The sequence below is a fragment of the Leucopleurus acutus genome, assembly GCF_964270905.1.
Source record: "Leucopleurus acutus genome assembly, chromosome: 10".
NCBI lineage: Eukaryota > Metazoa > Chordata > Mammalia > Artiodactyla > Delphinidae > Leucopleurus > Leucopleurus acutus.
In genome coordinates, this window is record NC_139153.1 from 94,600,246 (window position 1) to 94,672,334 (window position 72,089).

Here is a 72,089-nt window from a genome sequence, read left to right on the forward strand (position 1 = left end):
CCCTGCCCTTTCTCTCTGCTTTCACTTTCCTATGAACCACCAGCAAAGACTCCCACTTAGCCCTGTGATTCTTTTTGCACTTGGTTTACCTGCACTTGGTTTACACCTTTGAGATTTGAGCTCAGCTTTGCGTGACTGTTCCATGCAGGAGACGGCGCTTGGCTGCAGGCAGAACCCCATGGTTTTGGAGTTCTGATTCCCTGGCCACCGGATTCATCAGTCAGGCTGCCCATCTCTCAGACCCTGACCTTAAAAGTCAAATTTTCTTTCTTCGCTGTGTCCTAAAACCCCATGTGCAGACTCTTTGCCTTTCCTCTCTTACTTAGCACATCCTGCATTTTCTAAACCATCTCTTCTATGCTTGGTTTTCCCTTAAACCTTTAGCTTTTCACTACATCACACCTTTAACATGCCGAGAGCTGCAAGCAGGGTCATAGACAGTTTTGACAGAAGGAATCATTAAAATAGCAACAATTTACAATACACACTGTATATTTGTACACATGAAATACAGGTAGACACAAAAACAGAAACAGCCTGTCAATTTATCTCCTCCAACTACATTGGGAAGGATAATCTAGAATTCCTGACACGCTGCATTTGCTGTAAAGGCATTGTGAAAAAGGACTGAAAATACCCAGCAGTGACAGAAGAACTAGGTCGTAAAAACACTTTATATATAAATAAGTATCTATTGTTCATGGGGAGGTACCATGTCCAGATCAGGGCATATATTGTGATTAGATTTAATACTAGTGTACACATTTTGCAACCTGTCATTTTCTCAGCTGAATTGCTTCACCCACATTAGACAGTCAGCAAAGAGTGGCAGAGAAGCACAGAAGACTGGGGGAGAGCAATTAGGGCGAAGAAAAGAAGGGGAAAATAAATAGTCTCAAAAATCCTACCACACATAGCAGGTAGTATTGGGAGAAGATGTTAAGAGATTTAGAGAAAGAGAACAGAGACTGTAAGGACGGTTGTAAGCATGTTTTTATCTTATTCGAATTTTTAGAAAGTCAGCAATTTGCATACCGCACCTGTATTAATCAGATACTTGATTGAACAGAGGCTTCCCATTCCTTCCCTCCATCAAACTGTCCAGGATGACACTGGGGGAACTGACTCTGATGTTCAAACAAGTAGCAGGGAGGGGTGTCTAGAGTCACCACTCAATGAAATAATTTATCACTTTTATTAGGAAATCATTATATTTACCAAAGGAAAAACCTCATTTTCACCGCAAACACAGAAAAATCAAGCAAGTAATTTCAAAGGTTGCATGGAGAAGATTAGTCAAGTACACCTCTGTCCCCAAAGAAAGACAAACAGGTAAATCCAACTCTTGATTACTCAGAGTTGTAGGTAGATTATACAACATCTCTGCTTCTGTTTGTCATTCTGAATGACTTGTCTTCTGCCACTGTTGGTTGGCTATGCAAAAGCTATTCTGAACCAAATACTACTCACTTTCCAGGGTCCTTTGTATCTAGCGGTGCCAGTGTGACTTGGTCTTGGCCAAGGAGACACAAGGAAGTTTGCTGAGGATGAGGGTTAGGTTATGGGAAGCCTTTCCTCTGATAAGAGACAGGGAAGGGAAAAGAGTAAGCTCTCCTATCTCTTCCCCTTGTTTCTGCCCTGTACATGGTTTTGAAGCTATGAGCTGCAAAAGCCATTTTACAGCCTCAAGATGGCAAGGAGAGGGGACAAAAGTCAACAACTCAGGATGTCAGAGTGAACAGAGAGAAACCACATTGTTCCCTGAGCAGTTGAACCAACATCAGCCTCCACCTCTCACCAGATTTCTTAAGTGAAAAAGAAAAGGCCTATGGGTTTAAGGTGTTTCTGTTACTTGCAGCCTAAAGCATCTCTAACTCACACACCATGTAGCAGGGGTCCCCAGAGGCCTAAAGCAGGAGCTAGAACCCAGGTGTCTGATGAACTAGTGATACAAATCGCCTGCAGGCATCTGTCTGTACTTTTAGAAGCTGAATTATTTTAGCTTCCTCATTTAGATTTGTAATTTTCCTGATGTCTTTTATACGGTGTAAGAGAGGAATCAAGATTTTGACATACAGATATCGAATTGACTCAGACCATTATGAAAAAAAAAATCTTTTAACTAATGCACTGCTGTGTTAACTTTGTCATAAATCAAGTATGAATTTATATGAATGAGTCTGTTTTTAATACTTTCTTCTGACACACTGCTTGATATTTCTATTTTATATGAATAGTAAGCTCTCTTAATTGGCTGCAGCTTTATAATACCTCTTAATAAACCCTGCAATTTTATTCTTCTTATTCAAGGAGTACTTGGCTATTATCCTTTGCATTTTCATATACATTTTATCATCAGCCTGTCGCTTTCCCCAAAAAGAAAAAAAGGCAACACAAACGTCCTAAATATCCTAAATCCTGAGTATTTAGATCAGTTGGCTTCTTTACAATATTGAATCTTCTAATCCATGAATATAGTCTATTCCTCCTTTATTTAGACCTTATTTAATTTCTCTCATGACGTTTTCTGGCACATTTTTCATTGTATTTATTCTAGATAGTTTAATACATTTGGGGGATTCTCTTGTAAATGGTATGGATTTTATTTCCTTTGCAATTGTTGCTTGTACAATAGTCCTTCCCTTATAACCAAAGTTTAACTTCTGTGGTTTCAGTAACCTGCAGTCAACCATGTTCTGAAAATATTAAATGGTAAATTCCAGAAATAACCAATTCATAAGTTTTAAATTGCGTGCTGTTCTGCGTAGCATGATGCAATCTCTCACTGTGCCTCTCCATCCTGCCCAGGACCTTCTCCATCCTACCCAGGACCCTGAATCATCCCTTTGTCCACATTGTATATGCTACCCATCTCATTAGTACCTGTATCAGGGAAAAATATCATCTATATACGGTTTGGTACTAGCCAAGGTTCAGGCATCCACTGGGGGTCTTGGAACATATCTGCTGCAGATAAGGAGGAAATACTGTATGTAGGAATAAATTGATTGTTGTATACTGATGTATTCAGTGGCATTGCTGAAGTTACTTAATAATTCTAATAGTTTTAATTCTTTTGTCTTTTTCTAAATGTACAGTCATGTCATCCACAAATATCAGTAATATTATATCTTCCTTTTGAAACCTCGTTGCTTTGATTTCTTTTTTCTTGCTAGTCATTCTAGTACAACATTGAAGAAAGGTGATTCAGGTATCTTTTCTCATTCCTAATCTCAAGGGATGGCTTTCACTATTTTACCTGTAGGATATTTGCAGTAGATTTTTTTGTAGATGCCCTTTATCAGATTAAGGAAATGACTTCTATGTTTGTTTTGATGAGTAAGAATTTTGTCAAGAATGCATATTGAATTTTATCAAATGCTTCCTCTACATCTATTGAGATGGCCACATCTCCTTTATTCTATTTTTATCATTCTATATTGTGTATCTTATTCTACATTCAATTTATATTCCTCCTTTATTCTATTAATGTGTTAAATTATAATTGCTGTCTTTTGATTATTAAACCATGCCTATATTTCTGAAATTAACCCAAATTGGTTTTGATGTTTACTTTTTATGTATCACTGGATTTGACTTGCAAATATTTTAATTAAGAATTTTAAATCTACATTCGTGAAAGGGATTCCCAGCCTCTATCCTTCTCCTTAAACATATTCGGAGCTGCCTCCTCGTGCCAGAGACAGTGCCCATTCTGATCTCTCTTTCCTTGGCCCTTCAACCTGCTTTGAAAGCTGCGTCCAGGAGGGTTTCCTGAACAGTCAGGGCGGATCCTGGGTCAAGTCTTCGCCTTTGTCAGCTATGGGTTGGCTAAGCAGTATGCAGGAAAAAGTAATATAATGAATAGAGAGGATGAGATAATGTAACTCTGGAATTTAATACCTGAACCTTAAGATTTCATCTTAGTCTTTAAATGATGCCAATAATAATTTTATGTTTTTAAATGTTACCTTAACTACCCACTTCGCCAAACAAAAGAAAAAAGAAAGAGAAAAGTAAACCCCATGTACTTTGTATATAACCCCTTGTGTTTGACTCATGACAACCCGATGAAGATTTATTATCTTCACTTTAGAGCGGGAAACACAGGCTCAGATAACAGAGGCAGTAAATGGAACAAGCAGGGATTGAACTTGGGATTGTCCATCTCTTTTCAAGTCTGGGCACGAGAAGTGGGACAAAAATCCCTCCTCCCTATCTTTTCCCTTAACCTTCTACTCTCTGTTTCTCCCCAAAACACATTCAGTACTAATGAAAAACCAAGTGATGCAGGACCAGTGTCCCATCGGCCCCAAGATTGCCCACGCAGCTCTGCCTTGCGTCGAGCAGCGCATAAAGAACTCTAGCTCTGCTCACCCTGTAATTAAGTTTTAGAGGTTTTGCTTCGCTCCGTGACAGCTGCGACACAGGGTTTCTCCCCCAATCCTCTCACCCTTTCACTTCTCAGGGATTCGACAAGATTTCTGATCTTCGAGGGCTTTTCTTTTTTACCAGGCAACGATGAAACTTCAGTGAGGGCAAGGGCAAAGACACTTGTTTGATGAAAATGGAGACACTTAAAAAAAAAACACACATGTACAAGGAGGGTGGAGAAAGGGTCACAGATGTTGTTAAGAAAGCGAGCTTTGCACCATGAGTTGGTTTTGTACATGTGCTCAGAAGCCACTGCATGTGTGTGGACAAGTGTTTATGTGCATTTCATTGGCTCTGAGCACGGACAGGACCAAGGAAGGGGCTGAGTGGGTTTGACGTGGTGGGTGGGGAAGGAAAAGGGGTGCTTGGGTGGGGAAGCAGAGGTGGGGGGCATCTGGGTGGCAGCACTGGGAGCAGTTCCGGAGCCAGCTGACCGGCATATGATTCTGGGCAGGCCATCACCCGCGTGCTCATCACCCTGCCACTCAGCCTTAAGAGACGCTCTGCGTTTACCGGTCTGGAAGGCCCAGCTCAGGCCGCCTCCGCCTCATTGGGCAGGCCATAGCAGCCATCAGCCGTCATCATCCCAGAGGCCTGTCACACGGCCCGACACCCACCACAATGCCCAGGGACCTGAGAGGCACCAAGTTCCTTCCCGGCACGCCCAGGATTCACGGAGGAGCCTCTTCATCCCTCCCTGGTGTCCTGCCAGCTCCCGCCAGCTGCCTGCCCCCAAACCCATGAGCCCCCCGACAGAACAGACACCCAGCAGCCAAGGGATCCTGTTTTCCACTGTTGTTGCCTCCAAGTCAGGTGTGAGGGTCGGGGGGCTTGTAGGGTGAGGCTGTTAATCAGTTAGGAAACCCTGATTGCATCTTAATAACAAATGCAAAGCACTGAGAGCAGCAATTTGCAGTAATGGGAAAAATCAGCAGGTCCCTGGGGGTTGACAGGAAGTAAACACTCTCCAGGCTCAAACTGGGGGGAGGAAAAATCATTTGTGAGAGTGTCCTGGAAGGGTTTAGAGCTGCAGTGCTTTCAGTCCAAAGACAGGAGGCACTGGAGTAAGAAGAGACCTACACTGGATAAGAGGAGGTGAGGCTGTCAAGAGCGGCCTCACCCTCCGGGCAAGGAGCCTCCACCCTCCCAGCCTCCCTGCCTCCGGAGGATTCCAATATGAGAATATCACACTCTCTCCCAGGCCCCTCCGCCAAGTGCCCACCAGAAACAAACAGAAAACACTACCACTAACAAAATCTGGTCAAACAAGTGTATTTAACTCAAAGCACTCCAGGTTTAGGGGCAACCACACAAAGGCTCGTTTTTCCCCTCCAGCCTCAATGACTGTACACACCTTTAGTCAGAGGGGGCTGGGACCTCACCATAAAATATCTCTATCCTGCTGGGAGATTCCTTTCTTTTACAGCTTCCTCTGAATGGAAAGGAGAAGGTATCCCCACTAGAAGGTGAAATGTTTTTCATAGCAACAATTTTTCTTCCTCTTTGAAAATGTTCCCAGCACGGAACACACATATTTTTTTACATGTAATTTGATTTGGATGGTTTCTTGACCTGCATCCAAATAGAGCCAAGGGTAATTATTACTGTCACTATTGTTATTAATACTGATATTTATCATAATCTCACAAATGCAGGGGACAGCCCTTAATCTTCCTGTTTTATCTGGCTGAAAAGAAAATTCGAAGCACTGGCCTCCCTCCCAGTTTATCCTCTTGTACTCACTTTCCCAGGCTCCTACTACGTGAATAATTAGCCCAGTTACCAGCGATCTCCAGTCAGCTCTAACTCTGCATTGCATTTAGCAGATAGAGACAAGGCCAGCAGGTGGATGGGACAAAAAGTCAGAATTATCTCATCATTACAAGGAGAAAATATCTAATTGTTAGGGCTTCTCACCAAATGCTTTGTGAACCAGCGAGCTCCCTGTAGCCAGAAATATTCAGGTAGAGGCCACAGGGCTCATCCTTCAGGTATGCCGTTTAGGGAAGTAATGAATTAGGACCTTGGTTCTCAAATTTCAGGTCCGTCAGAATCACTTGGAAGGCTTGTTCGCAGATCACTGGGGTCCCACCCCCAGAGCTGCTAATTCATTAAGTCTGAGGCGGAGCCCAAGAAATTGCATTTCTAATGAGTTCCCAGGTGATGCTCTGAAGCTGCATGTCCAAGGACACGCTTTGAGAACCATCAAACTAAGGGGAAGGCCAGATTAGGTCACATAAAGCTTTCTTTGGAGGCTAAGAGTTTACGATGTTACAAAGTAAGAATTATTAAGAAGTGACCAAGAGCGCCTGGCTCTGGGTAAAGGGATGAGACGCAACGGTTCTCTTACAAACTGCATATGGATGTTTAACAAGAGGATGGCTTCAGCCTTCACCTTTCAGCACTGTCGTAGAGAAGCTGATTTATCCCACAAACGCTTAGGTGTCGGCTCAGCCTAACGCTGGACATTCTCCACTGCCTCATTTAGTGCAGGTAGATAACCCGCACATACACGAATAACCCCTGGTTTTTACTCTCCCTGGAATAACGGCTCGCCTCTGGCTGCAGCGCCTTAACAAAAATAAAAAAACAACAAAAAAGTCCTTTCCCCTGAGATGTGATGAGCACAACACGGCACCACAACCTTAGCTTGTGAGTTCTGTCACTGTGTTTCTTCCGGGAGCTGTGAAATCCCCTGGAACAGTTTCCTGTAAGCCACGTATGAGTGCCATGGGCAGCTGTGAAGGGGAGTAAGGAGGGGAAAGCAGTCCCAGTAAATAGCTCACAAAACATGACCTTGCATGAGGGCTTCCTGGCTGCAGAGCATCTTCCACATCCATTGTCATATTCGATTCCCACACAACCACGCAGGACAGACAGGACAGGTGTCATTAACTCCATTTTACTGATTAGGAAATTGACAGAGTTTCTGAATTGCCCAAGGGTCAGCCAGTGCACAACAAACACTGTAGAAGAAAAATTCAGGTTTTCTGACTTCTGGGGCAATCTTTGCAACTACCTCACCAAACTGCTCTTGAAACAAAGCAGGGGCAGGCAAGACGACCAGGAAAATGGTAAATCTGAAGCAGCTAGATAGGGCTAGAGTGTCTGGACAGCCGACAGCCACCAGCTCTCCTTCCTCCGTCTCTTCAGTCTGTCTGGCAGGCATCCTCACCTACTCATCCATCCATCCATCCATCCATCCATGCACTCATCCATCTATCCATCCACACACCCATCCACCCACCTACCCAGCCATCCACTCATCCATCCACCCAGTCACCTCATTTCAAAGATGAAGAAATAGGTCCAGAGAAGCGAAGTGCCTTGCCCAAGAACACACAGTTAGTAGCAGAGTCAGGACTAGAACTAAAAATAGAACTCATCTCCTGAATCTCAGTGCAGACTACCTACTATGCTACTTTTCATGAGAATGGCAGCATAATATTTCAGTAGATTTGCTGAGGTGCTTCTTCCCTATGTTTTCTATTACCCTGTGTCTATTCCCTCTATTCTAGAATTAACTTGATATTTTATGCTTACTGCCTGAGTGAAGGAAAGAGATATAAAAACAAAGTCACCCCTAGGGTATTCGGGGTGCCAGGCAGATATTTTTGCAGGGGGTGGGGAACTGTCCATATAAACAGTTGAAGTCACTCCAAATGATCCTGTCAGTAGCACTGGAATGGTGGCCCAATCTCTTACAATCCTGACAAGGAATCACTGCTCCATCCAGTGGAAGTGATCTTATCGCCAAGCTACTCTTCTAGAAAAGAGGCCAGCACTAGTGCCCTTGGACGATCCTACAGGTTCAAGATCTAGGGCCCCTCAGCATCTGGTAGACCCTCACATTCAGAAAAGGGTCAGACAGTGCTTCACAGGAGAGAAATGGGAATGAGGCCCATATACCTTTTGGGGGCCAGAGGAGGATTTAGAAAGGTTCAAGAAGACACTTCAAAGAGCAGGTTTCCCTGAGGCACAGGGCCTGGGGCAGGGGTCCCATTTATCCAAGTCAAGGACAGTACTGCACCAGACCACAGAGAGGAAGAACTCAATACAAGCTTGAAGACTTGGGGCATTAAAAATACATGATAGAGGGGGCTTCCCTGGTGGCGCAGTGATTGAGAATCTGCCTGTGAATCCGGGGGACGCGGGTTCGAGCCCTGGTCTGGGAGGATCCCACATGCCGCAGAGCAACTAGGCCCATGAGCCACAACTACTGAGCCTGCGCATCTGGAGCCTGTGCTCCGCAACAAGAGAGGCCGTGATAGTGAGAGGCCCATGCACCGCGATGAAGAGTGGCCCCCACTTGCCAAAAACTAGAGAAAGCCCTCGCACAGAAACGAAGACCCAACACAGCAAAAATAAATAAAATAAATTAATAAACTCCTACCCCCAACATCTTCTTTTAAAAAAAAAAAAAACATGATAGAAAAGCAAGGATTCCCCACCCTGGCACTAGATAAAGATCCTCTGGGCTGGAGGTGTGAGGAAGAGAAAAGTTGAAAGGGAGGGAAAGAAAGCTGAGATGCTATTGGGTCCTGAGTTCCCCTCAGTCAAGTAAGAAAGTAAGGGGAAGGAGTGACAGAACCCCTGAGTTCCAGAGAGGATTGTGCCCCCAGCCACGAGCTGTAGCAATTCCCACCTCTTCCTCCACCTGATTCCGCCATGCCTGGCAAGGTGAGGAGCAGAAGAAATGTCTGTGAAATGTATCTACGTGGGTGGACAGATCTCAGAAGCCCTCCATCAGTGTGGACTGCGCCAGTGACGTGTTTTCTGTGCTTTCAAGAGCGGTTGCAGACGTGGCAGAGACAGAGAAGGAGAGGGGGAGGGGATGGGGGGAGAGAGTGGAGGGGGGGAGGGGGAGGTGGGAAGGAGGGGGAGGGGGAAGAGGGGAGGGGGAGGGGGAAGAGGGGAGGGGGAGGGGAGAGAGGGGAGGGGGAGGGGGAGAGAGGGGAGGGGAGGGGAGGGGAGGGGAGGGGAGGGGGAGGGGAGGGGAGGAGAGGGGAGGGGAGGGGAGGGGAGGGGAGGAGGGGAGGGGAGGGGAGGGGAGGAGGGGAGGGGAGGGGAGGGGAGGAGGGGAGGGGAGGGGAGGGGAGGGGAGGGGAGGGGAGGGGAGGGGAGGGGAGGAGGGGAGGGGAGGGGAGGGGAGGGGAGGGGAGGGGAGGGGAGGGTAAGGGGAGGGGAGGGGAGGGGAAGGGGAGGGGAGGGGAGGGGAGGGGAGGGGAGGGGAGGGGAGGGGAGGGGAGGGGAGGGGGAGGGGAGGGGAGGGGGAGGGGAGGGGAGGGGAGGGGGAGGGGAGGGGAGACAGAGGGAGAGAGAACCCTAAGAGGTTTTGTAATCAGATACGAAGGAGTCCCAGCAGAGACACGGATGAGGAAGAAGGGCATCTCAGCAGAGGCCAGAAACGAGAAGTCGCAGGCTAAGATGACCCTTCTGCTCCCAGACCCTAACTTCAGCGTTGCACGCCTCTTAGAGGATGGACGCAGCCTTGAGGAGGAGGACCCTGGCTTGGCTAAGGGCAGGGTTTGACCACTTGGCTGAATGGGGGCTCAAAATAGAAATGAAATTGTTACCAAAGACAAAAAAAAAGAAATTAAAAAACTATATATTTTTTTGCATAGCTCACTTTTTGATTTAGCTTCATACCTAAAACAAGAGGCTCAAGTGAAAAGTAACAACTGAAATCCTTTGTCCCGAGACAAAGGTCCTCGGGAACCATTCTGTCTTCAAGACACGGGCAATGGTCGGACAGAAGAAAACAGATTCTGGGAATTCCTTGATGTTCCATTTGTATCTTGGGAGTCTCTGTCCTGGTCTCTTGCATGTCCTCGGGGCCCAAGATGTGGAAGAGACCGCAGAGAAGTGGCTATAACTCTCCGTCCTCTCACCCTCATGCCAGCCTCTTACAAAAGGATCTGAAAAGCATGCAAAAATGGTTCCAAGTATCTCTCCTCAGGGTTACAAGCAGCGCTGGCTGGGCTTGAAGGCTGTCGAGTCATTGGCATTGTTCTAGTCTTGACAGGGGTGAAGCAGGAAGCCAATGCCCAGGCACAGTGGCCCACCTCGACCTCTGCTCACAGGAGCCCTTCTCCTTGTGCCTGAGCAGGTTCACAGGAGGTCCTGCACAGGACAAGCATCACTAGCGACCAGCAGGCCCAGGGGACTCTCCCTTGAGGCACCCGCTGAAGTCATTTCATAACCTGACATGAATCATGTCATCTTCTGCTGTCTTCAAGAGTGAGGACACTCTTGTTTTCTCATGAAAAAGCCCGGGTCACCTGAGGACGCTTCTTGCACTGATCCAGCTGGCCTGCACCTTTGTGTCACCCAATTCTCTGTGTTCCCTCCAGGGGCGATGGCCATCGTTTTCACTGTAACGAATACACTGTAAGTGAACTAGTTAGGAGGATTTTTTTTTTAAATCTTTGTAATCTGCTAAGTAATGCCTCGATCCCTTGTCCTCTTTCAGAAAGGAGAAAAGCAACTAATAGCCCACCGGGTTTCACCTGCGCTTACTGAAAAGCCACATTTTTAAAGAAAATAAAAGTGTAGTATGAACCAGACATACATATCAATATTTCATCTGCAGGAAGAGAACGTGTCTCCAGAGTAAGGTTTTTGGGGAAGAGCATTGCAATGTAAGAGCAATTAGGTAGATCACCTGTTCATTGTGGACATATAAACTGTATGTGGAAAAGCACAGTAAGTCGTATCATATCAGGAAGCCAACCAAGTCACCTACAGTCACTCATTCAGCTGTTATTGATGCTGCTTCTAACCCTACCACCTGAGGTACAGTGGGGTATATAAAAATAAAAAGAATATGCAAACTGCCTTCACCCTCACATAAATGAGGACCCAAGTTTTTACCTACAGGGAGCAATTGGAGAACGATACAAAGAATTCTTATAATTAGTAAATACAGTAAGTATAGTAGCTGACATGCATTAAGTCCCAGGCCCTTTGATAAACATTTTACATATGTTATCTCATTGAATCTTTAGGAAGACAGACACGTGCTGTTACTAGACTGATTCGATTGAAACAGAGATTGAGAGGTTTGCACTGGCCCGAGGTCATGCGGTCAGAAAGGGAGGACTTGAACTCAGGTCTTCTTGACCTCAGAGTTCTCACGCTTGCACCAGTTCTGCACATGCATCAATGAGAGGACCAGAGAGGATGTGCTGTGGTCATTCAGAGAAGACAGTTAAAGAAGGCCACAGGGTAACAGGTGCACCGCACTGGGCCAGCAATGCACCGAACTTGGCCCGAATTGGGACCAAGGTAGAGAGAAAAGTCTGGCAGCTGGGCTCTGGTCTGGGTGATGTGGGAGAGCTGTAAGGTCCAGGCAGCTCCATTCCCAGATCTGTCCGACTGAGATCTGCAACGGTAAGCAACATTTGCAATGTCACACAGATCCCTTAGCTGTGAAAGGTGGTAATTAAACAATGCTGTCCAGCTCTTGTCTCTGGGAGAGGGTCAGAGGAGGACACAGTATAGTTCAGGATACAACTCAAGTTCTGGAAGTGTATCTCCTTTGTAGGAACTTCTTTGGCTGTATTTGTGCACCTTGAGTATCATCAGATTGGCACAGACTCTGACACCCAAAACCACTTGAGATGGGCACATTTCACCTGCTCGGTGAGTGGGTGCTAAAGTTCCAAGCTTTCTCATTTAAGGCCTGAAGCTATCGTGAAGTAACCCAGATCTCAATGATATGTAAAATAAATAAAGTGTTGCATCTCGATTGTGTGAAATTGGAATCTGAGAACCTCTCCTCTATTAGGGAGGTAAGAATAAAGGTGAGAATGGGAGATAAAGATGGGAGTGGGAGGTGAAAATAATCTTTTGGAAGGGTGAGAGATGTGAGTCCAGGGGACCCATTTCTTTTTCTTTATCATAAACTAACTTATTTATTTAGTGGGAAAAGCATCGAAGGAAATGTTTCTGGGAACTTTCAGACAAATTTCTAAGTAAAATTCCAAAATTCTCTGGTGTATTATCTAATATAGAAGCAACCCTCATTTTATTCTTAATGTTGTTAGCAGTGTACAGTACATGTGCTATCAATCTGCATGTATTTTCCTATCCGGGCTCCTAATAACTCTATGAGGTAAGCATTATGCCACTTATGTACAGGTGAGGAAATAAGGGGACAAGAAGCCCAGTAATTTATCCAAAGTCAAATGGCCAAATGGAGTATAATTGCTTTATAATGGTGTGTTAGTTTCTGCTTTATAACAAAGTGAATCAGCTATACATATACATATATCCCCATATCTCCTCACTCTTGTGTCTCCCTCCCACCCTCCCTATCCCACCCCAATATTTAATTCCTGATTCAGGAAATAAAGTCCTTGAATATGATATATCTCTTCATAACTTAAGTCTTCTTAAATATCCCTTAACATTATTTTATAATTTTGTTTAATCTATTCCCAAGTATTTTATGTGTTGGTGCTATTGTAAATTATTTTTTAAATTTCATTTTAATTTGTTTGCTATGAGTATTTAAAATAAAATTGATTTTTATATAATTGACCTATATGTTGCAAATTTGATATTTAGTTGTTATTTCTAGCATTATTTTGTAGCTTTTTTAGGATTTTCTATGTGTACAATCATGTCACATTTGTATCTAAGAACCAGTCATTTCTTCTTTTCCAATCTTTATGCCTTTTGTTTCTTTTTCTTGCCTTATTACAGTGGCTAGGACCTTCAGGACACTGTTGAATACAAGCAATGAAAGCAGGTGCTTTTGTCCTATTTCTTATCTTAAATAGAATGTGTTCAATTGTTCTTCATTAAGTATTAAGTTAGCAGTAGAATTTTTGTCTTTGCCCTTTTCCAGGTTTAAGAAGTGTTTTGTTTTTGTTTTGTTTTTGATAAGAGATTTTTATCTACAAATGACTGTTGAATTTTTTCAAATGCTTTTTTTCATCTCATTACCTATTTTTATTTTTAAACTTAGGTTTCAAATACTTCTGCCAGCTATTTGCTGTTTATCTCCTTGTGTTCTGATCTGTGTGGTCTTCTAGGCAATTTTGCTAACTCCAACACAGCATGAAACTGCCTTCATACAACGTGACTGAAACCTGGTATTTCCTAACTGTTGTACCTTTGTGTGGTAGCTTCTGTTTTCACTCAAATGCTGTTCATTGTAGAGTGTTTTTAATTTTGAGCCAAATCATTCTAGAATTACATATTTAACTATTAAAAATTGTTACTACAGAGTTTTTCTTCACCTACCACATTTCTTGAGACAAATGTAGCCAAAAACCACATAACTTGGCTTGTTGATCAGAATCAATTCACAATCCCAAAAAGGAATGCAGAAATATTACAGGCCCTCCCACTGTATCAAAAGCAATGCAGCCAAGAAAGATTGAAAAGGAAATGAAGCACTGAGATGTGCCGTCCAGCAGCCAACTACCATGTTATCTATGTATCAACCTGACCAAACCACATGCATTAGGGAGCAGTTTGGAAAAAAAAGTTATAACCTTGCCAGCCTAGATCTGGCTAGGAAAAATAAGTACCTCATCCCCAAGGATTGCTAAACACTTCTTATACTATTCCCTTAACAACTGTCACTCAATCTCTAAAGGAGATATCCATCATATCATTAGACATGACAATTTAAATGCTTGAAGCCAAGCCTGGGCCAGATTAAGAGTTAGTTTTTCCTCTCTGTGGCTTCATACTTTATATCTCTCTTTCCCTTTTCCTTGTTTTCTTTACTTCCAAACTTTTCTGTCAACCAAACATACCAAGTATCTAGAAAGCAACTTTTGTTGCTGACTACAAAAGAACAGATGCTCAGACTAGACTTTCTCGTCATGGTCAACCTGGGAACATTCTTATTACAATGATACTCTCAAATCTCAAAATATTCTGGAACAAGCATTCCTTTGAAACCACCTTCAGGGCTAAGTCACTCATGAAAACCAACCTTCTTACTTTAGGCCTGAGGATTGCATCTAGAGACAAAACCGTGCCAAACTAAAGGGAGCTAGCTGGTGTGAAATAAGTTTAGGAATGTGACATATTATTACATCCTCTTGGAAATTCACAAGACACATTTGTATATCAACAGCTCTAGATACGTATTCTTTCACCTAGCATGGCTTTTCAATTTGTTTGAACATGGAAACTATTGGTTTGGTTTGATCTGGTTGACTAACACCTTTTAACTCTCATTCCACACTTTGACACTCTACCTTCTATGTTCACTGGTACCCTATATACACTCAACTCTGCGTCCTATGAAAGGGAAACAAGCATCTCTCACGGCAACATTCAACGCTGGATTATCTCATTCCTCCTTCAGGACCCTTCAATCTGGCCTTGCCTTCACAGCTATTTGGCTGGTAGGGCACCCTTTGGAAAAGGATCACATTTAGATCTCTGACTTGGCTTAAAAGCTGAAGGAAGTTGAGGGTGGAAGGAGGGTAAATGTTTTGCAGCAGAAAGTACAGTCAGGGTGAAAGCGTTGATGGAGAAAGGAAAAAAGGGAAGAGGGTGAACGCACGTAAGAGCTGTAGAGACGGTACACTGCCTTTGCGGGAGACTGTGCAGCCTACATGTGTGGTTCACTCCTGAGGAACGAGGTGGGACTTTATCTACGATGAAGCCACCAGTTTTTATGAAGGTAATTAATGTGGCTTAACCCTCACTTTGTTATGTTCAAATCATTCCTATCATGGGCAGTAAGATCCTATTTCTTCTTTTGCTTCTCCTGCCATCTATTCTTTTGGGGTCCTAGGTTGGTTTAGTTGAGTTTTTATTTTTCATTTATTTATTTATCTATTTTTTTTGCTGCAAAAAGCTTTATTGTTTCCATTTGATCCAAGGCTTGGGGGAGGGCTCCAGGGTAGTTAAGAAGCTGCCTAGTAGCTGCAGAGAGGGGCTTCAGGTAGAAGCCCTGACACCAGAGAGGCTCCTCAAAGGCCGCTGGGCTCTGGAGGCTCCTAGTCATGCTTGAGGGTGAGTCTTTCAAAGAGCTACTCGCTCAGCCTAGCCTGGGGACCAGCCAGCCTGCGGAGGTTGGTCAGGTGGTGACCCATCTTCTTGATGAGTTTCACCTCCTCATCTAGGAAGTGGCTCTCCAGGAAGTCTCAGAGGTGGGGGTCTGTGCAGGCAGAAGCCAGGGCATGCAGATGGAAAAGGACCTGGTTCAGGTCCTTCTCCATGAGAATGGCGGCTTCCATAGCGCCCTGGGTTTTACCCCACTCATCGTTGGAGTCTGGAGCAAAGGGCGTCCCTGAGTCTGTTCTGTCCAAACACTGTTGAAGCAAGAGACAGATCCGGGGGACCACCGAGAGCACTGCCGAGTTGTTATTATTAAGACAGCTTATTTGCTTTAGTGTGAAACTTCTTGATTCATTCCAGTATGTTTTAATTTTTTTTTCCCATATCTCAGAATATGCTTCCTCTCTATAGAGACTCCTGAGTTTGAGGTCTAGACCACTGCTGTCCCACAGGATGTGCTGCGGTGATGGAAATATTCTACATCTGAACTGTCCTATGGTGGCCACGGGCCACATGGGACTCTTGAGCACTTGAAATGTGGCTCATGTGACTCAGGGACTGAAATTTAAATTTTAATGAATTTAAAGTCAAATAAGTACACGTGGCTAGTGGCTACTGGATTGGAGAGTAGATCTGGATACTTAGACCCCTGAGGAGAAAAGAAATAATTTTTATCATATTGCATTGGGATGGCTACACCACATTCGGAGTACTGTAGAATCTGTTAAACCTATTACTATTTCCTTTAGTTCTAGACTAATGTATGCATGCCACAGTAAGTCTGAAGATACAGAGTTTTCAGCAGTATGCATGGTTTTATATATACAGGGACTAGCTCTCCCAATTATTTGACCTTTAATATATCCAGGAAGCTGTGTGTGTAGTAAATGTAAAAGAACTTCAGAGGGAGACAGACTTGGGTGAGAATCCTCATTCTGTCACTTAACAACCTCTAGTGACCCTTTACCTATGTTCCATCTACAAGGTTGCAGTAGGAACTGCCACATTCTTATCTATGGCCTTCCTCCCCTCTGTCCCAGGCATAGGTATCTAGAGAAGACAAGTAACCCAAACTGGGCCAACTCGTCCTCTCCCTGGGAAATCTGGGAGGTTAGAGAGAGAGAGAGATCAGATGCTTCAGGTGGCTGAATCCACACCACGAACACTGAGTGCTGTTGGTCTCCTCATTTTCAACATATGGACCACAAAAGTCAAGGAAGCCAGTGTGCAAGAGAGAGAAGAATTATACAGGCAGGCAGAAGGGGGCACAGATACTAGATGGAACAAGGATAGGGCGAGTTCCTTGATCTCGCTCTGGCGGACATGACGGTGTTCACCAGTGTCTCTCCTCTGCTCGTGTTCCAACAGCAAGAAGATGACATTTTCTAGCCCCAGCACTTAAGCAGCTTCATCTGACAAGAAGTAACATGTGTAGCTTCCTAGCCTGAGGCAGTGGAAGTCCCCTCTGAGACACCCCAGGCTCTCACCGCCCCTGCTGGGGCACATCTAGAAGCCTCGTTTTGAGACGACAGATCCAATAGTATCCAAGCAGCTGGATCTCTGAGTCACCACGTGGAGGACAACTGCCCAGGAGAACCACTCAGACCTGCAGGCTGGTGTCTTGAGCTACTGAGATTTTGAGGTGGTTGTGACGGCATAACTTGGCTTCTGGTTAACGTTCTCTCTGAGCTGCCGTTCCTTCATCTGGGAAATGGATTTAAAACCACTCTGTTAGAAGAAGCATTTGTTTATTCTTCAGTAGCCAGAGTTCCAGGTCTGATTGATTCTAGTAGAGTCTAAAAGCCTACCAGGTCCGTAGTCAGTGGGATACAATCAGTGCAAATCCAATGTCATCTGAAATACATTTGCATCAGCCTGAGGAGTTCGAGCCAGTCTCAAGAGGGACCCATCACAGAGGATGAATTGTCCTTTGTCAGGGGCGGCAGGAGGGGACGAGTGTGAGGCAGGCCTGGGACTGCTTGTCCTACCGGGGGCCACCTCAAACCTCATGCCGTCTTCACGGCAAATCGGGGCAGGCAGCCAGGGCTCTGTGAGATGCTTCCCTCCTTCTTCTCACTGCTGGCAGATGGGCAGTGACTCACAGCGCCAGCCCTTGAGAGAGGAATTGGCACTGCCAGCTGGTGCTTAAGAGAAAAAGTACAAAATATAAGGCTCCTGGAAATCTGCTAGCAACGCCAAGGCCAGCACTGGACATCCTTCCCTCATCACCACACACCCCCTTGGGCTGACCTGTGCCTCCATTTCTTTTCTTAAATTTTTAAATTTTATTTTATTTTTTTATACAGCAGGTTCTTATTAGTTATCCATTTTATACATATTCGTGTATATATGTCAATCCCAATATCTTATATTCACGCATATATGTGGAACCTAGAAAAATGGGACAGATGAATCGGGTTGGTGGTGGTGTGTGCCTCTGTTTCTGCTTGACTTCCCGCCTGAAGAAATCTGCAGTGTCCCCGTCAGTGTGTATGTGGAAGGAAATCCACACTTGTGACGCAGCGAAGGGAATCCCTTCACCTTCTCCTCTAGAGCTCCACGAGGTCCTTACTGCATTTGGTGTTTACTGTCGGAAAGAAGAGCTACTGTCCTGGCGACAGCCTCGCTCTCTAAGCCTAGCCTGTTGGACCAGCCAGAAGGACACGTTTATGAGGTGTGAGCTTGAAAACGGAAATAATACCAGTTTGGGTTCATAACCTGTGGAACAGATCTAGTTACTCTATATCATCAGTCGGGGACGCAACAGAGAACAGTGGCCGCAGTTAGGAGGCTTGCCTTTCTTTCTGAAGCGGCTGGAGGTCAGGGGTTGGCACAGGTCCTGAGTGGCTTTCAGCCTTCACTGAGGGGCAGGCCAAGGGCCTCAGGAGAATCGGACAGCACCTCAGAAGGAGAGGAGCACTGCTGGCTGGGGGGCAGGTGCTCTGACCTGGTCTGGGGTCTCCAGTCTCTGCCCAAGCCCAGGTGTGCCTGCTTCTGGTGGGCGCCCCTCACGTCTGCCAGCCACTGCCCTGGGATAGGCAAGAAATGCGTGAAGAGAATAAGAACTGAGTAATCCTCATCTCAGTCATTCCTAGTCATCCCCAAGATCTAATCTACTGCATGGCCATTTCCATTCTTACTTTCTCACCACTGATTCTTCCTCTGGGTGGACAAGGGGCTGGATTTTCCAGAAAATTTTTTTGTCAATTCATGATCCCCAAAGCTCAGAGTCCAGGACCAGAAATGCGTGTGTGTTATCCATAATGCCTTCTTAAAAGAAAGCCTGGCCCTCGAAGGCTGTGTCTGGGAAGACTGAGCTAAAACCAAACTGAAAAGAAACTGTGTATCTGTTTGTGGTTTAGAAGGTCAGGGACTCCATCTTCTTCCTCTGGAGCTTGACAAGGGCTTCCTGCTCCACTCTCAAGGAGCCTTTCATTTGTGGGCAGGAGGCGCTGGCTTATGTTGATGGCAGCACATAAAATTGAGTGGCTGGTTATTTCGTCTCTAGCACATCAGAGTTCTTCTTAGACAAGCAGTTATGCCCAGAGTTTATTCTGTTATTTGTTTTCTTTTTAATCCCCCCGGGGGGGATTTTAACGGGGTTAACTCCCATTATTCAGGTTATCAAGTTTGTTCACTGGCAGCTGAATGAGGCCTGGAGTAGAGTCTCTGGAAGCCGGCGATGCAGGGGGCGCTGTTACAGGGAGAGGGCTTGTCTGGACTCCGGATTCAGGAAAGGAAGGGGAAGGATGAAGGGCCAAGAGACCGGGTACCAGGGCTTGTTGACAGATTTGGTATGGAACCACAGAGCAAGCAATAGAGAATAACTCCAGGATTGCAAAGCCTAGAGTAGTTTCATACAATTGAAATGTAATGCAATCTACGTATATAATTATAAATTTTCTAGGCGCTATATTAAAAGAACAAAAAAGAAATAAATAATATTACTATTTTGAGAATTTTTAAATTTAACCCCATATGTCCCAATATCATCGTTTAAAGTTAATATTTTACCTACTGGGTGGTTTTGTTTTTCATACTAAATCTTCCATATCTGCTGTGTGTTTTCCACTTACAGCATACCGCAACACATTCCAAGTGTTCTGTGACCACACGTGGCGGGTGGCCCCCAGCAAAGCCCAAGAGGATTAGAAGGATGTCAGGAGAGATAAGTGGGAAAGGATCCCTTGTTTGGAGAGGAATTTGATAAGTTTTTGCCATGTCATGTCTTGCGGGATGCCCAAGAGATGGCCGGAAGGAAATTAAAGACACAGGATTGATGGTTGGGGTGAGGGAGGTAGAGAAGATTGATTGGTCAAGGCAGATTTGAGGTAATAAAAAATCCCCTTTTACTATATTCTAAAACACTTGTTGCGTGAATGCCCAGACACTGTTCTGTACTGAGATTTAGCCCCTTGACACATGTGCCCATAAGAATAAAGGCCTAGGCCCATCTGTAGTGGGCCTAAGCTTCCCCTAAAGCTTTTGAAACTTAAAGTACTTGGGGATATTACTCCCTATCTGCCAATCTCCAAATCATTCCCAGCATACATCAAGGATTCAGGTACGAGCGCTTTTTGTTAAATACACATATGTTAAAATATCCAAAAGGTACAGAAATGTATAAAACAGAAAGTAAATGTATTTTCAGCTAATCTTTTCTATGCTTCTTATAAAATAAGGATGCATCACACTATATCATACCATACCACACATATCATATTTACTTAAATGCATATCAGGGACCCATACCTCCCCCTCATCCTTTGTAATGGGTGCACACTGCTCTATTGTGTCGGTGTTCCACCATTCATTTATCTAGTCTCTTCTTGGTGGAAATTTATGTTGCTTCAGATTTTTCTTTGCTATTATAAAGTACTACAATGGCTGTCCTTCTACATACATCTCTGTACAACTGTCAGTTTTATTCCTTTGGAATACATTTCGAAAGTGATTATTGTGATCAGTATGAGTATTTTATTTTACTTTATTTTATTGTTTGTGTTTTCTGTGTTTTTTTGCGGTACACGGGCCTCTCACTGTTGCGGCCTCCCCCGTTGCAGAGCACAGGCTCCGGATGCGCAGGCTCAGCGGCCATGGCTCACGGGCCCAGCCGCTCCACAGCATGTGGGATCTTCCCGGACCGGGGCACGAACCCACGTCCCCTGCATCGGCAGGCGGACTCTCAACCACTGCGCCACCGGGGAAGCCCAGTATGAGTATTTTAAAGTTCTCAATGAACACTGCTAAATTGCTCCATAAGGCTTCCCTTTAATATTTCTTGAGAGTTCTGTACTACATACTATAACACCATGCTAATACTGGTTATTTTCATTCTTTTCAATCTTGTCAATCTGATAGGTGAAAAATATATTACATCTTACATTTTAACCTCTTTGATTACTAGTGAAGTAAAGCAGTCTTTAAATACGTATTCAACATTCATATTTCTTCTTCTGTGAATTGCCTGTTCATATTTTTTGCCCATTTCTATACTAGGGGTTGGTCTTTGTCTTACTAACTTAATAACACTAACATTTTATCTATATAATACACCCTGCAGATATTTTTCCCAATTGTTTGCTTTTGTTTGTGGTGCCTTTGCTTAATATTTCCATTGCAGGTAAAATCAGGCTAAAATAATCATGTGGAGAAGCTGGAGCTGGGAATTGGCAGAAGGTATGACAATGGGAAGAAATAATTCAGTGCTTTTCCTTAGTGATAAAACTGGCCTAAAGGCAATACATAGAAGCAATGGAAATCTCTCAAGTATCTCTACGTCTGGTGTAAGTCTCATTTTATTAAAAACAAAGTACAAGTTTGTATTTTATTTTAATAAATAATTGAATCTCTAAATTGTAACAAGATAGAAAAAATAAAGAAGGATGTTTTCTCTTCCAGACTTAATTCTGATTTTTCCTCAGAGAAAGGCCAATTGGGATATAGAAAAAAAGGTCTTGGAAAAGTAATTTTGCTGCTTTAGAAGTAGTGGTAATAAGCATTTGGAAATACTTCGCAGTTTAAACAAGTTTCTCCACGTTGTCCTTTTTCTCACAGGTGGGGTTGCCGGACCAGGTTAAGCATATCATTACTCCAGAAACATTTTTAAGCACCTACCCTCTGCTAAGTGCTTCTAAAAAGGGAAGACTTCCTTGCCAACTGGCAGTAGGACAAGGGCATGAAGAAGTTGGGCTTTACTCTAAATGTGCCTGAACCCAGTAAATATAGAAAAACCAATTAGCACAGCCCTGTCTTGAAGGCCTTATAGTCTCACAGGGAGTAAAGGCTATTGTACACACGTGAGCACTGCCCTGCCTCTGGAATAGTGTGGTGCGGGGTTGATCCCACCTAGAAGAATCTGAGCAGTTTTCAGAATAGGCAATCCTCAAGCCACGTCTGGAGAGAAATTATGTAGTTAAACTATCCAGAAACTAGGAAAGCAGATTTCAGATAGTTCAGAGGAAAGGCAGACGTGGTTGCAAAGACCAGGAATTCTTGAAGCACTTGCCGTCTTCAAGATGATCTGCTAAGGGAGTAGTATGAGATACAGAAATGTAAGTAGTGAGAACTGTGGATACACAGACCATCAGGTGGTGAGGGCTATGGGACCCAGCATGTTGGTACCCATGGCTCCTACATGGGCCAGCCTCTGATGTGACTCCTTTTAAAGATAAGATGTCTTTTCAAGCTGTGATCATAATAATAGCTCTCATTTATATGGCCTGTTTTACTTTCCAGGCTCTGTTGCAAGCATCTTACATGTAATAAACACCTTACATGTAATCTCCTTTCGCAGGAGATATAAGGAAATAAGGATATAAGGAAATTGAGGCACAGAGAGTTTTAGCCACTTTGCCAAGGCTGTTCAGTCAGAGGTGATGGGGTCAAAATGTGAACCTGAGCTGGCATGTGAACCCGACCTTCAGACTTCACCATCTGTGTTCACCGTCACTGCTCTCCAAGCAGATGCGTTTATTGAGTATTTACTATGCTGCAGGTCTAGGTATTTATGATGTATGCATGATCTCAACTGCCATAAACCTGTGAGGCTGTGAGGTTGATACTATAATTTGTTCCCTTTAATAGCATTAAAGAGGTTGTCTGCAGGTTCCCACAAGCTACCTGTTTTACACCTGGTAGTGTATATATGTCAATCCCAATCTCCCAATTCATCCCACCCCCTCTTCCCCCAGAACCCCATGTCCACACGTCCTTCCTCAATGCCCGCGTCTCTATTCCTGCCCTGCAAGTAGATTCATCTGTACCATTTTTCTAGATTCCACATATATGTGTTAATATACAATATTTGTTTTTCTCTTTCTGACTTCACGCTGCATGACAGACTCTAGGTCCATCCACGTCTCTACAAATGACCCAATTTTGTTCCTTTATATGGCTAAGTAATATGGTGCTCCGTGGTGACCTAGATGGGTGGGATGAGGGGTGGGAGGGAGGTCCACGAGGGAGGGGATATATGTACACATAGAGCTGATTCACGTTGCTGTGGCAGCAGAAGCTAACAAAACATTGTAAAGCAACGATATTTAAAAAAAAAAAAAAGAGGTTATCTGCTTGCCCAGGGCCACAAAGTAGTAAGTGGCAGAGCCAGGATTTGAACCCAGGGAGAACAACCATGGAGAGAGGCAGAGCTCCTGGGCACGATCATGGAAGTATAAAACTCAGAAGGAGGGAGGGGACAGTCCCACGGCATTTGGCGCTGGACTCACCACATCTGCTCCCATAGTTCTGTCTCGAGCCCCCCAGACAAGTGAATAGTCAAAGGATGATCTGCAAACATTGAGGACGTTTGCAGGAAATGGAGGTGACAGGCTTAGGTAAAAGGAAACTGGGAAAGGGGTACACGAACGTCCTAATCATCTGAAGAGTTGTAAAACAGAGAGATGGGACTTAGCCTCCATGGCTTCAGAGGCGAGAATCAAAGGGATTTTTTAATAGTAAATTCATAAATGGAATGCAGTTGTGAGCTCCTTGGTACCAGGGTTTTGTTTTTTTAAAAACAAACGGGAAAAAATAATTGTCAGAAAGTTTAGAGAGGGGCATTCTGTGCTAGATGCAGAGCTGGTTTAAGTTGCCTCTAAGGTCATTCTCTTCTATTAGCTTATTGAATCTTAATCACCTTCAAACATACTCTTTTAAGAAAATTAACATATGACAGAATCAAGACTTGGGAAGTTCATTAGAAGCTGTTTACCCAGCATTCTCTTGCCTGTTTTACCAATTCTTTGGTGCATGGGGTTCATAATTATGTTCCTGAGGAAATACAAGTAGCGTCAGTGTTTTAAAAGATAGATTGGATTGTGTTCCTTGTAATTTACTGTTCAGAGTATTTTGTAGCATTCTGATGCTTTTGAAAAGCCATGCTCCATGAATGAGAACTAATAGCTCACCTTTAACTAGAATATATGATTAACTGGGATAACCCACCTCCTAACCACGACAAACAGCAAATGCTCTGGAACAGTCTCTGAATGGGAAATTAAGCAGCATAGTATACGAAGCAGTTTCCTAGTGGGAACCCAGAGGCAGCAACCCCTTGCACATTTCCTCCACTGGCTTAAGCCCAGGTCCCAGAGATTATGATTTAAATGTTGGCCACAGGGTTTATTCAGCTGCTTCAGGGATAGAAGAGCTACTGCTCATAAGCTTGAGGGCCACGAGCATCCAAAAAAGTGGCTAGTGCTCACGATGTGTGTGTTCTCCAAGCACAAAAGGTCTGTTCTTACACAGTTACACAGGACGGTCTGATGGTCTGGACGTGAACGCTAAGGGAGAGACGATTATTCTCCCCACCAACCCCAGCATGACGCCCCAATGAGAACTCCCCCAGAGGACAGCAGTGCACTCATTTTATTTAGGGAGGGTTTTTTTCTCCAGTTCAAAGAGAACCATGTTTTTTCGTTTGTTTGTTTTTGGGGCTTTTTTAAAATTAATTTTTATTAGAGTATAGTTGCTTTACAATGTTGTGTTAGTTTCTGCTATACAGCAGAATCAGTTATACGTATACATATCAGTTATATATATACACATATCCCCTCTTTTTTGGATTTCCTTCCCATTTAGGTCGTCACGGAGCACTGAGTAGAGTTCCCTGTGCTATACAGCAGGTTCTCATTAGTTATCTGCTTTGTACATAGTAGTGTATATATGTCAATCACAATCTCCCAGTTCGTCCCACCACCCCTTCCCCCTCCCCCGGTATCCATACATCTGTTCTCTACGTCTGTGTCTCTACTTCTGCCTTGCAAATAAGTTCATCTGTACCATTTTTCTAGATTCCACATATAAGCGATACCATACGATATTTGTTTTTCTCTTTCTGACTTGCTTCACTCTGTATGACCGTCTCTAGGTCCATCCACTCTCTGCAAATGGCACCATTTTGTTCCTTTTTGTGGCTGAGTAATACTCCATTGTGCATATGAACCACGTCTTCTTTATCCATTCTTCTGCTGATGGACATTTGGGTTGCTTCTATGCCCCGGCTATTGAAATCAAAGGGAGTTCTAACAGCAGTGACAACACCACGAGGCGGCACACCCACAGCTGCTGTTGCATATATCACACCCCTACTTCATCACTAATCACTGATGCTAAGTTTGAGGAGTCACCTTGTGAGGGCTGGCCGGTCACCCTGCTCCGGGGGCTGGCCTGGAAAATCCCCTTTCCTGTGTCCCAGAGGGAAAGTGAGCCTCCGCCCACACAGAGAGGAGGCCTGCTACCAGGTCCTCCGCCACTCCAGGCCTTGCCTCCACTTCTCACTTGTCACTGGACCTGCTCTCTCTCACAGGGTGTCTCCTGCCCCCTTGCCTTCTCCAGAGTCTGCTCTGCCCAGCGCATGCCCAGCGGGCTGTGCACATGCAGCCGCGCTCCAGGGAAAGCGCCATAGACCAGACACCAAAAGCCTGTGTGCTGGTCCCAGGCCTGGGCTTTCTGTGTGGTCCCGATGCCGCAAAGCTTGCTTCCTCAGCTGCAACCCGGGAGTAATAACCGCTCCCCAGCTGCAACGTGGGGGTAATGAGGGTGAAAGGGAGAATGCGTATGAAAGGCCTTCGTGAACTGAGAAACACTCTATGATGTACAATAGGAGACGGACGTGCAACCTTAAAAAGGAAGGAAATCCTGACACACCACAGTGCACGTGAACCCTGACACTACGCTAACGAAACACGACAGTCACACAAGTAGTAGCTCCCTGTGGCCACCGATGCAGGCAACGAACAAGGAAGTGCACGGCTGGACGAGGAGACAATTATTCCAGAGGAATACCCCAGTATTCCAGAATTCTCTCATGGAAGGCTCTTGGAGGTTTCAGAGATGCCAATACAGGATGGAAAAGAAGTGATGCATGGTGCGTAAGTTAAAAACACAATAAACCTCCCCCCCGTTCCTTATTATTCTTCAATCACTGAGATTTAAGCTTTCATTATGATAACCTAGTATTTTGTTAAATGCAAAAAATCCTCTGATGCTTCATTTCTGGGGACAAACCCCAAAGAATTAAAAACAGGAACTCTAACAGATATTTACACCCATTTTCATAGCAGCGTTATTCACAATGACCAAAACGTGGAAGCAAACCAAGTGTCCATCGACAGATGAATAAAAAACCAAAATGTGGTCTATCCAAAGGAACATTGTTTAGCTTTAAAAAGGAAGGAAATTTTGACACATGCTACGGCAGGAATGAACTTTGGGGACATTACGCTATGTGAAATGTGCCAGTCACAAGTACAAGTATTGTGCGATCCCACTTGCAGGAGGCGCCTAGAATGTAGGCACACCTTGTTTTATTGCCCTTTATTGTATTTCTTTGCAAGTTGAAGGTTTGTGGCAACCCTGCATCCAGCAAGTCTATTGGTGACATTTTCCCTACAGCATTTGCTCTCTGTGTCACATTTTGGTAATTCTCACAAAATTTCAAACTTTTTCATTATCATTATTATATTTGTTCTGGTGATCAGTGATCTTTGATGCTACTACTATAAATCGCTGAAGGTTCAGTGATGGTGAGCATTTTTTAGCAATAAAGTATTTTTAAAGTAAGGTGTATACGTTGGCTTTTTAGACATAATGCTATTGCATACATAACAGACTACAGTATAGTGTAAACATAACTCTTATATGCACCGGGAAAGCAAAAAGTTCATGTGACTTGCTTTATTGCGGGAGTCTAGAACCAAACCCACAATATCTCTGAGGTCTGCCTGTAGTCAAATTCATAGAGACAGAAGGTAGAATGGTACTTTCCAGGGGCTGCGGAGAGAGGGAGTTATAGTTTAGTGGGTACAGAGTTTCTGCTTTGCAAGATGAAAGGGGCCCTGGAGATTGGTTATACAACAATGTGAACACACTTAACACCACTAAACTGTACCCTTAAAAATGATGATGGTGGTAAATTTTATGTTATGTTCATTTTACCACAACTTTAATAGGAAACATGGGCCCTGCACATCATGTGCTCCCAGAGGCCACTTGGTTTTAGAGGAGTTTCTGAGACTCACGTATACTAAATAGTCAACCGATATATATGGAGTCGAAAGACTATCTCGTGCTTCCCCTTCTCTCCAAGAAAGGGGCTTCAATAAAGGAAAAGGTCTCTGGCCGGAGACGAGACCTTTGGCAGGACAATGAGCCTGCTGACCACATCATCTTTCAGACACTTGGAAGAATCTCTGATGAAGGGTTTCTGGGTCTCTGTAGCTTTCTACCTCCGCTTCTGTTGCCCCAGACAGTAGATTCTCAGCCTGCAGTGCATCAGCCCAGCCCTGCCAAGTGTCTCTTCCTCGGGGCGGCTGCCTTGTTTTCCTTCTCTTCTCACTCTGTGCTTTCTGCCTGGGTCACTAGACTTTCTTTTACAGCATTTACCATCTCTATGCTAAGGAATCTCCAGCCCAGATCCCTCTTCTGAACCATAGATTTTTATATCCAAACGCCTATTGAGAATTTCTATTTCAAACTCTTAGTATCTCCTTCTACCCCAAACCTATCTACCCCAACCCTGCTGGTAGTTCAGTGAATACCACCACCGTCCTCCCAGTTAGAAGCCAGGACCTAGAGGTCAACTGCAGCTTTCCCTCCCTCACCCCCATATCTAAGCCCTGTTGTTTTTATCTTGCAGGTATCTTTGGGATCCACTGACTCTCCCCTGCCATTCCCCACTGTCACAGTGGCCCGGATGGATGCAAGGGCCTCACACTGCCCTGCTCCAGCCATAATCCCCTGTATTGGGGCCGGGGCCCAGCAGATGGCACACTGCCAGTGCGCTCCTTGAAGAATCCCTGTTTACAAAGGGTCTTGGCAGGGTTGACAGAAACCAACAAAGGATGGAGAGGCCCCCTGGGGCTAGCAGCAAGGGGAACCTTAGGTGCCTGGACCCAATGGCAGCTGTTACTACACATAACCTAGAGAGAGAGTCGCAGGGGGAAAGGTCCGCCAGGCAGGGTCCAGGGCTGCAGGAGGGGAACACACCCCCCGCCAATCTGAGGCCACAGGAGGGAGGGAGCTGGGGAACAGACACCCCAGTTTCTAACTCCTTCCACCCTCCCATCTCCTGTTCCTGCCTCCTATGGGCTGAACCTGTCTGGAGATCAGAGGGCAGAGAAACCTGCTCTTGTAGTCCAAACAATGTCAGCCTACTGGGACACAGAGCAGGATGGAGAAAGGCAGCGAGCGGGTCTGGAGAGGCAAATGGAAAATATCGAGCACACCCTCTCTGATTCAGTTCCACACCGCAGCTCAAGTGACTTTCCTATAGCGCAAATCTGATTTTGTCATCCCTTCACTTAAACGTATTCAACAGCTCCTCATTACCCCAGGATGATGTTTGAACCTCTTAACACCATCTCCGCATTGTTCCTGCCTAAGTCTCCAGGCACGCGCCCATCAACCCCACCACTGCCCGCACCCCTTACCCTGATTGCTCTTCCTCTCTCTCTCCTCTGCAGCCATTCTGAATTGATGGGTGATGCCCTCTTGGGTCTCTGTACCCCTTTCCCTGCCAACTTATTCCACTGGTCAGTTCTCTCTTTGGTTGTGGCCTCCTCCAGGCAGCCTTCCCTAAATACCCAAGATGGGGTTGGGTGTCCCTCCTGTGACTCGTCTTTCTTCTCACCCCTACGGTAGCACACTGTACTCACTCATCACACACTATTGTTTTTGCCTATTTCAGGTCCATTTCTCCCATAGACCAGAAACATATTGAGAGCAAAGACTGACAGCCCTAGCATTTGCACAGTGCCCCGCACACAGGCACTCAACACATACTTGCTAAACCAATTACTTACAAAAATCATATGACTTTGATATTTGGGTCTGAAGATGTTTAGTGACTTGACCAAAGTCACGAGGCTGCTCAAGATGAAGTCCAGATTAAAGAAACTGTGAGTTCTGATTCTTGAGTGGGTGCCCATTCCACCTCCGTGGGCTGCTTGCCAAGGATGCCCCAGAGCTGCCAGAAGAAGGTGCTGTTGCTTTGTTTTGCCCTGATGTCTAGGCAAAGATATTTGCCCAGAAGTCTAGCCTCCACTGCATACAGTGGTCCCTCCTCCCTATAGAGCATGTAAGCGAGTTTCCTTCTTTTGCTGGTTTCTCTGGCAACAAGGCAAGAAGAACTGATGTGGGGAAACAGTGGCAGAGAGTTAGAGAAGGAAAGTCCCAAGACCAAATGCTTTTGCTGGAAAGATGAGAGAAAGAGAGGGAGACTGAGTCACTGCAACCCAGCATCTCCACCCCAGCCAACGAGTTAGTCCAGCATCGTGCCCCACCCAGCACTAGAGCACTTATCACACCAACCCATCCTGCGGAAGAGCCCAATCCCCCTCGCAGCAGATATACATGCTCCAGATGTATTTTCTCAAAGCGTACGAGGGCTGAAGTCTAGGGTGGTGAGATAGCAGGGGTGACGCTGAGAAGCACCTATTTTTTGTGAGCAGTTATTGGATTTCTGCTCCCCCCTCTCCTCCTTATTCCTGTTGAATGGAGAGTGTTTAACAGAGCGATGGCAGGCCTTCATCCAAAGGAACAAACAGCTAAACAGCCAGCAAGCCTGGCTCTCGAGACACTAGTAGGATGTCAACATGGGAGCCTCGGAGAAATTCTTCTTGAAGAGTACTTTAGTCAATAACACCAGGGAAGACGGCGAGGGCGCAGGGCGAGCTGAAGTGAAGGCGCCTCTGTGAATAATGAGAACCACAGCGCGCCCTGCACTCTCCGCTCGCCAAACAGGGGGCTGCAAGTCCTTTCAAAATGCACAAAAGCCTCCCCCGGCACTCCCATTTAAAGGAAAAGGGGTCATTATGTCCACTTTGTAAATAGAGGCGCAGAGAAGGCACCAGTGCTTTGCCCCAGTCCACAGCATGAGGAAGCAGGGAAGCCCAGACGGGGGCCGGACGCCCCCCAGCTCCCACGTGGGGAGGGTCTTCCTGGCCCAAACAGGGGGCACTGGTCACAGGGCTTGGTCCCAGGCACCCCAGTTTCCCAAGAAAATTCAAAACGAGACAGCAGAAAGACATAGGTCCTTGTTGGTCTGAGGCTTAGTGGAAAACATATTTAAAAATAAATGAACAAACACAGCAGCAAAAGCTTGGGGCTTGGTCAGCTGAATGGGGGCAGCTTCAGATGTGCAGGGCCCTAGGAAAAAGGCTGTAAACTTAGGTTGCCCTCCTGCCTGGGGGATCTCCAAGGACTTCACAGATGGGGCCTTTTTAAAAAATAAAATTCCAAAGTACACTGTGCTTAGGGCTTGAAAACACAGACTGTCCTTAATGGAACAAACTCCTTAATAGCCTGACGCTGCAGTAAGTACCTCGGGGAGGGATTCGGGTCTTATTTAGTGAGGTCCTAAAGCCTGGTGGGTCTGTGGCAGAGGAAGGGAGGGAGGAAGGATGGAAGGAAAGAAGAGTGGAGGGAAAAGAGAGAGGGAGAGAGAGAGAGAGAGAGAAGGGGAGAGAAGGGGGGGGAGGATGAAGGGTGGTGACAGGACAGGAATTCAGAGAAGCAGAAGTATTCATTCCCCTCACTGTCTCCCTGCTTCGGCAGTGAGGACATGGTCAGAGGGGCCGCATGGCACACCTGGACAGGGCCAGCTCCCATCCACTGCCCCCAGACTCACCGCCTCTGGCAGCACCAACCCCCTCTGGCCCTTCAGGCCGAGGACCAGCCATGGCTTCCCACGGCCATTCATCCCCAGAGCTGCCGTTCCTAGCCCCCTGCTGCAGCCCTGTTCGCGCCTCAGTAAATAGCACCCTTCCTCAAATTCTCTTCTGTTAAAGCCTTCTGAGTGGGTCTGAGTTTCCCATGCAGGTCCTGACTGATGGGACAGTTGTCTTGAGTGGTGACTCCTTCACCTCTAAAATGAGGATGATGATCCCAAGTGGGCAAGGTTCTTCCAAGGCAACAATAAAATATGATGTCTGTGGGGCACCTACTGCTTGCCTGGAGCTAGTTACAAATTTTACATGTGTGAATTCCTTTTCTCTGCCTTTGACAACAAACGCCTTGCCCCCAGGCTTTCTGAAAGCGATGAGGGCCGTGATGAACTTGCAGCCCATCGCCAGGGTCCAGGTTCCCTGAGCTACCGAGCTTCCCAACCTGGCAGCCTGGGTGGCCTTTGAAGAAGATGTTTTTATCAGCTCACAGCTAGAGGAGAAGCAGGTGCTTCATGGGTGTGATACAGACTTGGGCAACCATCTCCAGCCAGGGATAAAGCTGGCAGGCGTGTGTTCTAACTTAGCAAGCAAGGCCACAAAGGCCTGCGGGACCTGGGATCTCCTCTTCCTTGAGGCCGAATTTTGAGAATCCACACTCGTCCTGCTGGGCAAGGCCTCCCTTTTGGGGCGGTACTTCACTAAGCTTTGGGCTCTGGGGTCCTAATCCGCCACCTCCACTCTCAACCGTTAAAGCATCTTAATCACTCATCATCATTGCAGAGGGTTCATTCAGTCTCCAGAGAAAATCCAACTCACTCTTTCCATCATGCATTCTTTCAAAGAGTACACAAGGACTTACTACGTGTCATCACGGTGGCCCCAGCTGTCTGCATGGAAATAGAAGAATAGGGGAACTTGGGACGTGGTTTTCCAAGATTACAGAAGTCCTGATCACTAGCGTGTGGGCTGCCTAGAAACCAGGCTGTTCTGAGCCTGGTGGTTTGTTTAGTATTGGGTTAGCCAAAACGTTCGTGCCGTTCGGAGTTTTCCATAACATCTTACGGAAAAGCCCGAACGAACTTTTTGGCCAGCCCAATACTTCTGTTTAGTCATCCTGATACTCATCTTATCAGCCCATTTAGGCTCCGTGTTTGCTTTTGTTTTCCCATCACCCCGAGATTTGCTATCATTTTACTCTCATCATTGCCGCTGTAACTATAATCCACCATGTTCATCATTCATGTGGAAATGTATCTGATGACGTTTTCATCTAGTCCATTATGCAGGATTCCCAGTACTCTAAACTCTGAGACTTTGCTGAAGAAAATTAACAAAAAGCAGAGAAAATTATGGGATTGTGGTCTTCTGTTTTAAAACATTGAATGTGCAGGGTTTTTCATCAGAGTTTTATGGAATGAAGCTTCTATGCATGGAAACACATTTCTATCAGTTTCTGTATTAATGGCACATTAGTATTTACACTAATCTGATGAAATCAGGAATAATAGCAATAGTTTCTTTCATTTAGCCAACAAATTTTATTAAGCACCTACTAAGTGCCAGTCACTGTTCTTAGTACCAGGGATAAAACAGTGAGTGAAATGAAGACCCCACTCTCTTGGCGATTATAATCTAGTAAAAGGAGGTGGAGAATGAGTATGGATATGATGTCAGGGAGTGACACACGTGAAGAAGGAAAAATAAAGCAGGAGAAGTAGGCAGAGAAGGTCTGGGTGCTATTTTAGGTAAAGTGGTCAGGGAAGGCCTCCTAATAAAGCAAACATATCTGGAATGTGGATTTTTTTGTTTTGCTTTGTGGTACGCGGGCCTCTCACTGTTGTGGCCTCTCTCGTTGCGGAGCACAGGCTCCAGACGCGCAGGCTCAGCGGCCATGGCTCACGGGCCCCGCTGCTCCGTGGCATGTGGGATCCTCCCGGACCGGGGCACGAACCCGTGTCCCCTGCGTCAGCAAGCGGACTCTCAACCACTGCGCCACCAGGGAAGCCCCAAGGAATGTGGATTTTTGAAGTCAAGAGTATCCCAGGTAGAGGAACAGTCAGTGCAAAGGTTCTAAGACAGCAGAGGCTTGGCAGGTTAGAGGACGAGGAAGAGCGAGGAGGTCAGTGTGGTTGCAGTGGAGTGAGGGGGGAGGTGAGTGGTGGGAAATGAGGTCATAAAGGCCGTCGGAGGCTGCATCATGCAGGATCCCACAGACCACGGACAGAACTTTGGATACGGTTCAGAGTGAGTTGGGAGTCTCCTTAGAGGGTTATGTGCAGGTTCTGAGCAGAACATGATATACTCTAAGTTCTAGAAGACCCACTCTGACTGCTGCGCGGAGAAAAGATGTCAGCGTGGGCCAGGGCAGAAACAAGAGGTCAGTTGGGGCCACTGCAATAGTCCAGGCAAGAACGGGTGGGTCCTCTACAGAAGTAACATGTTTGATGTTTGCCTTATATTCTCCTGGGCTTACGTAAACTGGGATTTTTGTCCTCCTTGGTGAAAATAAAGCTTCCTACTCCACAGCTAACCACATGATACAGACTTTCTTAAATGGAACCTAACATTAACTAAAATTATGTTACCAATATATTCTTTTCATCCCTTTCACCCTAACTTAACGGAAGAAATACAAGATTCTTTTTTTCTTTTCTCTGCATAGAAGTCCTCCTAGCAGTCGGTCTCAAATGTTTGGGGAATGGTACAAGATGAGATGAGGAATTGAGAACTCTGTTTTATTAAATGTTCTTTTCTTCTAGTAGAATTGGGCTTAATCACTTCCACACTGCACATTTCAGACTTTCACAAGTTAGCCTTCAAAAGAATGCTTGTGATGCTAAGTTTTAGGGATTGGATCATATCCTGAATTACAGTATCTGAAAGTTTTCATGTCTATTAGCAAAAGACTGCTACTGAATTTTCACCTTGAAATCGGTTTCAAAAAAATGGAGAGAGCAAAACATGGCATTGTTACCATTGTGTTATTTGTTTATAATATTCAGTGCCCCTCTCCGCAGACCAGTTCCTGCAGAACAATAATTCTTCTCCTCCTGCTAATGCTGGGCTTGACCATTTGATTTCCTTTAGCCAATGAAATGTGAATGAATGTGGCCAGTGTCATCTCTGCCAGGAGCTTTCAAAGCTAACACAGGGTCTCACCACTGCTCCTTCCCTCTGCCGTGAGGTTGACGTGTCCCAGAGGGGGCTGCTCCTTTAGCCTACGCTCTGGAATAAATCTTTCCTATGTTACAGACTATGCAATTGCCGTTTCTTCCTCTTAGAACTTTCCTGATCCTTCTCTTGTTTGATTTTCCAAAGCATAAAAGACCGTGCCTGAATAGTTGGGGCTCTCCTGAGGAAGGGTATTCTGAACATCACGCTCTCAGCAGCTCACATGCTTATCAGCTCTCAGGATAGACAGTAAAGCAGAGAAGAGGGTCGGGGAAGCCCTCTCCACCCTTGCTCAGGTTTTCTCAAAACGCTGCCCGCAGGTTACCACCACGCTTGCTCTGAAAAGGCCTGACCAAATGCCGATGCAAACCACCTCATGAATCAGAGTTGCTCGCTCCAATTAGTATCACTAATACCTCTCTTTGTTTTCCACCTTTTCTGGCCCTTCCCAGTTCAATTTTCCTCCATATTGCTGTCTAGTACTGTCTATGTCACCAAAATGAGAGATCTGTCACCAAAAAGCAAATCTTTTTGTGGTGGTGAGTATCTCCCTTTGTAAGATGATCGTATCTTCCTTTAAGTGGCTGGAATTACCACCAGCACAGTTTCTCTTGCATAATAGGTCCACCCTGAAGTGGAGCTATTTTAAGCCATCCATATGATTGTTGTCACTCTTTGTTCCCTAACACCTACATGGATCCTATTATAAGTATCTTGGTTTCCTTTATTTCTGCAGGTCCTCACTCCAAGGGGGAAAAAAAAGATGAATTATTTTATTTCTTTCATTTAATTTTCCAGACGCCTGGGGAACCGTGCTTAGAGAAATCCAAACAGAAGAAGAAAAAAGAGTGCTGCTGAAAGACGATCGGCCCCAATGCCTTTACTTGGCTTTAGAGAAAAGAAAAAGGTGCTTCAGTGGGCAGTGGTCCATTTGAAAGGACAGAAGAGAAATCTCTTTTTGTCTGTGATGGTCTCCTTTACAGCCCACAGTGCTCGTCTCTACGTTTTGCAAGGGGGTATCCCATGAAGCAATATGCATATGCACTCACACATACACACATATACACACACACGCCCACGTGTATGCAAGCCACAGAATGGAAGGGCTTCTTCTGTGAGCTGGCAATAAATCTCTCTACAGCGAAATGCAGTGATAATGCCTGTCAGAGACTAAGCAAATAATTCATTCCTGATTATTATCCAAAACTTGAGAAGTCTTGTACTCTTTTCTAAAATTTTGCCATCATCGGCATTATCTCAATTTTGTGTACTCTGAACCTCCCAATTCATTACAAACAATAGAAAAATATTACTATCACTGACAACAAAAGACAGCATTCTGACTGCTTGTTATGCCATGTGCCAGATACTAAACGATTCATGTGAATTTTGTGACTTAATTTTTAAAATAGCCCTTTGAGTTAGATATGATTGTTGTCATTGTTGCTGTTATTATTATTATTATGATCATTTTCCAGATTACGAAACCAAGGCTTTGCGATTTAAATAACTTGCGCTTGGGTTTCAAATCCCAGTCATCTGACTCCAGGACCCAAGCTCTCAGATAGACACCGGTGTTGTCTCGCTATGGAAACCACGTGGCAGGACAGGAAGCAAAAGAGGAGAAAATTCACCATTTAAGCAGTAAACCATTTTACCTAATAAACCCAATCCTACCTAGCAGGCTCTCCCCGCTCACTGCAATATAAACTGGGACCGGCTCCCAAAGTTCTTTTCTCATTTCTCAGTTACACTGCAGCCACATTACGTCACATGAGCCCCTATCCATAGGAGCAATCTGTAAGTGGCTCAGTCTCGTAATGAAATCCTTCGGGTAATCCCCTAAAACTCACTGGCTGGGATCCAAGAAGGAAACTTCGAACACCAAATTCTACTCTAAGTGAAAAAACATTTGAGTAAGGACCTAGAATATTTATAGTAGGTGTGAATATCCCTCTTCCCACTTACAAAAGTGATAGAAATTCTGGATGAGATATTGCCACCAAGACAGAGAATCTTCTCCCTTATCAGTATCGGGAACCAAAGAAATGCCGTGATATATTGGAGGGGAACAGCGTGGAAACAGCACGTCAGAAAAGACCTCATGAAATACTCGCCTAGAAAAAGGCAGTCTCCACACGCCCAAAGCCCAGGCTTGAAATCATTTATATTTGATATCCACAGAGCGGAGAGCACAGAACTCAGCGCTAAATACTAGAGAAACAGAAACAGGTTGCCTGGGGGGAGCGCGATGCGACAGCCGGGCCCGGGATCAGCGCTAACGTGGTCAGACACCTGCGCGATCAGCCGCGAGAATCACAGCCCGCGCGGGGCTGCTGGCAGCCTCCCGGAAAATGCGACAAATAGCAGGGCTGCCCACCCTGGGACATACCTGTGTACACGGAGATGTGACTCTGACTAGTACGTGTATTAATTATTTCCAAGGCCCGGCAATAACTCTTAGGGTTTCCGCAGCAGACTATCCAGGGCAGCGCTCTGAGCTCTGCAGGAAGAGGCATAGGGAGCTGTGGGAATCTTCCCATGTGTGGCCCCAGGGTTCCCCCCAGCAGCCACCCCTCATTTCTTTAGCCACAGGTAAATAATGTCCAAAACAGGGCTGAAAATGGAATGATTCACTCACTCCCTTGAAGGGCTTCCCAAACATACACCCATCTCTACAGCTTTCCCAGCACACCACAATCTCGTCACTCTCGCCCCATGCAGTTTTCTTCCATCTACCCTAGAGGAACACTCTGCCCCAAGACCATATATCTACACCTTCTTCTGTAGCACACGTCTGCCCGTGTTTTGCTCCCTCCTGGCCTCTGCAAATGCTTTCTCCAGGCCTGGAATGCTCTTAACCCCTCCCCCATACTCACACCCCAGCCCTTCTGCAGAATCCATCGGACCCTGCAATCTGCTTGCCTGTCTGTCCTCATCCCACTCACCCCCTCTCACTCCTGGGTTGTGAGAGGTGACTGTGATTAAAGAGAGAGAGCTCTGTTATCTTACGGAGGCTCATCTCTGAAGACTGGCGAGCCTACGTCAAATGCAAAGATACTCGGTGGGGGACCAGTGAGTGTAAGAATGCCCGCTGTCCATCCAGATAGAGCTTGGAGCGTCTCCACCTCTGGACCATTCTAGGTACTGGCAGGATGGCACAGACCCTGAGGAGAGACTGGGGGCATAAAAAAGAAACGCGGGGAGAGCAGAGAAAGTGGGGACTCAGCTGAGGCTGCTCTAAGTCAATTGAAGGGTGACCAATGGGAAAAGCAGAGAACTGTCTTACACCTTCTAGAACGCTGTGTGTCTGAGATTGCCCATCAGTAAGATTATTTTCTTGTCCCTACGTGGTCTTTTAGACATGGTAAGATAACTGTAGAGTTCCAGAACGTGCTCAGCTGCGCCAGCGTCCTTGACCCGACCTGGTTCCGTACTTCTCCAGGGCTCACTATTGGTCCTGAACACACTCTCCCTTAAATACAGATTTGCTGCTTGCTTGATGTGTATATGCCTTTTCTTCTGAATGAATTTCTAAGTTCCCACAGTGAATTTCTTGTATCCCACAGCCTGGAACTTAAGCATGTGCTCAGTTTATATAATTATATAATCTCTAATAAGATGTAGTTTTGTAATTTCTTCCTCTGTTATTGTATTATGTAAGAACAGCAGGGTGGATTTTCAGCAACGCCATGGAATTTTTTTCTGGGCAGTGGAGCGTGTAAAACAACACGAATTTATTGCCCTAGAGTTCTGGGAGTCAGAGGCCTGAAATGGTTCTTACTGGGCTAAAATCAAGGTGCTGGCACCCCTAGAATCTCTAGGGGAGACTCTGTTTCCTGGCCCTTTTCAGCTGCCGGACGCTGCCCACTTTCCCTGGCTCATGGCCCCTTTTTCCATCTTCAAAGCCAGCAGCATAGCTTCCTCAAATCCACATCCAATTCTGACTCTCACGCATACGGATCCTGGTATATGGGTCACATCTGGATAATCTGGGATCATCTCCCCATCTCAAGATCCTCAACTTAATTACAACCACAAAGTTCCTTCTGCCACATGCACGGGTCCCAGGCATTAGGACAGACATCTTGGGGTGGGGTGAGGGCCTCATTTTTCTGCCTGCTGCAATGTAGGAGCTCTTATTACTCCCAGACCCGAAGGGGAAGAAAAGGGAATGGTTTCCCAAACCCAGAATGAGTTATGGTGGTGGGGAGGTCTCAATGGGGACTCGGTGGTGGTAATAAATACCAGACCCGATCCCTTCCTACTTGGCAGGAGTGTTTTGGAGATGGGCTCATTTAAAGTAGAAGCTACACAACATACAAATAAACTTAACTTTAGGGGTCTTGGGTGGAGAGAGAGAGAGAGGCCAGCTGAAGGAGGTGACACTCTAACACAGTGGAGAAAGTAAGAGCCCAGACTCTGGAGCCAGACTGCCTGGGTTCAAATCCCAGTGTTACCATTTACTGGCTCGGTGACTTCAGACAAATCACGCCAGCCCTCTGTGGCCCCATGGGTAAAACAGGGATGATGATAAGAACATCTAGCTCACAGAGAGTTTAACGAAATAGTATTTGTGGGACTCTTAGCATGGCTAATAGTGAGTGCCATTGTTACTCTTGTTTAAGAGGTCGCAAACGGATTCCAGTGAAAAGCCTCTGCACGCTGCAGACAGGGAAAACAGAAATGGTTTCAAAGGGAAGTTACGAGGTCAAGCACTCAGGACCACAGGTCCTGATTTTCAGACAACCTGTTTCTCACAGTGGGCAACTCGATGAGGACTTCCTCCAGACCAAGCAGGATTTACACATTTAACATGCACATATGGAAAGGCCAGCTACTGCTCAAAATATACCTGTCGAATTAAAGCAACAGCTCTGTGATGGATTTTAAATATGTTCAGAAAGTCTTTGATGCACCTCCCTTCAAGAAGTGAAGGCTAATGCTCTTCCCCTGGGGTACTGGCTGGATTTAGGGATTTTCTAATGAATAGAATAAAGCAGAAGGGATGGTGTGTAACTTTGGAGACTACATCATAAAAGGCACTGCAAGGTCCTCCCTGTTCCTTCTCTTGGGTCACTCACTCTGGGGGAAGTAAATGGCCGCATCGTGAGGACACTCAAGCAGCCTATGGAGAGACCCACAGAGGGAGGAACTGAGGCCTCCTGCCCACAGCCGTGTGAGAGCACCATCCTGAACGCAGATCTTCCAGCCCCAGCAAACCTTCAGATGAATACAGCCCCTGTAGCATCCTGACTGCAGCCTCAAGAGAGACTCTGAGCCAGACCACCCAGCTGAGCCGAGCCCAGAATCCTGACCCTCAGAAACTAAGAGTAACGTTTGTTGTCTTAAATCCCTAAGTTTAGAGGTAATTTGTTATGCAGCAATAAAAAACAGTAAAGCTCTTTTGTTGATAAGACATCAAACAAATAGTCTGCTTCTTTCACCAGTAGCATCTTGAAACGTGTTTCAACATCACGCATGTATGACTGATTATACATAGCAGGCAGTGAACCTGAGTCCTTTGGGGTTTCTAAAGGTATTTTCGACATGTGCACGTGTACTGCCCAGAGACCTGGGGGTACATCTAGGACGCTCTCTTTGTACAGTTCTCCTGATACACAGACATGCCTTGGGATGGTGCTGGTGCAGTCGCCCTGTTACTACATTTGGCCAGCAGATACTTTTTCATCTTTGAAGGTCCTATCAAGGACTTCAGAAAATCTCCCTCATTCACTTTTAAATAAATCCCTAATTTAACAAGACCTAACTGTCATTCTCTGGCAATGTCTCACATACATGGGCCCACAAACTTACCAAGGGCTGCAGTTCATTCATTCAGCATTAATTAATTACTGATAACTAGTTAATTACTAATGGACGCACCAGGCACCAATCTTTACAAAGATGAAAAGGCATGGCCTGTGCCCTCAAGAACCTTCAGGAAAATCACTATTACATAGTCATGTACAACCACTGTGGAGTAGCATTCCAAGACCCCTGGAGGAGGGTGGGGAGACCGCAGACTCAATTGCGCAGACTCAATTCTAACTTTTGAAAAGGATTTTTGTAGCAGCTTCAGGACCCCCCTACCCTGGCCCTGAGTGGAAAACCAGAAGAACACAGAGAGTGGTGTTTCTGACCTGCAGTATTACACAGCGCCTGGTGGAGTATTCAAGTTCAACAAAAGCACCAGACAATAAAAACTGTAATCCAGGATGTCAGCATTAGCCCTGAACACCCCCTTGGTTCCTGTGAAAGGCTGAAGCCAAGTGCTCAGTGCTGGGCAGGGAGGAAGCACAGACATCTTCTCCTCGACAAGCTTTGTTCCAGGTCAGTCTGAAAGGTACACCAGGCTGCCCCAGCTCAGAGGCTGGCGGAACCCACATAACACGTGGAATTATGTATCAGTAAGAGACTTCCAGAGTGTTTATTCACTTCCCAGATTCATTTATCAGGTATGGGATTGAGAGGATTTCCCCACAGGATATGTAGAGATTAGTGCGCAGCGAAAATGCTTTTTCAACAAATGCGTCTACTAATCAGGTCCTGGTTTTCGCATTCTAGCAGGACGGTGTTGCTGCCCTTCGCTGGCATTTCTGGCAAGAGCAAACATCCACGCTGACAGACAAAGCAAGCCGAAGTGTGGACATCTCTCTATCACACTGAAGAGCAGCTGTCACTTTTTCAAAGCCCACGGGCATGTTTTAATATTACGTTAGATCCGTACATTTAAGATGAAACGACTTTAGGTCTCCCCCAGCCTACGCCACCTGAATGAGAAGGGAAAATGCCTTCCCCCCCGCTGCTTTGTCTACCTGGAGTCATCATTAGATGATTTCCAGAAGCTTCTCAGGCCCGTGCTGGGTCACAGGAATGTGTTCATTAAGAATCCACCCCATTGGAGCTTAAAAATGCAGCTGAAGGCTCACGGGTCTCTCGAAGGGCAAGCGGAGAGCATGGCCGAGGCCGCTCCAGCGGGCTTCTTATATAAGCCTCTCTCACCGCCTCTACAGCAAGGCCAAAGCAACCTAACGAAGAGCGAAAACATCACCCCCTCATCTGCTCTGTTCTTTGCCAAACATCTGGTGTTACATAATAAGCCACTGGGGTCGTTTTTCTTGCTTTCCTTTGCTTGCTTTTTAAAAATAGGCCTAACAATTAAATCTGGTTTTTAAACTCTAAATTTCATATATTTTCCATAAGCTCTTTGAGTGGACTGGTCTTGATTATTCTTTTCCATTAAAAACCCGTACAGTCATGCTCCGAGCGGAAACCTCTAAAATAAAGCTGAGAACCAAGAAGGGAACCTCTGATCCTTCCTCAGTGTCTTCAGAGGTCCGTTCCTCACGGGCAAGCAGCTCAGGACAGTAAGGAAGATAACAACGTGCCAATGGCTGGAGCCGCCAATGACCTCCGCGCGGAGGAACGCTTGCCTCTGCACCGTGGCTCAGTTTTCCACAAAGGGGAACGATACCTACTACACCTCAAGGAATTTCTTTTTTGTTTAGTTCCTTACAATTTTTCAAAGCACCTTGAGACAGGACAATGGGCTGGAACGTGCTCTCAGGTCACAGCTGACTGTAAGGTCGCCAAGTCCTTGGTCAGACACAAGGTGTGGCCATGAGGTGGGAGTATCCTGGTTTTCTTTCTCTCCCTCCCCTCTCCCGCTCCTCATAGAACCCGGTCCAGGCCTGAGGCCAGCCTCCTTTAATTTTCCAGGAAGTGGTGTGTCTCTTCTCTTCCCTGGCTATTCTCTTTTCTACCTCTTGGTTACTCTCCCAGCTCACCGACTGCCATCCACTTACCCCTAAAGAAACGAGCATGTGAGAAAATACAGTGAAACACCGTGTCTCGGGCACTGTGGCAGGAACACTCTCTTTAAGGAACATATTATCCCCTTATTGTGGAGAAACTGAGGCTCAAGAAGATTAAGTAACTTGCCTGCCAAGTAGCTGAGCTGGAATTTGAATTCAGGCCTGTGGATAGAAGTGGCCATGTAAAGTCATGGTTAAGAGCTTGGCTTTTGAAGTCAGCAGAGCTGGGTGCAAATTTGAACTTTGCCACTTAACTGTGTCACTTTTGGCAAATCATTAAATTTCTCTAAGCCTCACTTTCCTTATCTGTAAAATGGAGACAGGAGATAATGATAAAAGTGTCTCCACAGGGTTTTGTGATAATGAGAAAATGAAGGTAAAGTACTCGGTAGTGGCTGGTGTGCTGGAAGTTTTCAATAACTATAAACTATCATTATTAGTATCCACTAGATTTGCTATAAACCACTCCAGTGCACAACTTCCACAAGAACACTCGGCCTTTTGCTGTTAGGCTTTAAACAAAATACCTTAGTTAGTCTATAAGTAGTAGCAAGTAACAAAAACCTAATGAAGAGTTACATCAACCACAGGGATTTTTATTCTTTGCTCAACAAGAAGTTTGAAAGTAGATGGTCCTAAGGTAGGTTTGGTGACTTAATGATACCATTGGGGAATCAGGCTCATCATGGCTGCCACAGCTCCAGACATCACATCTTCATGTGACAGAATGGAAAGGAAAAGGACAAAAACAACATTCTCCTCATATTCCTCTCTCTTATCAGGAAGGAAAACCTTTTTCAGTTGCTTCCAGCAGACTTTACATTATATATCCTTGGTCAAAGGTGACCATATGTCTGCATACGTCTGGCAAAGGAGAATGGGATTGCCATGGCTGCGTACAAACTTTTTCTGTAAAGGGTCAGATAGTAAATAATTTAGTCTTTGCAAACTATATGGTCTCTGCCACAAGTAGTCAATTCTGCTGTTAAAGCATGAAAGCATCTGTAGACAGGAGGTAGACAAATGAGTGTCTGTGTTCCAATAAAATTTATCAAAAGAGTCAGCAGCTGGATTTGGCCAAGTCCTCCCTTGGACCAATCATGATCCATTGGTGGGTGTCACTTGAGTACATGGCCGCCATATTAAAGTTGGCTTCCATTAGCAAGGAAAAAAGGAGAATGGGTGGTAGGCAAGTTATGCCTCAGGGATAGTGGTCCTGTAAGACTCTGGGGAACAGGACAAATCTGAAGACGTGAGTGGCAGGGCTGGAATTGTCAGGAAGCTGGAGGTTACACTGACGCAGAGATGGGCTGGTGCAAACTTTCAAGCCCCCCCCTCTGCCACCGTTGTCTACACCAGTGGTTCAAACTGCTTTGGAAGAGCCCTAGGATTCCTCAGAGGTGCCTGGGGTGTGTGCACAAGGGACCACAGTGAGGCAGCCAGCTGCAGGCCCCTGCCTCCACAACTCTGGCCAGAGACCTCTTTTATCTGTTCTACATACAGGCACACCTCAGAGATATTGCGGATTTAGCTCCAAACCACTGCAATAAAGCGAATCTTGCAATAAAACAAGTCACAGGATTTTTTTGGTTTTCCAGTGCATATAAAAGTTACGTTTATACTACCGTAGTCTATTAAGTGTGCAAAAGCATTATGCCTAAAAACGCAGCGTATGTACCTTAATTTTAAATTACCATATTGCTAAAAAATACTAACCATCATCTGAGCCTTCAGCGAGTTGTAATCTTTGCAAGAGCAGTGTCAAAGATCACCGATCACATATCACCATGACAAATACAATCATTATGAAAACGTTTGAAATACTGCAAAAATTACCAAAGTATGACACAGAGACATGGAGTGAACAAATGCTGTTGGAAAAATGGCACTGATAGCCTTGCTTGTAGGATTGCCACATACCTTCAATTTGTAAAAAACACAACACCTGTGAAGGGTAATAAAGTGTAGAGCGGGGGCGGGGGGGGAGGGGGAAGAGTTATGCCTGTATTGCATTTCTGTTTGTGGGGCCTTTATAGGAGGCAGCAGGAGAAAATCTCTAATAAAAAAATTAAAAACCACTGGCCTAAAAGATAAAGACCTATCTACCCATAAGACATCCCTTTCTAATTATATCTCCCATGATTTTATTAAATAAACTCTGCCCCCAGGAGATGGAGGCAAGTATTTCTCAAGTTATTCCACCCTTGTCGCTTTCCTTCAACTTTGCACCCCAGCTCATGTGCAGACCAGGACTCCCCTCTTAATTCTACTCAAATAGAAAGTTTCCCCAACATACAAGGCTCCTTGTCAGCCTAACGTACTCATTCTGCATGTAACACACTTGGTGTGAAAGGGAATAGAAAGAAGTAAAAGATACAGAAAGAATATAAATGAAAGTTGAGGATAAGGTGATGAGCATGATTAGAATATATATATTTAGAAAAACAACGCGTACTTCCAAATGAGTTTTACCCTGCCTGCATCCCTGGGAGGACACGCTCTCCAATAAGGCGGCCAGGACTCACCTCCTGGGAGAATTTTCTCGTTTGGAATTACATTTAGATCCAGTTTTCAAGCCACAGAAGAAAACCAGACTCTTTCAGTTAGAGTGTATCCTATTTCCTTTTACCAAAAGTAGTTTCTCTTACCTTGATCGCTGGCTTTTTCACTGGACTCCAAATGACTTCTAGATGGTTCCAAACATCATATTCGCCTTCAAAAACAGCTTGTCAGGATTGAAGGTATGAACAGACGTGCCTCGGGTTCTCAAGGCGATTCCTCAGAAGATGCCTCCCTCTTTCCTTAGGGTGATGGCATCTCCGCAGCCATGGCTGGACTCCTGAAAACATGACAGAGCAGGGAGGCCTCTTCAGCTGGCCCAACCAAAGAGGGTTCTCAGACGATAACAGGTAGAGGTGGGCCTTGAATTCGGGTGAGGTTTGATTAAGAACACGAATAAAGATTCAGAGATGGAGAAGCACTTTAATTCTACACCTAGACTCTGAGATCTCCATTTAAACCCTGGTTTTGCCATTTTCTAGCTGTGGACCTCGCACTATTTACTTAACCTCTCCGGATCTCAACCTCTTCATCTATGAAATGGGAATAAGACGACTACCTCTCAAGGCTGTTGTTGAGGATTAAATGAGTTAATACAGGTAAAACACTAAATATGATGCAAATGTGTGTTGTTGTCAGTATTATTAGTCCCCCATATTAAAAAGTTTAGTCCAATCAACATAAAAACCTGACCCTTTCATTTAAATCAGCCCTTCTCTCCTTCTACCAACAGCTGGAAGCTGGCTTAGGTTTGGGGACTTGTGGTTGGGGGTCGGGGAACGTAGTCAGTGTTTGCTTCTTCCTCTCGGATCCTCCAATCACTGGCTGGTGGTTCAGGTCTCTCAGGGCCCAAAGAACAAAGTCCTTCAGGGAAGCCTCAGTTGTAATTAGGGGTTGGTGGCAGACATTCAGATGCTGGCTCTTTGTCTCGTGGGGTCCTTCTGTGGGTTTTTTTCCATGGTGGGATATTCCCTCCCATGGGCAGCCTCGGTTGGCAGGCCACCCTGCCCGCACAGGTCCTTCTTCCTACTGCTCACTGTGGCCCCGGCCCTGCCTGGGGAAATAGGTCCACTTTGCCAACAGGAAGACTAGCTGGTGATGTGTGCCTTGCCAGCTCTTGGAAGAGAGTCTGGTCCAAATACCTCCTTCTCTAGCCACTGCAAATGGTTCTCTCTACTCTGAGGTCACCTTGGTCCCCATGTCCCCCAGACTCCAGGAGACACCTGCAAGGTCTCCAGGTGGTTCTCTGGAGCCCTCCTCACCTATCTTAAGGTAGGTGCGAAAGCACAACAGGTCGACATTTTTCTAATAAAATGTTCCCTGCTGGCCTTACCTGGGTCCTTAGCCTCCCATCGCACAGCCTGGAGTTGAGGGGTGGCACTGTCCCTCCAGCAATCCCACAGAGATGGCCTGCCCCTCACTGGAGAACGTGGGGGGCAGTTAGTGGGCACACAGATTGCTCCGTGTTTGCGTCTGAGCAGAAACTCCAGCACATGTGCATAGGAGTCCCCCTCTATCGTCCTGTCACAGGTGGATGAATGCTAGGTTGGAGCAGACTAGAAGCACTGTGGGAAATTTCCTGGAGGGCAGCTTAGGGGGCCCAAGGGAAGGGCTTGACTACCAGGGAATGGAATTTGGGCTTGGTGGTGTAGACAATGGGAAGCCTAGGAGTGTTTCTCCTTCTCCCTTGTAGGAAAGTGCCCCAAGTCACCATCCTGACCTCACATCCTCTGAGCTTTCTCTTTCCCGGAGTCGGGTGGCCCCAGAGAACCCTCAGAACATTTTGTTTAAAATCGAAAAGGAATGGCAAGCACGTGCTTGTGTGTTTTTGTGTGTGAGTGTAGTGGGGTTGGACTGCGGTGGGGGACGTGAGACCAGCCACGAGCCAAGGAGAAAAGTGAAGACAGAGAAAAAATGCCAGTGAGCAGAGAGAAAAGTCGGCCCTCCAACCCTCACACAGTAAACGAGGACGCCGGGCGTGCAGCGGGGTCAAACGAGGTCAGAGGAGATTTGCTCTCTGTGCGCCTGGAATTAAGGGCATCCCAGGACAGCTGCGGGGCGGGAGGTTCCCCGGGTCCTCCTCCACATAACGGGTTAGGATCCCAGGACTCGGGTGCAGGGAAGGATCCTCCGAAACGGTGGTGCTATAGGTCTTTTACCCCCAAAAAGGAGGCTGCAGATTGCTTCTCTGGAGGGGGAGGCTCTCAAGAAGAGAGACAGAATAATTGTCGATAGGTTTGTGTTAATATATCTCTTTCAGAATCAATTCCCAGTAAAAGGGCTCTAAAACAAAACGAAAAACAACAAAAAAACAGTGCTGAAAACATCAATATACCTGCTTCAATTACAGGCTCCGAATCCTGATTCTCTGAGTCGAGGACAAAGAGAGACGCCATCGAAGCGTACAACTCTCCCAGAGGAACTCCGAAATCGAAGCGGCGCGGCCAGCAGGCCTGGGAGCGCCCCAGGCCCGGGTGGGTCTATGTTCATTAAAACTTTTGCAGGAGGGATGCGCGGGCTCCGGCCTCCCCGCGCGCCCCGCGCGGAACCCGGCCAGGACACCAGCAGCGCGGCACTGCCACCTTGTGGGCGCCGTCCGCCCGGGCACCGGGCGCCGAGCGCCGAGCGCCGAGCGCAGGCTGCAGTCGGCGGGGCGGGCGGGCGGGCGACGGCTGGGAGCCCCGCGCGTCCGGCGCCCGCAGGAACGCGCCGCAGAGCCGGAGCCGCGGGAGCCCGCGGGGGCGGAGCCGGGGGCGGGGCGCGCCGGCGCCGGTCACGTGGGTTAGCAACAGGCAGCAGCCAATGGGAGCACGAGTCAGGTGGTGCGTGCGTTCGCCGCCGCCGGAGAGGCCAGGCGGTTGTGGAGGCTTCCGTGCCCCCGGGGCTGAGTTGGGCCGGGAAAAGGCTTCCTAGAAGGGTGCGCCTCTCGGGCGGGGAGCCCTTGGCGGTGGAGGGGCAGGCGAGAAACTGAAAATAGCAGAGAGCTTTAAAATATGACTTTCCCACTCGTAGGACCCAAAGCAGTGACCCTGGAGGGCGGTGGGCGGCGGTGGGGTGGGAAGCAGAGGAAGAGCAGCAGAAACCCCGCCCCGAGCCTGGGTCCGGGTGCAGCCCCTGCATCAGCCACTTGTCGTGCCAAAGCCTTGGGGCTGAAATTGCCACTTGGATCCACATAAGGGGATTAAAACAAAAAGAATAATGAGGTTCCTGGCAGTGCCCTGTCCCTATTGGCAACTTCGCCCTGCCTGTAACAGGTAGGGAAGACACGCACGGTCTTGAAGCCCTCACGGAACCCAAGACTTAGCCCCAAGAGGCCGAAGCAGAAGAAAGTCGGGAATGGGGTCAAAAGAAAATGTCAGCTGAGTAGTTGGTTTTAATTATTGTAAATGGAAAAGCCACATCCAAATGTACATCTAATGACTTTTACCGTAATCCCACCATGCCGACAAACTAGCCCACCCCTAAACGCAGAGAAGACCATAACACAAAATGTCAGAGGTGTGTTCCAGAGCATGGGCGAGCCCAGGACCGACAGAGACAAGCATGGTTTCCATCAGATTCTCGCTCTTTTGGTTTCATGGTCAAGCACACACTTGATCTCAATAAGGGCATTTCTCTTTCTCTTTGTGTGTCTCTGTCTCATTGCCTTATTATGTTCTCCTGGAAGCTCTTTTACTTCATTTTTGTTGTTTGGGAGTTCACCTCGTGTTTTCTTCCTCTGAAATGAATACAGGGCGTAGATGGCCTCAGGAGGGCATCTAATCCATTGCCCTGCCTCAAGGCACGTTGAAAGACTATAAACTGTGATACTGTTGTAAAGTGTTATTGTAGAGACAAAAATATCTCAAAACCTGCAGGATCTAGCCATTCCTATTCTTAAAATAACTTAAGGAAAGATGTTGTACAGTACTCTTTAATAACCTACTACAAATGCTAACCACTTTGGGTAAGATATAATAAGAACTTTCTGATCCCAGGTTTTGTTTCTATTTAAGCTCATTCAGGGTCAGGCTACCCCAGAGGGCAGTCGAACATCTGCCCAGCAGCTTACGGGCAGGATGTGCACTTCCCTCTGTCAGGAACAGAGATCAGTGGTGCCAGCTGCCACTGGGAACCTTGCCTGGTGCCCAGGCCCTGTGGGGATTTGCCAGGGCAGCTCTGAGAAGGAGATCCACTCTGAGTCATCTGGTCTTCTTTTAGTCCAACGCTGCCAGGTGAGTTCATTGATTCACTCGATGAACAGGCCTTGTGCATTACTGTGTGTGGAAATAAATCTACTGTACTTGATGGTTATATTTATGCAAATTTGATACAGTATTTGGTTTTTTAATGTATCGTACTCTCAAGTCCTTGGCCAGGAAAGGGTTTTGAAGGTGTCAAGAAGATTCAACGAATATTTATTGAGCTCTAAGTGCCAGGCCTTCATTTAGGTACTGGGGCTACAGCACCGCAGCAAGGAACTTGCATAAAGGAATATACTCATGAGGAAAGGAAGTAAGGATGGATGCACCCGTTTCCATGGTCCAGGAGTCAGTCCCCTCCCCCACACTAGCTGACTGTTGGCTTCCTCTTATTCTGCTCCCTCAAACTCCTGTGTTTCAGCCCCACATTCTTTGGGGGGACTTCTTTTTTTTTTTTTTTTTTTTTTTGTGGTACGCGGGCCTCTCACTGTTGTGGCCTCTCCCGTTGCGGAGCACAGGCTCCGGACGTGCAGGCTCAGCGGCCATGGCTCACGGGCCCAGCCGCTCCGCGGCATGTGGGATCTTCCCGGACCGGGGCATGAACCCCTGTCCCCTGCATCGGCAGGCAGACTCTCAACCACTGCGCCACCAGGGAAGCCCTGGGGGGACTTCTTGAATCATGGAGTAATTAGGTCACCCACATGTTCAATATTATTAAACAATGTGACACGATAGGAAACGTCATGGGCTCGGAATAAAAAAAATCTCTACCTGGTTCCAGCCCTGGTTCTGTCACTTGATGAAATCCATATGTCTCTACAAATCTCTTAAGCTTTGAATCTTGGTTCTCACATCCCTAGAATGGGATGATTCTTGCTTTGCAACTCCACAGGGTCAAGATTCGAGGCCTCTGTTTTCTCATCTGTAAATTGAGGGGTTTGAAGTAGATTTAAAGTTTGCATACTTTCTTTAGAAGTGGATTCCCCTTTTGAGATAAAATCTAACCTAAAACCCCAACATATAAAACTGATGAAGACAGGCTTGCTCTAGTGGCCCTAAGGGAGAAGGCTCAGAGTCCTACATACTTTCTTCCTCCATCCTTAGAAGGCCCTTGAGGCACCTGTGTGGGACCCTAGGATTCCACTGAGCACAGTGTGAAACCTGCTGTGTTAGATGATTATGTTTAAAGTACCTTCCAGTCCTAAAATTCTACAAATCAGAACGTTCCAATATCGTGTGTTTCTATGATAAGATTTAACCCCCGTTTTCTTCCTTCATTAATTAATATGTTGTGGGAGATAGGCACCAACTTTACTAAAACCAAAATACATTTCATTACTCTCTTCCTATCTGTGAAGCCAATCTTTCTGTCACCAAACGAAATTAGATTTTGATGAAACGTAGTATCCTGTAATGAGAAGAACCCCAGACTGGGAGTGAGAAGATGTGTGTGCTAACCCTGGCCTTGCATTTAACTAGCTCCCCACCCTTGGTCAAGTCTAGGAAACTTACTAACCCAGCCAAATCAATAAAATTAAGAAGCTGGGTGACTTAGTAATCATAGGATTGCTCCTGATCATTTCTGGATTCCATGCCCTAATGAGTTTCTCTAAATTCAATAACGTTCACATTCCACCCTGCCTACAGGCCAAGTCTCTCCATCACATTCTCCTCAGTATATATACTCACCCTATTTGGAGAGGAAGGGGAGGCGGGTGGGAAAGAAGACAAATTAGGTTGTAAATGACACCATCAGGACATCGAGCTAGAAATATCCACTGAACCACCGCTGTGTTCGCCCAGGTGACTGGAGCTCACAACGTGCCTCGACCTCAACTCACCAAGTGGGATCCATGTCTCCATTAATAAGGGTCCTGCTAGGCACTGAATGCAGTATGGGCGTTCATGAGGGCAAACCAGGAAATCCCAGGGTTTGGGGAATGTTTCAAGGAAACAGTCTGGGTTAAGTATCCAGGACCTGGGGTTGGACCAAGAGGAAGGACCCCACAGGAGGCAAGCAGTCTGATTCATGGCCTCCAAGCATGCACGTCCTGGGAAAAGGCAACAGGCCCTGCCTGGGAAGCCAGGGAACCTCAGGGGTGGACACAAGAACAACAGCTCTGGTCATGGCTGTGACTTGGTTATAAGTTAACTTTATGGGTCACTGAGTGTCTGGAAACAGACTATAAAAAGAAGAAAGGGTGGCCCAAGCAGCTTTGTGTTGGAAATGACTGTGACCAGTTGCTTCTAGAAGGGAGGTGTATTGACTGCAGTAAAACTTGATGGGCTCAGCACTGGTCTGTTAAGGCTGGAATCAGAAGTAAACTTTGGACCTGAGTAATTGGTATGAAGCTGTGCCTAAAAGTGGGAGCAGAGGGGATTTTTGTCCCAAGTGGTAAACAATATGGTACCCAACTGATGCACATGATCTGCCTTCTTTGTGACCTCTAATCCCATGATCCTGTCTACAGGCAGCTCTTTTAGGTTAATCTCACAGTCCACACAAATTGGTACAGTTTGACTTTCACTGTAATGGCTTTAAAAAAAACAAAAAGAAACAAACAAAGAAAACCTCCTTGTTGGTCTTGGAACGGCAAAACATTTAAGGTAAAAATAAATAAAAACATCAGCCTCAGAGACTTGCTACACTTAACTGTTTGTTCTGGAGGAAACAGTACGTTGCATTTCATGTTATCTCCAGGCACCCAGCTTTAGCCTCCTTCAGCTGGTCAACAATTAAGCACAGAATTTCAAGTCATCTGGTGTCATCCACCGTTGTAAGCAACGAATAAAAGAAGATTCTGCCAGAAATATTTCAAAAAACACATATTTTTTTCACTTGATCTTTTTTTCAAAGTTTGGGGGAGGCGTACTACAAATTTGACTCAAAGTACAACGTAGGAAAGCGCTGAACTGAGTTTCACAAGGCCAAGAGCTCATCTCTTGCTGTGCGGCACTATCTCTAGCTGTGCGGCAATCAGAACATAAGCCCATATCTCTGAGCCCCGGTTTGTTTATCCAAAAGATGAGGGAGGTTGAACTGGGTCATATTCCATATCACAGAGCTCAGCTCTCATCATTGTTAATGTTTCCTGAGACAAGCACTTTGCCTTCTTTATCAGATATTCCTTGTAACAACCCTATGATATATGTATTATTATTTTCCCCATTTTTCAGATAAGGAAACTGGGCTGAGAGAGGTTTTGAAACTTGTCCAAGGTCACACTATGAGTAAGTGACAAATCCGGCATTTGAACCTACTTTTCTCCCAGATGCCAAGTTGCATCAACTGTTTCACATTACTGAACTGCCTTAGAGTTCACCCAGGAAGGAGAGCACCTAATGTTTAATTTATGTCAGAATTTCACCTCGACTTCCTCAAGAGAGATGCTGCCAAGAGAGATCACCTCTACGTGGTTACCGCTCTTTCATCTTTAGAGAAGCACCCATAAGTGATTGCTGGGGCAGAAGAGGGTGGAAACATCACCTGGGGAGCCGGAGGTGCTGGGGCGACAGCACGCCCAGCCCTCTGAGGATTGAAGAGGCAGGAGCGACAAGGGGAGCCCAGGGATGCCTGACCAAGACCTTCCTGTCACTTCCCCTCACACACCCCCTTAGGCAACGCCTGGCATCTAAATCTCCTGGTGGGTGTGCAACCAACATGATGCCATGTATGTAGCCAAGTACAGCTAAGAAATAGCAGCAGAACCCTCCTTCTCAGGAAGCTGGGGCGTCCAGAATGGGGGACGGGGCTGCCCAATTTGGTTTCTGGTTCCCCCACCCCTGGGGTCACTGCTCCTGCATGGACACCCTGCAAAACGTCTACGTGCTCCGTCAGACGACAAATAGGGCCCCACCTGCCTCGTGACCAAAGACTTAGATTCCCTGGAATAAAACAATCCCATGGAGCCTCCACAGGCCTTGGGGAACGTTTGGGTTTCCATGATTTTGAAAATGAAAACTAGCAATGTATACAAGGAGGGGCAGTCATGATCCAGAGATGGATGAGACACAGTCCCTGCTCTTAAAAACTCACTGTCTAGCGGGGTCCACCAGGGCTCCCTTCCCCTTACGACCCCTTGGGTTAATCCAGTTATCCTAAGACCAGAAAAATATCACGCATAAAAGATAAGCATAATTTTTTAAGTACACAACTTATTAACATGTATTTAATGGATTAAGTAGAAAATAATCAGTTGAGAAATGTCAACCTCAAGAAACGGCACGTTTTGTCTTGAAATACTGGGGCTGTCAGAAACCATAAAAAATAATCTCATTCATCATCAAGAAAGAGGAAGCAGCTATGCATATTCTCAAGAATAACGGTGGAAGAGCTAATTCTCCTTTACTTGTTTATATTAGATTACTCTTGATCTGTATTGAGGATGTAAATTACACTTCCTCCAATAAATTCAATTTTGCAGACAAAGATGTACTTCTTTTCCAATCTATTTTTAGTTGCTTAAAAACTGCCCCACATTTTGCTGACCACATGTGAATTATACGAACCCCCTACCAGCTCCCTGAGGAGGTCATTTCCATTTGGGGAATCCCCCTTGAGGAATGAGGGAATATTCCAGCGGAAAGAACTCTGATTTCGATGTTAGGAGACCGAGAATTGATTCTAGCTCTGCCCCTAACTAGATGTGAACTTACAGACAAATTACTTCACCTCTCTAGTTCCGTGTACAGTAAGGAAGTAAAATTAGATGATATCTTTCTAAGATTCCTTCCAGCCCTAAAATTATGCCTTTGCTCAATTCTCACGAACAAAAGCAGGGAGTTTCTTCCGCATGAGAACATTGGATAGACGGGGAGGAAAGGTAAAGGGGGCTCTGGGGACTGGAGGCTGAGCCAGGGACCCTGGAAGCAAAAGCACATAAAAGAGAGCCCGCGGCAAAGGCTGCTGCCTAATTCCCTGGAAATTCCCTGGGTGGATTCCCGGAGCACACATTGAAGATCAGTGCAGTGGGATTCTATGAGATGTGACATTGAGTAGACCTATTTATTGTCCTCTGAATCAGGAATATTTTCATGAAGAGAAGGGACAGTTAAAAAAAAAAATGCAGCCAAAGTGAGGAGTTTAATAAGGAATGATACCTCAGTGAGAAGAGACCCATCTTCCATTGCAGTGGCAACAGAGGCTACTTACAGGGCTCTTATGCCTCCCTTTGTTGTGATAGGAGCTCTGGGTCAAGAGGTGCACCCACAAGAAAGCCAAACCCCTAGGAAATGCCCACGTTGAGATATAAGAGAGCAGTAGCAGTGGAAGCAGCCACAACCAGAAGGGCTGACCCGAGAAAATACTCATTATTTCAAAGGAAACATCAGAGGCCTCAGATTCCAGGCCCAGGGAAAGGGGAGCCTTTGGGAGGAGGGAAGGGGTGTTCCAGTGAGTCTGCAGTGGGTGATTCACAGGCAATGCAGGTTCTCATCTTCCCTACAGTTCATGTGCGTGACTCCCCTTCCTTGGGTTCCTAGCCTGGAAGAGAAGGGATTTTTACATTACAGCCAGAGTGCCCTGCAGCCACCCTCCAGCAGGGCTCTGTCATCCCCCAGTGTTGCTATTCCAGCCTGGCCGTGACTCTCTTTCACCTTCTAGGACTTGCCTCTGATTCGAACATGGAGACGGGGGAGAGAGAGAGCGAGCTTTCTCTCCCCAGCTGAATACTGGAGTCAGGATGATTAGAGTCAATTTTGTTTCTGCTCCATAAAAAGTACCAGGATTTGTGGTCTTCCTACATTTGTGGTCTATGCCACAAATCCATGCCCTCAGTGGAAAAGAGGAATTGCCCAAAGTTCACTAGCAATCTTGTGTTCATGTGGAATTTCAGGATTGTTCCTAGCCGCCTCTCTGCCTGTGACTGCTGGTTACTTTAACATTACCCTGTATGTTTGTAATGATGACACTGCAAAGGGGTCAAGAATTTACACTCTTTGTACTTTGATACACATCACCCTCTTTAATCTTCAACAACCTGGCGAGATACCATTATCTTATTTTATGAATGTGGAAATCGGGGCTTTTGGAGATAAAGTTACTTACTTAGGCTGGGGAACTGAAAACTACAGCATGTTTTTCTGATTCCAGGGCCTGTGGTCTCCTCTTATACTACAGTCCATGACAGGCCACGTCTCATGAAACTGGGGCCAGAGACCCAGGAAGCAAGCCCAGGTGTGGTTTATACCAGCATCGGAATGTTACACATTGGTGTGTAAGGCTTTTCTATACAGACAAATAGGCTCAAATGACACTGTTCTTTCTGTCTGAGCAGACTTTATATTTAAATATAAATGAGGGGGTTAGGACTGGTTCCTGAGAAATCCCCTTCAGGCCCAGCTGCAGACATTTTCTCTGTCGCCTCTCGTGACTGTTTCTCTACTCACGGTGTCTTTCCATCAGTCAGAGCTGCCTCACTTACTCCTGGAGCTGGTGGGAGCCTGGAAAGATCCTGAGAGTGACACCCTATAAAAAGGAAGAGAGCGAAGGCTACACCAGCCCCGTTCCCAGGGGATTCTAGCCCCTTGCGTACAAAGCGTTCCTTCTGAGAGCCCGGTCACTCAGAGGCCAGCCCTCCCCTGCAGGGAAGAAATGGGGCTGCTGACTAAGGCAGGAGGGCCTTTTGAAGGGCTGGCTTTCTCTATGACGTCTCTATGAAACAGGAACTTTTCAGAACGTGTCTCGTGATTACTAACAGCCAAGTGCTTGGAAAATGTTCAAAAGACAAGTGTTTGCTTCTGGGACAGGCGAGCAGGGGACAAGCTGCAGAAGGTGTTCTCTCCAAGTGGCAAAGGAGAAAACAGGGAAGAAACCGGAGGTAGGAGTGAGCAAGGAATCAGGAGGCTAGTGCCTGAGCTTGCAAGGAAGAGCCACGTGTGTGCGTGTGTTTGTGTGTGTGTATCTGTGTGTGACTGGGTCTGTGTGTGTGTCTGTGTCTTTGTGTCTCTGTGTGTGTGTGTGTCTATGTCTATGTGTCTGTGTCAGTGTGTGTGTCTGGGTCTGTGTGTGTCTGTGTCTACGTGTCTGTATGTGTGTGTGTCTATGCCTGTGTGTGTGTGTCTGTGTGTGTGTGTGTCTCTTGTCTCTGTGTGTGTCTTTGTCTATGTGTCTGTATGTGTGTGTGTCTATGTGTGTCTGTGTGTGTGTCTGGGTCTGTTGTATGTGTGTCTGTTTCTGTGTGTGCACGTCTGTGTGTGTGTCTGGGTCTGTGTGTCTGAGTCTGTGTGTCTCTGCGTGTCTAGTGCTATGTGTGTGTCTATGTGTGCAAGTAGGGGAGCAGGATGGTAAGGGCTTACAGGGCAAAGGAGCAATACTGAGAAATGCTCTGGGCTGAGGGATAGCTTTGAAATATTTCCAAATGCTTGAAAATTCCAACCTGAATGGTGCTCCTACTGCCTCACCCACCCCCGAAACCCCACACCCCATGGTCCGTGCTCCCCCAGGAAGAGGCTGCAGGGACGTCACAGAGAGTTCCACTCAACGGCCTTCAGACAGAGCTCCTCCAGTCTCTGCCAGTTTCCCTTGAAAACATCACACATTCTGAGGTCCAGTTTCTTCATCTGAGAAGTGGGAACAATACTTCAAAGGACTATTGTGAAAAGTGAATGACTTGCCACGTGAAAGCATAGCGTCAGGCACATGGGAGGCGATCAGTACATTGTCACGAATCTCCTCATGAAGACAATTAGACCTTCAAATTTACTCAGTTGAATTTTGTGTTTTAACAGTGCTAACATAAACGGAGGTGGCTGGGCAGGGTCAAGTCATTTTTCTCATACACTTTCTCACGGAGGTGTTGTGAGGATTAAATGAAACAACACATAAAGCACTTAGAATGGCACCTGTCACCAAGTTGGTGCTCAATAGCTGTTAACTCAATTAGACAAATGAACCAGGTATACAGAAGCTTTGGTTGTGAACAATTATTATATCAGTGCCATCCACAAACTTAGATAGTTGTACAAGTCCATTTACCTCTCACTACCTAACATTACCAATATCTTGGTGTAGACTTTCTGAGGAATACCTTTGTTTATTTCAACCACAAAAATGCCTGTGTTAAGAGGAAAAAAATATATAGCAGATCATTGATCCAGAATGCCCAAGACCTAAGTTTCACGTGTGTACATATTTAGCCAATATTATTGAGTATTTACTAGGTACCAGGCAGTATTCTAGGGACCAGGGACCAGGGTCCAGGGATACAGGGAACAAAGACATCCAAAGCCGCCCTCATGAAGATTATATATATATATATACACACACACATACACATACACACAGTAAGTCCCCTACATACGAACGAACCTTCAAGTTGTGAACTTTCAAAGATGCGAACATGCATGTGGTTCCCGCAGGGAACCAGAACCTGTGCCGTCAGTGTCAGGCGTGAGTGACATGGCAGCTTGCCCTCCGCCTCCTGTTGCTGACGATCCTTCAACTCTACCGTCTCCCACCTCCTCTCACTCCTCCAGTCAGTAACTCTTCTTGCCTGTTCACTCGATGCCAGTCCCTGTGTGCCAGCTGTTGTACTGTACTACCGTACTTTTCAAGGTACTGTACTGTAAGATTAAAAACGTTTTATTTTTTGTTTTTTATGTATTATTTGTGTGAAAAGTACTATAAACCTATTACAGTATGGTACTATATAGCCGACTGTGCTAGTTGGGTACCTAGGCTAACTTTGTTGGACTTACGAACAAGTTGGACTTACGAACGCACTCTCGGAACAGAACGCATTTGTGTGTAGGAGACTTACTGTATAGACTCGCAGTAAACATATAAATATATACTCGGCTAAGAAGACAAATACAGCAATGAAGCAGAGTGAGGATGGTGTACCATATTAGATCAAGTAGTCACAGAAGGTCCTTCTGATAACCCATTTCTCTATTAACTTTATTTCCAGAATTTAGACCCATTAGCTCCAAAGAGTACAATAATAGAAAAAAGATGGTTTACTAGGTAAAGAATGGCACACAATATGAGACATAAACCATGGCAAGAAAAAAAAAAGGAGCTAAAAAGAATATGCCCTAGAAAACACTTTATATAATATACACATATCAGTTGAATCTACCAAAGACTATATTAAAAATCTGTCATCATTCTGCTTCCATTGAATATATCTGGGTTTACCTTGAAACAAAAATACTATGTTCTTAAAAAACCAAAATATTTAGGGATGGAAACAAAATGAATATATGTCATTTTCTGATCCTTTCCTGGAAAATTAGGATATTCAATGAAAACTCGCTACCTTAAAAATGTCCTAAACAAATGAAAAAGAATCATGTTACAATGAAAAATATATGAAATTTTTCTGCAGTGAGAAATCCTTGTTGGCTGCACATGGTGGAATGGCGAATTCCTTCAGACAGTATTATGGTATCATAGATGAAGGGAAAGGAGAGGCAACAGCTCTCTCGCAAAGAACTATCTGTATCATTGGTTGACTCTTGCTATGCTTTTCATTCCAAATTTCTCTCTCAACCTCTTTATCCCATGAGTCTGCTGCACAGCAGTCAATGACCATGGTTCTCTGAGGTTTGTGAGCTTCTCACAAGATTAAATGGCCTCTGGTAGAATCATTTATGATCTGCCCGTTACTGCCCACGCTACCTACCCGCACTGAATCGCCATGAAGTTGCTCACCTCGTGGGACCATCCTCACACACCATGTGCCTAAACAAACTGTTCTTGGTATATCCAGAAGAAAAATGGATGAGAGCTCTAAATTTTCATGCTTTGGCATTTTCCTGTGTTCGGACACCTGTAGTACAGACATCAGCTCTAGTACGATTTCTATGGTGTTCTATGGTTGGCAAAGCCCTCTCCTATACTTTAACTCATTCAGTCTTACAACAGCCTTGTAAAAAGCTGGGGGCTGGAATTGCTAGCTGATTACCAGAACCATTTCCATTGGTCCCTGGACACACTGCTAGACTACATTTCCCAGGGTCCCTTGCACATGGGTGTGGTCATGGGCTCGTCCATAAAAATTTCCTGTAGGAGTTTCCCACACTCTTTTTTTTCCACAGCAAACTTATGGAGATGGAGAAGCCGCAAGATGGAGCTTGGGTCTCTACATTTCCACACAGAGTGGAGTTACCTAAGGTTTAGGAAATTTTGTTTTCATTGCATCACACCACGGATATGTGGGGCTTTTCTGTAGCTGGTGTTACTTTGATAGTGCATATTTCTCCAGTGTTTTATTATTAACGCAACATCTTCATATATTTTATCTCAACTGACAAAGCGTGGAGCAAGTATTATTTTTGTTACCTCCCCCACCTTTTCAAATTGGACAAACTAAGGCTCAGGAGGCCATATAATGTAGCCAAGGTCATGAAACTGTTAGGAGATGGAGTTAGGTGTCTGATTAAGGTGTAGTCAGAACCAGACCTTGTGATCTTTCCACTAAAACTTGATAATTTCACAAGATTTTAGTGATTACGTTGACCTTAACCTTCTAGGTCATTCTGCTGGTAGTGTTGAGAGAGATTCTTTTTCAGCATGCATTTGCTGCTATTTTTCTGGGTCTGAATTGAAGAATTAAACCTAGTGTGCAGTCACTTGCTCACTGCCCATAGGGCTGCATAAATATTGTTATCCTGTTGGTCTTTGGTAAGATGCCATCTGTCATCTGGCTAGGCAGTTTCCTGGACTTTATTTTTCTAAAAGCCAATAAAAACAAGTCAACCCTTTCATTCTCCCCCACTTTAAAAGCAAATCTCTGGGGCTTCCTTGGTGGCGCAGTGGTTGAGAGTCCGCCTGCCGATGCAGGGGACACGGGTTCGTGCCCCGGACCGGGAACATTCCACATGCTGCGGAGCGGCTGGGCCCATGAGCCAAGGCAGCTGAGCCTGCGTGTCCGGAGCCTGTGCTCCGCAACGGGAGAGGCCACAACAGTGAGAGGCCCGCGTACCACACACACACACACACACACACACACACACACACACACACACATAAGCAACTCTCTTATTTAAATATTTAAATATAAATACTATATATTATTTATATAAATATTTATACTTTATTTCTATAAATATATTTATTTAAATATTCAGTGCCTACTAGGTGCAAAGCACTGTGTATGATGCTGTGAGGGATTTAAAAATAAGTAAACAAAACCCACAGCACAGTGGCCAGGAGGGTAGACTCTGTAATACGTGCCTGAATTAAAATTCTGGGTCTACTACTTGCTAACTGTGTGACCTTGGACAAGTTACTTAACTTCTCTGTTCCTGTGTTTTCTGACCTGTGCCATGCGGGTAATATTAGTACATATTCATGAAGATGTTGTGAAAATTAAATGAAACAATGCCTGTAAAACACTTAGAATGACACCTGACACCAAGTAAGTGCTCAATAGCTGTTAATTCTTATACTCAGATAAATGGACGTGTGCCTAAGCCTTGGCAATGAACAATTATTACATCAGTGCCATCCACAAACTTAGACAGTTGTGAGATTCCATTTCCTCCTTACTATCTAAAACTACCCCCATATTTTGGTGCAGTTTCTTTGAAACCATAAAAATCTCTTCCCATCACATACGAGTGATTTTCCATTCTTATATCTCTCCTGTAAGCAGGCACTAAGGGAAGGAAAACACACATAATACACTTTTTTTTTTCTGTGCCAGGCACTACACTAAGCACTTTACCTCTGGGTTTCTGGTTTTGTTGTGTTTAAATCTCGCAACAACTCAATTTCCCATTTGCAGATGAAGCTTCCTAGTCTTCAAAGAAGATAGTGTGTAAGCATCAGACCTGGGATTCAAAACCTGATCTGCTCCAAACAAAGCCTGAGCTATAACCCTCACTAAACAGCCTGGTGATTCTAGGCTTGTCTGATTAAAGCCACAGAATTTCACAACCTTCCCAGAATACAGTTAAGAAAGAAAAGATATCATTGCTTTAACCTGCCTCGGTCTAGGAAATGATGGGCCTTGATATTAACAAGGCAGCTTCTCTCCTAAGTGCAGGAGACCCTTGAAAAGGGTATTTTCATCACAGGTGTCATATTTCATGATTGTGTCTGTTTGTATTTAGAACACTTGTTATCCTTGATGTTTTCGCCCTGAGGACATCCAACTGAACAAAATTGCATACATCTTTGTGGATTACCCTTTCTGCATCCATAAGTTATCTGCCCTTTTAAAATAATTTGCACTAAAACACCAAGTGTTTCTTCTAATGGGAAGAGACAGCTAGTGTTTTCTGATGCAAATGACTTCTCCCTGCTTTCTCCCCAGCCCAGAGCTGAATCTGCAGCAGCAACGGAGACTCTCAGTGCTTCCAGAAGCAATTGAAACACAGCAGTTGGGAGCTGCAAAGTGACTTCAAGCCCCCTACTTGATGTTAGGGAAGGCTAAATTAAACATCGGAAAAGATGCCGTGTCATGAGCAGGGATGTGTTAAGCGCACTTATTATAATATTCACGTCTTTTGTTTTTAAGAAACCAGCTTCCATTCAGGTAGTTTTGGGTTTGTGTGTAAAGATTAAACTGTTAAATAAAATCATAAGTATAACCTACTGTATCACAGAGTTTCATTTTTTCCCAGAGGTAATATGTTGGGCTTTTGTTCTTTTTCTTTTTTTTTTTTTTAACTTTGCTAGTATTCCTGAACTTCATCCGTGGGAAAAATCAAGAATTCCATTTTAACTTATATTCTGGCACTTAAACATATGATGTTATGAGTTTCCAAGTGTGTTTTTATTTCACTACTTTTACCTGAAAAAAAAAAAGAGAAGCCAAATCTCAGTTCAATACAATAAAAACTTGGAATATTTAAGTAGAAAAAGGGAAATAAGCCTGGATCCAGAAAGAAAACTTGAGCATGGCCACCTCTTGGCTGAAAAGAAATATATTTCTTACTACATAGTCTTCGTTTTGTTTTTTTTAACAGAAAAGTGACTTTGGAAGAAAAATATATAGCAAAAAAGACTATTATAAGACTAATGAGATGTTTGAGAAAAGAGCCCCGCAGGCAAAAGGCAGTCCACAGAAAGAATTATGCACAGCCTTAATTGTTGTTAGGATTATAATTAATAATTACAGTTAGTTCTTAAGCCGTAATTGCTTCAGTGTCTCTTCCAGCAAAGCTCTGGCCAGAGTATCCAAGTACAGTGGGCTCCCCGCCCGTAAGCAATTGGACAGCACAGCTCCTCTGTGATGGGAATGGAGACAGGTTACCCTGGGAACCCTGACTGGTGGGATGTTAAATTATTTGCAGACCATTAAATGATCCAGCACATCACAGGGCGCGTGTCCGGAGCTACCTTCTCATGCATCCCACTCCCGGCCCTCCCATGCGTCCCACGCTGTCCTCACGTCCACCCTGGGCTCTGCAGACCCTCGTGAGCACTGCAACCTGGCCTCGTGAGACACAGGGCTGCTTTCTCAGCAGCTGCTGCTCTTGCAACCCCACCCCATCCCAGGCACTCTGAACGCCTACTAGCAATTTTCCAGAGATTCTGGATTCTCCGCCCTTTCCTCCTAAACTACCCTCACTCTAATGTAGTGTTTCTCAAGGTGTGAGCTGCCGAGGACTCACATCATGAGCACAAGGGTGAATGTTTAAAATGAAGATTCCCAAAGCCTGCCCTGGACCGACTGCATTGCAGTCTTAATAGGTCCTGGGAAAACGCACTGAATAGGCACCTTCCTGCCTCCACCCGATTCTAATGCTGTTGGAGTTTGAGGACCACTAGACTGATCAAAGGACTCATTTACCTGTCTATGTCTCCCACTCTTGCTTCTTCTTCTTGAGCATCTCTTTTTCGATAGCTCACAAGCATTCCCAAAACAATCAAGATGAAGCCTCTAATAGTCTTCGGTCCTCCCCTAAAGCCTCCTTTGTGCTCAGTGCCACTCCCTCCCGAAATGCTTTCCCATGAGCAGAAACGAGGGCATTTGAAGTTCCTCCATTTCTCTCTCACTTTAAGAGGAAATGCTTGCATCCTTTAAATAATCATTCCTCTGTCTCGCGGGCCTCTCTTTCAGACCCTTCAGCAGGGTGCCAATCAGAGTACAAACCCAGGCTCTCCCTCTGCTTTCAGGAGGCTGGGTCCCTGGGTTCAGCCAGCAGAGCCGTCTACCAGGAGGCGATGCCCGCCACGCCTCCCCAGTTCACCCTGCCTTCCCCCATCCCATGCTTCAGGCAGCTGGCCTCAGGTCTCTGTCCCGTTCCAGTGTGTATCCCCAAAAGGAGGAATGGGATTTGTGTTAGGACCAGCGTATAAGAACACCAAAACGTGTGGCTGGGCCAATCTGATATCAGCCCCTGCGTGTGGTCCTTTCTGCATTTACACACAGACTGCAGACAGCCTAAGAAAGTTCAGGTGCTGGCAGAGGGAGTCAGGTTCTTCTGGACACCAACGTGGATGGACAGATGCTTTCTCTGTGCTGAGACCTCGGGAGGGTTTCTATCTATAGGCCATGAGGAGGGAAGACCAAGCTGGCTGGCTGAATCTTCTCAACCCCTCCAAAGCCCCTTGGGCGAAAGGGCCATCGACTTATTTTTTTCAGAAGACCCTTTCAGCCTGCACATGAGTTATGAATATTAAGATCAGGATAGGTCCCCCTTTCCTCTTTGTTCCCAGGGCTAAGACTCACTAGCTCTATGAAATGAAGTTGGAAGAAAGAGCCGTCTGCATTTTGGCACGTAAGGAAGCCCTCCGTGCATTCCATTGTGTTTCTGGAATTTCGATATCCACCACCCCAGAGAGATTTTTTTTTTTCCTTTATGGAATAGAATCCTTACTATTTTTCCAGACTAGTCCCACGAGATAAAAAGAACAGAAGAAGACTGACAAAAAGGGTTGAGGGTCTGAAACTTGACCTTCTATTTGGGGCAAGATGAATTATGGAGGAGAGATTTTACGGTACTGTTTCTTACCCAAATAGCAAACGAAGATCCTTCTTTGTTCCTCCCACTGCTTAAGCAAAAAACAGCTGTGCACAGCATCTGGAAGAGTGCTTCCGACCTTGTTTTATCCTATTTGATTCCCACTGGCTTTTATGTTTTCCATAAATGATTGAAGAGAAGTTCTCAGTTGGAAATAGCAATAAAATCTTCCATAAATCCTTGGTTAGCACCAGCTTCAGGCAGCTCATTAGACCCTCTGCCCAGTCCCGAGGTGAAGGCTGGCTGGCCGGCCAAGGGGAAACAAGGACCTGGGTCTCCTCAAGAAGAAAGCCCCTGGCCAGTGTCTTCTCCTCGATCTCCTCCGGCAACTGCAGAATATGTAGTTCCTCTTCTCAACCACAGTCCCTGTTATGGCCCCTCTAAATTCCTCTATATCTCTGAGCCTCCATTTCTCTATTTATTAAATGAGGAGTCATCATATCTACCTCACTTAGGACAATGCCTAGGACACAGTACAGATTCATTTTTTATTACTCTGAATCATTCACTTAATACATAATGAAAATAATGAACGTTTATTGAGAGACCGTGATAGGCATTTTCCTTACTTGGTGTCGTTTTGTCCTCAGAACAGTCCTAGGAGGGAGGTATTCTCATTCCATTTTATGGAAGGAAAAAATTGAAGCTTTGCAAATGTAAGTAATGGACCCAGGGACTGTCCGCTTATAAATGGTGAAACAGGGGCTGTGCTCACCAAAGTCTGTATTCTTTCTGGCAAACAACAAAACCCAGTATGGAGAACTCACTGTGCTTTCTGGACGCTGGGGATTCAGGCGAGACCAGATAAGGCCTTGATACCTGCAGACTATACGTGCCACTTGCCATAGCTCCAGAACCCTTCCATGGCTGGTGACTATGTCATTGGAGGGATGCAGTGAGAGAACCACGCTCAGCTGCCCATCACCCACCTTGAAGACAGTCTCCTGGTCCTTGCTTTGTGCGGATTCAGCCTGCCCCTAAGTCTCTTGGTCACAGCTTGAATCTTCTCCCTGCTCTGGGCACCAGGAGCCTCTCAGCTTCATCTCTATCCATTGGTAATACAGGAGCTCTGCCCAGACCAATCATCTATTAAATTGGCTCAGGAAATTCATGCTTTCCTTGGATGTGAACCTTCTCCAAAAGCCTGACCTGAGGATGACTGGTCCCAGGAGCCCCATGTCTGAAAACTGGAGAGAAAGGAAGCCAACTCTCAACAAGCATTGACGAAAACTGTGAGGAAACCACAGCAAAGTTGACCCAGACACAATCCGGCCACCAGCTCGTGCTGTTCACAGGCAACAAAATCTACCCTTCGAGGAGTGAGCAGGACCTTGGCTCTTCTAACACACGCTTCCCGATCACACATCTCCAGGGTCAGAGTGGGCGATAATCTGACTCCAGCTAATAACTACGTCAGGGGATTTTACAAATTTATAATTTCCAAAGGGCACATCAGCCGATATTCTATTATAATTTCTTAACTCCGTTTCTTTCATTAAGGAGCTATTTTTGTTCCCAAGTGTGTCATTAGCTTTTTCCCCATTTTGATTAATTTAACTCATATTATCAACTGCTACCAAAGGTTGAACTGATGGGAAACTACAAGTTCCTGTTTTTACCCAGTCTTTTACCAGAAGAAATCCCATCGACTCCTTTAAACTTTAGTGCTTAAAGGACTTTAATTTTGTTTCCTATGATATTTTCCAAAACTGTAATAAATGAAGAGTGTTTTGCATTTCCCATAGGGTAATCTTAACCTCACTACAAAATTTAGGGCCAACTTTTATCCAGTCAGGGCTCTTTTAATAGCCCAATGTCATGGTTCTAACTGAATCAAACCATAGTTCATCTATCCCAAATATTTTCTTCCCCTCTACTATGGCCTGCCATGTTTACTTTTTGGCCAAGAGAAGAAGTTTACCTTCTGTTCTTTAGCAAAAGAGGCCACAGACTCAGGGATAGACAATTGCACTGTCAAAATTGTAAACTCAATATAAGCTTCTGAAAATAATGGCATGAATTTATTTTAGGACCTCTTCCACTGAGCCCAGGGTTTCTGAGCTGTGCGTAAAGGAAAGGATAAAGTGAAAGTAAGATAGTTTTCTACGTGATAGGTTAGGCACTGAACACTTGTAAGTTAATACTATTTTTCAGAAAAGGGAAATACAATTGAAAGGAGATCTCCTGTGAAATGGTCTTTTTTTTTTAAATTTTTTGCCCACGCCGCGTGGCAGGCGGGATCTTAGTTCCCCGACCAGGGATCGAACCCGCACCCCCTGCAGTGGAAGCACGGAGTCTTAACCGCTGGACTGCCGGAGAAGTCCCTGAAATGGTCTTTATACCAGGATTTCAACATCCTTTCCAAATGTTTCATGACAAGTAAATAGTGCATCTCCTTCCTGCCATGATGCTGAGCAACAGTGATGGACCCTGGAAGACAAAAATAAAATGTGCAAATTCTGCCTTCCTTTCCTGTGCTACTTTTTCTACTGATTTTCCTGGAAATGTTAACAGAACATGGAATTTGCCAGCGTCTACTTTAGTATGGGTTGCGTCTCATTCTTATCAGTCTAATGAGATGGGGCCCTGTGATGGGGGGGGGACAGGTAAGAAACTAACCTGGGGCCAGAGAAAGAAAAGACCAATGTCCACAAACATGGCTATAATCAACTCAGGTTGTGGAAGCCAACAAAAACGTTGTGAGGCCCAGATATAAATATTTTGTACCTTTCTGCCAGGCACTGTCGTTTATTACAGGAACCACGTTTTAGAAATTCACATGCAAGTGTTATAAATTTGAGAACATAAGTTGGACCCATTCCCATGCCAATAAGCAGTCGCAGGTGTGGTTTTCATGAACTTGTATATTTAGGGAGGGAGTGGGAGGGAGTGAGGGGAGAGAATTACATGTTCTAAGCAAACTGTATTTGCATACACATTATGCATGTACCCAACACACACTTGTGCAAAGATGATTAAATATGTTCTGTGTTGGCAGCCTCTTACTGTGTTTCCTTGAAGCAGGAATAGCAAATGGGTTCGTCTTGCATGCCAAATCCAATCGATGTGCAGTGGCTGTTTGAAGTGCTATGTTGAGAAGGATTCAGAGGTTATATCTACGTTGCTACATCTACGTTCAGTCAACAATTTTTTGCCTGATGTGGCCCATGCACAATGCAGGGCTGCTACATTTTAAAACTTGGGTGGGGCAAGGAGGGGGCAGGGAGACTTCCCACAGAGCACAGTACCAGGTGCACCCTGGAGTGGTACAAGCCAGCTGCCCCGAGTGCGAGACCAGGATTTGGGGTAGGTTTAGAAAGAGCGTAGTGACCAGTTAGCAATGTCCACAAAGGGAATGAGCCAGCATGGGAGGGCGGCAGTGGGGAGAGGGGCTGGGGTATGTTGCCATATTTGTGTCACATATTTGTCATCCCTGGTGAAGAACCGTCAGAAATATACTCACCTTTCCATACTACCAACTGACATGCCTTATTCATCTGAACAACCCAGAGTTGTGCCACGGAAGTGTTTACAGTCGGGACAGAGCCATGCAAAAGGTAATAACAAAACAAAAGAACTGTCCTCCTTGAATACAGTGGAAAGAGAAGAGAGTCATTTTGGTGTGCCTGAATGTTTTGCCATCATTTTTATCAAAGACCAGGCCATATTGAGATTCCCTGTCTTCTGAATTTCATTTTTTTCCTTCCTCTTCCAAGGATCTATTCACTTGGATATCCTTTGGCTATTCTTACAGGAGCATCCATTGATGCCCATTGAATACTTGAGTGGAAGGAACCTCCAGGGGTTTTTGTGGGTCATTCTGCTGCCTTTGGCAGGGTCACATCCCAGAGAGAACAAGGGTCTGTTTATCCCTGAAAGAATTATATTTGAAGAGCCTTCGGGCTCCAGGTCTCTCTCTTCTCTACAGTATTTGAGGGACGTTCCTTCAGAGGTTGAAGCTGGGCTGAGAGAGAAGAGTTAAGACCATGCACATTAGAATATTCCATCCTTCTCCCAAACCTTCTAGAGGTTAGTGTAAGTAAAGCAGGCCAATGCTTACTTTAAGGAAAGGAAAATATGAGCTAAACTTGATGGTCTCATAGCCTGAGCCCATTCATTGCTACAGCTACTATAATTTCTTCTGCTTTTTTTCTAGGCCAATATTAAAGTTCTATAGATATGAAGAGGCCTAACGTATTATTAGAAATTTTCTTATTTTGTTTTGTTTTGTTTTGCGTAACTGGGTCATTCAAGTTGGTGCTAGTTAGGCATGCAACAACCATTTAGCTATAAAGTCTACTAGGAATTCTTTTTTATTCTTTGATTTAACATGCATTTTTGTGGACTGAACAGACTCAGGCATTGGCCTCAGGAAACTCAGTGCTCCTAGATAGTCCAGGGCAATCCCAGGACCTTGGGGTAATTGCCAGGATGGGAGAGGACCAGGGGGCTGAGCAGGCAACAGGGAGCCGCTTCATCCTGACTTGGGTGTCAGGAAAGTCGTCTTAGAGAAAGCAACATGACATCAGGACTTGAAAAACAATTTGTGGTCTTCAAGGCTGGGTTAGGATGAAAGGAAAACATACTAAATACCTTAAAAATGTATGTGTCAAACGTGCTTTTCCTTTGAACTAGAAGCTCCATTTCTAGATTATTTCCTAAAGAACTAATCAGACAAGTTCACAGATATGTAGGTACAAGAATGTTCATCATAGACCATTTATGATAGGAGAGAAAGAGAGAGAGGGAGAAGAAAGCAAAAAAGCAACATAGATAATCAACAATAAGAGACTAGGTGATTAAATTGAGATACATTCAGGTGTCTAGGTATAAACAGAACCATTAAATATCACCTTGTAGAACGATGTTGCTTGATATGTGAAAATGTTCACAATAGGTTTCTGAGAAAAAAATCAGACTACAGAAAGATGTACCACTATCTAGAAGCTTACAGTCCATGGATCAAAAGATGGTCCCTGGGGCTTCCCTGGTGGCGCAGTGGTTGAGAGTCCGCCTGCCGATGCAAGGGACATGGGTTCGTGCCCCGGTCCGGGAGGATCCCACATGCCGTGGAGCGGCTGGGCCTGTGAGCCATGGCTGCTGAGCCTGCGCGTCCGGAGCCTGTGCTCCGCAGCAGGAGAGGCCACAGCAGTGAGAGACCCGCGTACCGCAAAAAAAAAAAAAAAAAGATGGTCCCTGGACCAGCAGTATCAGCTTCACCTGGGAGTTTGTAAAAATGCCGAATCTCAGGTCCCATCCAGACCTATTCAATCAAAATCTGCATTTTGACGAGAGCCTTAAATGCTCTGAATGCACATTAAAATTTGAGATGCACTGGTCGAGATGGCAGACTACTATTTGCGTACAGTAAAGTTTCCACTGGTCGGTGACATTGGGAGAAAAATGAGGGCAATGTGTTGAGTTTTTCACAAAGTTAAATATATTTAATTTGTAGCAATAGTCTTTACTCTGAGATTATAATCTTGCTTTTATGGGGTTAAACTTCCTTTCTTTTGTACTATGGTGGTGATTTTTGGATGGTAGGTTTTGTTTGTTGTTTTGCTGCGGTTTCAGTGGCCTTAGTTAGCAAAATAAACAGTTGGTATGGTAATCCTATGTGTTATTTTGAAATTTTACTAGGAAATCTGGGAATCATGATGAATGCTAACACCCATCGTTTTCAAGTGAAATATTATGTGTGGGTGTGTGGTCTGGGTGTGTGTGTAAATTACATGTAAACACTTGTTCTCTTTGGGAGGTAAAACGGTGGACATTTTCAGTGTTTTATTTTGTTTTTTTTTTTTCCTTCTTTTCTGAATTGTCCAAGTTTTCTGCATTTAACTCTAAGAAAACGGATTGAAGTCGAAGCTGGAGGAGTCTACAAAAGGCAGGTGTTTTGTCTCAAAGGCTCAGGAACCTGTGTCTGTTTGGGGACCCCTGATGCAATGATGTAGACGGACTATGGAAGCAGTCAGTTAGGTCCAAGGCCAAGGACTTCACGTCCTTGAGTCTCAGGCTCCTTATTTATAATATGGGTTATGCTAATAATAGTACCTAATTCTGGGGTGGTTCAGAAGCTTAAGTGAATTAACACATGTATTATGTTACAGGGCTACTGAAACAAATTACCACAAACTGGGTGGTTTAGAACAACAGAAATTTAGTCTTTCACACTTCTGGAGGCCAGAAGTCCAAAATCACTGTGTCAGCGGAGCCCTGCCCCTGCTCCTTCTGAAGTCTCCAGGGGAGATTTCATCCCTGCCTCTAACAGCCTCTGGCGACTCCACGTGTTCCTTGGCTTGTGGCTGCCTCACTCCAGTCACTGCCTCTGTGTTCACATGGTCTTGTCTCCGCTTCTGTGTCTTATAAAGACACCTGTAATTGGATTTAGGGCATGCCTGGGTAATCCAGGATGATAGCATCTCCAGATCCTTAATTTAGTTACATCTGCAAAGCTTCTTTTTTCAAATAAGGTCATATTTACAGATAATGGAATATCTTGGAGATATCTTTTTTTTGGGGGGGGGGGAGGGCACCATTCATCCCAAGACTATTTAAATTGAAAATATAATCCAACTTAAAATAACAAGCGACACATAAAAAATGTAGTTTTTGTCTCATTTCTGTTCTCTGGGAAGCTTTTTTCCAGAATTTTCTCTAAAGATTCTTGCTTGGATAGAAACCCCATGCTTTCTCATTTCCAACCCAGGTGAATTATTAATATTACTAAAGATCTCTATCTCAAAAACCATTGCTGTTAAGGGGCTCAGCACTTCTGTTCACCATGGTTGCCTCTGAAAATGGGAAGAGGTTGAGGAAAGCAGCATTAAGTTCTAACAGGAAGCCTCTCTGTGCTAAAGATTATGTAAATGTGAGCCCCTGCGTCATCTTACTCTACAAAGTTCTGTTTGTTTTTTTCTTTCTTCTGACAGTCACCTTACATTCACTGAATAAATAGCTGTTCCCCACAGGGAGTAGGAAGGACTGCTGACCTGAAGCACAGGACAGCTGGTTTCTCAGACCAGCCCTCTAAGGGCCACAAGGAGCGAGCTTTAAAAAGAGGCGACCAGGCTTCCCCGGTGGCAGTTAAGAATTGGTCTGCCAATGCAGGGGACACGGGTTTGAGCCCTGGTCAGGGAAGATCCCACATGCCACGGAGCAACTAAGCCCATGTGCCACAACTACTGAGCCTGCACTCTAGAGCCCGAGAGCCACAACTGCTGAGGCTGCGTGCCACAACTACTGAAGCCCGCACTCCCTAGAGCCCGTGCTCCACAACAGGAGAAGCCACTGCAATGAGAAGCCCGCGCACTGCAATGAAGAGTAGCCCCGCTCACCGCAACTAGAGAAAGCCTGCACGCAGCAACGAAGACCCAACGCAGCTTTTTAAAAAAATTCATCAGACAAGATATGTACATTCTTCAACTATATGAGTCCTTCCCCTTCCTCCCAAGGGGGTTTTCTCCAAATCGGAAACTAAACAGCTGGGTGGGTACATCACCTCTGCTACTTGCCAGGGTGGGATGCATTTATAGAATCAGGACTAAGGAGAGGATCTTACAATACAGCTTCTTGTGCATACATGGGGGTACTTAACCACCCACTCTCCACTTCCCCCACCTGTGTGTCCTCTTCCTTCCAGGGAAGCCTACATCAGCTCCACATGGCACCCTGTTTACTTGAAATACCATACAGGAGAGCGGAATCACAAGACAGAATCCTTTCCTAAGCCATCTCAGGCAACTTTCAGAATTGCAAATCCAGGCTACAAGTTCCCTTTTCACAGCATGATGTAGACTTTCCTTTGCTCATATCAGGGAATGCATTTGTCGCTCTTGCTGGCTGGCACGGAGACCATGTAGGAGAAGCAACTTGCCCAGTCACCACAACCAATATCTCTTCAGATCCAACTCCCAGACACTTAGCCCATAAAATGGCCCTCTCCACATGCACACATAGGGAGGGAAAGCTGTCATTTGGATATTTCAGACTGAAAATAATTATAGGCTCCTGAAAAATTCGGACAACTTAACCAAATCTGAAGTTGCCATTTGTATTAGCAAGAAAATCTCTTGAGTTCTTCCTTCAATCTGCAGTCACCTTGAATGAAGATTCGAATGTCATCTCTGCTACGAGTTCTATCTTTCACGGTAGACCCTGGAGTTAAGCTCATTCAACGGTGAAGCCATTCCGAATACATCCATGAGTAGAGACTTCCAAATAATTAGAACCAACGGCAATTTGAAAAGCTTCACAATTGCCCTGTGGAGTGGTAGATCTGCCTAATGTTGTTACACCCATTATAGGGGTGGTGTTTTTATTTCAGACTACAGGCTTTATAAGAATGTGAAAATCAATACGAAAGGTTGGTCAGGGTGACATGTTTGTTAATGTTTTATTGATTATGCTATTGGTTGTAAATTTTCTAACTTAATAAAGCTCAAGATTTTTTGCAGTAAAAGACAGAGGTTATTTAATTAACTGGCAACTAAATGCAAACTACTAACATGATACATTGTGACTGCTTCAAAGTGACACCCAATTCATCACTCTCCAAGTGGGCACGATGTCACACGTGCACCTGCGAATATCAGGCCCCTTAAAGAATCAGGCAAGGGAAGGCTGATATAAAAAGGAAAGACATCTACACATGCACTTAATGCTAAGAGAATCTAGCAATGTGCACTTAATACTAAAAGAAAAGCTGGATATGCATACAGTTGTTTTACTTATAAAAGGATATTAGGAATAGGCTCCTTAAAGGCCAAGCCAAATTACAAATGCCCATAATTCAGGTAGCATTTGTA